The 72089-nt window shown below is 43.7% G+C and overlaps 1 protein-coding gene across 1 annotated transcript; it reads left to right on the top strand.

Annotated features, from left to right (window-relative positions):
- The first annotated feature begins 19386 nt into the window (after positions 1 to 19386).
- Positions 19387 to 60371, top strand: LOC126427187 (uncharacterized). Its single transcript, XM_050089411.1, has 5 exons — positions 19387 to 19501; positions 29267 to 29394; positions 40188 to 40363; positions 48891 to 49099; positions 57833 to 60371. The coding sequence occupies exons 1-5, from the start codon at positions 19438 to 19440 to the stop codon at positions 59308 to 59310; spliced, it is 2055 nt and encodes a 684-aa protein (XP_049945368.1). The 5' UTR covers positions 19387 to 19437; the 3' UTR covers positions 59311 to 60371.
- Positions 60372 to 72089: the final 11718 nt, after the last annotated feature.

Below are 72089 nucleotides of genomic sequence, written 5' to 3'. Positions count from 1 at the left end.
GAGCTGGACAGTGTCATTTATCACAAATTTCTTTCTATATGCATTGTTAACTGTCTTACGCATTTTCGAGAACTACTTGAAACTTTTCACATGTAAGCGCTATTCTCCCATGCCTTTTGCTAAAGAAAGCTGCGGTCTGAGCTGCAACTTAAGGTAGTAGAGGTGCTTTTTTTTTTTCTCCCGTCCACATGTCACACGCCGTCCTCTTTTCTTGGTGGCAGGCTACCCAATTGTTTCAACCCACGGATCTTTGAATTTCTCTAGGAAAGTTGCTACGTTGACAGGAAGTGAAGCAACCTTATCTGTTTTGACTAGCTGAAGCCTCGCAAGGGAAAATGCTAAGTCTTTCAAGGAAAATGCTCCTTTTCTGGATTTACCTCATTTGCGTCGAAAATGATTTGAGCTCTTATTCCAGCTATATCGATTACAGAATAGGATACGACCAGTAGCCATCTTTTGGTGACCCATGCTATGGAATACGCTCTTCCCTGTTGATCGACTATGTAGACCCCTCCATTTGTCACATTGTAATAACTGCCTTATTGCAACAAGTTTATAGGTTGCTCTCCCTTCTTGTCTTGAGCTTTTGTCGTCAAAGCGGATGCAACGTAAAAGGAACAGCAGTCTTCTATAGCTCATCACATCTCCCGTAATCTCCATACTTCTGCCATCTGGTTTCCGCAGTACGACAACATTAGTGTGGCTGGCTTGCGTAATCCCAGAGAGGTAAAGCAATCCCAGTAATGCCGTTATTTCTTCTTCTGTAGCGTTTTTAGCATCCCTTTCTCTTGAATACTGTACACTTTCTTTCTTAGACTGAGTACAGAAGAGTTTGTACTTAATATTTTGTCAATCGTTTCCAGGCTAAGTACTGTCCATTTCACTTATGACCTTTCTGGATACACTTTCTGACCCAGGAAATATTTTTAGAATATTCTTTCTTTTTGTCTTTATGACCACATTAGCGCATAATTGATTCCATTTTCATTTTTCTCTTTCCTAATAAAAATATAAACAGTGGAGAGCGACTGTTTGCGGTCATCGTCTGAATTGTGTTCCCGTTCGGGATACGAACCTCGGTCACGTCGTGTGGCAGACTGTTCCTCTTCTTCCTCAGCGTCATCGCCAATTTCCTTGCCTGATTCGGTGTCGAACCCTGGATCCTCGTTGAGTGGCCACGCAGCCTCCTCGTTGTCGGCCAGCTTTGTTGTGGTCTGTACAGGGTGGCAGGGCCCGCTTGTGGACGAAAGGTAACGAGGTGAGAGTGAAAGGAACGCCACTTACACAACTGGGCGCGTTGTGTACCTTGTATTCTAAGACGGCACACGCGTTGTTTATTATACGTTTCTGCTGCTCACTTGGACATGTGACAACACAACTTACCACTGAGCTAGCTGAAGCTATAATGAAGGTATAGGTACGGCCGGCAATTTTATAATAACAATGCAATTTTTTTATTTATTATGCAGAGAATTGGACAAGACAATGCCATTTGCGGTTGGCGCATTATATGCATAGCCGCGCTCAATCGAGAGTTAAACTGCAGTGAAAACTGAAAACTTCCTTTACTTGTTTGTAAACGTAAAACTGTGCACTTAAAAAAAATAAGCAGATAATAGTTATCCTACACCTGCCATACCAGTGAGTAATATTTGGCATCAGTCGGTTTACAGAAACACGTAGATGAACGAAACACAGAAACCTGTACTGGCAGTCGCAAATATTCCCTTAAAGCCTACCTGTAAATAAAAGTTATTTGAAAACGTCCTGCCTTTCACCCATACATGTTTCGGCGAAGCTTTACCGTCATGAGAGGTTCCCTTCATTTTTCTGTCGAACAAAGAATATATTCAAACTTCCTGGCAGATTAAAACTGTGTGCCGGACCGAGACTCGAACTCGGGACCATCGCCTTTCGCGGGCAAGCGCTCTACCAACTGAGCTACCCAAGCACGACTCACGCCCCGTCCTCATACCTTTAATATCGGTACAGCCATTCTTATAAGGGAAGGCATTCCGGTGACTTAAATCGAACGACTAGAATCAGGAAGAGCCGTAGGCATAAAAATTTTCGATATGACCGTGCTTAACCTTTACGTCCCATCAGGAAATTACCATAAATTGGATGGTGCGATGTTTTTTCAAGACGAACTAATTGATTTATTGAGGAAAAATCCGTGTTCTCTTATATTAGATGGACATATTAACTGTGTTTTAAACCAGAAAGATCAACAACCCAATTTCAACTACTCGCCCCAGTTAAAAAAGTTAGTAAGTGATCTACAACTCAAAGATGTATAGGAACTTCAGCACCCGACATCAGTCGAGTTCACGTATATAACCAGCCACTCCCGCAGCAGACTAGATAGAATTTACGTGTCACCAAATTTGGAAAATTTTTTATTAAACGTTGAAACAGTTCCCGTGTATTTTAGCGATCACAGTACACTTTTAACTTGCTTTAATTTAAGTGTACAGACAACCCGTCGATTCAGAGGGCAATGGAATTTGAATATATCTGTTTTAACTGACGAAGAACTGGAACAGGAAATAAGAGTAGCGTGAACTATGTGCCTCCGCACAGCAGACAAGCATCCAACAGTCACTGACTAGGAGGGCTAAACCAAGGTTGCTGAAAGTTGTCGTGCAGTATAGTGTAGCGAGGCGCAGGGAGTTGAGGAATACAATGGAGTTTTATTATAAAGTTTTAAGAGACTTATATCAGGAGGCACATGATGACGTAATTCGTCTGAATGATATCAAAAAATAAAAGCCAAGTTATTAAGCACTAAACAGCAACAGATGGAGGGACTAAAAATTAAATAGAAAGCCACATCAGTAGTAGCTGGTGAAACTGCTTCTCTGTATCACTTGGTGCGGCATGCTGAAAACAGACGTCAAACTTTTATTGATGAAGTCCAGACGCACACTGGTACAAGGCTCACATGCCAGAAAGAAATACTGGACCAAGTCCACAGGTACTATGACAACTTATATGCCCCTACCACAGTGGACGATGCAGCTCTCGAGGACTTTCTCACTATTTTAGGTCCACAGTTGTCGGGAACAGAAAACGCTGACATCCTGTCACCTATTACTAAAGATGAAGTGCATGAGGCAGTGTGTAACTCACCTCTCAAAAAATCTCCGGGACTTGGTGGCCTCCCTGAGGATTTTTATGCCCGCTACTGGTCTATAATTGGGGACAAGATCACTTCCATGGCGAATGTGGTCTTGACCGGAAAAGCGGTCCCTGCAGAGTTTAAGGAAAGTAAAATAGTACTGATTCCTAAGAGTAAAGGCAAAAACAACTTAAACAATTTTCGGCCTCTTTCGCTACTAAATTCTGATTACAAAATAATTTCGCATATTATCAACAAAAGACTCCGTGCCTTTTCCAACAAAATATTGAGTCATCATTAATCTTGTTCTCCAACCAGAACGATGTTCGAAAGTCTATCTGCATACAGAGACGTCATTGCAATTACGTCAGTGGCAAGTACAAAATGTGCTTTAATCTTTATAGATTTCAACAAAGCTTTTGACCGCGTTAGTCATAGATACCTCTTTGCGACGCTGTCAAGAATGGCTTTCCACCCTCAGATTGTCAGCACGCTAAGAAATATTGCAACAGGTATAAATGCGAAAATAGCAATCAATGGCCAAACATCTAAGCCCATACAGATAAGGCGAGGGATTCCACAGGGCAGTCCCTTATCTATGTTTTTATTTTCCGTATCTTTAGAGCCCTTTCTCCGCACTGTCCACGCAAGATTAACGGGCATAACATTGAGTGGTGAGAAAACCGTCATACGAGCTTATGCTGATGACGTGGGTGTTGTAATAAGGAATAAGGTGGAGACAGTTACACTGGAAAGAGAAATCCAAAAGTATTGTGTAGCGTCGGGAGCGACAACCAATGAAAACAAAAGTAAAATATTGAATCTGCGGGGCCTAGATCACCTCCGACTCTCATGGGCAAAACAAGACAACAAACATAAAACTTTGGGAATAACCTTAATGGCATATCCGATGAGGGTGGCTGCTTTTAACTGTACGGAAGCTAGGAGGAAAGTTCATGGTGCTGTAATGGAGAACATCCATCGAACTGTGGACCAGGTGCGAAAAGTCAGATTCATGAACTCCTGCATTTTGTCTAAAGCGTATTTCACTGCATAGGTATTTCCAATCCCCAAACTAGTAGCGAATAGGATCATGTCCACTGCTACCAATTATCTATGGCGAGGAGACATACTCAGGGTTGGTGCGACTACCGTTATACTGGATGTCAGGATCGCGGGCCTCGGTTTGGTGGGCATTCGAAATAAAGCGTCTGCTCTGTTCCTCAAACGGGCTTTCCATATACTCAGAGAACTTGCACAATGTATAACCGCAAAGCTCTTTCAGGCTGTGACACCCCATAGCCTGCAAGCACCGATTGATGTGCGAATGATTAATGCCCGTCTGCAGTATGTGAGGAACTTTTCCCTCGAAGCAAGTTACCTTAGTGACGAAATCAGAAGCAACACATGTATCACAGCGCGCGACGTCATACTTGAAAGGAAGTTAAATGAGGGCAGAAACAAAATTGAAAAGAAATTCCCTAATTGTGACTGGAAAGCTGTATGGCGGAACATCAACTATGCCGGGCTATCTGCAGACGCTATTTCCGCATGGTACAAAAAAGTTAACAATGTCATCAGTACCAACGAGAGACTGTATGGGATCGGTTTAAACCAGACACACCTTTGTGGAAAATGCAGTCTGGTGGATACACTCATCCACAGATTCACCTGTGGCGGCAATGTGAATAACTGGAATTGGATCAGGCAACAAATCGCCTTTCTCGCCAGATCCTCGGCCGAATATATAACGCAATCGCTCCTCCTGAGACCAGACATGACATACTTTCCGAAATTAAAAACCAACGCCATTAGCTGGTTACTGGGAAAATATGTTAGTTATGTCATCAACAAACTTGGGTCAGACAACCAGATAGAATTCCGCGTTTACATGAAGTGTGAATACGCAGAAATCAGCACGTATCGCAACCACAAGAAGCACTACGGCAACATGCTGGAGATCATTTTTGAAAGAATGGGTGTCGGTTAAATATGTGGAACCACTACAACACCTTGGACGAGAACGAACAGAAGAAAATTAAAAGTCAGTTGTGTTATTATTATTTACTATTACCTTGCTTCCGAATCTTCTATGTTACACGAAGAGTTTTCTCAAAACATTTTGTTCAGAATTACTCGTGTTCGACTTCCAAAGTATTTGTGTGATTCAAGAAGAATTGTTAAGTTTTTGTAAGTGTTCAGTTTCTACTCAGAGAAGAGGTTTCTTTGTCTTTCTTACATCGGAGAATGGGAATTTTGTGTTAAGATTTCTGCACACTTAGTGCTATGACCCAACTGGGGACATGAGAAAAGGGGTGGGAGGAGGGGTTTGGGCCTCGACGCACCGGCAGTGCCGTGAAGAGACCCCACTGCTAGTGCGACGTGTACCACGACCTGTGACCTTCCTAAAAAAAAAAAAAAAAAAAAAAGTAGTTAGCGCGCGGTAATAGGATACGGAAGCTCATGGGTTCGCGCCTGGGTGGATGCGAAAAATTTTCTATTCCTCTTCATAAAAAAAAAAGAAAAAAAGTTGATAGAGCACTTGTCCGCGAAAGGCAAAAGTCCCGATTTCGAGTCTCCGTCCCGCACACAGTTTTACTATTCCACGAAGTTTCATATCAGCGCACACTCGGCTGTAGAGTGAAAATTTCATTCTAGAAACATCCCGCAGGCTGTGGGTAAGCCATGTCTCAGCAATATTCTTTCTTTCAGGAGTGCTAGTTCTGCAAGCTTCGCAGGAGAGCTTCTGTGAAGTTCGGAAGGTAGGAGACGAGGTACTGGCAGAAGTAAAGCTGTGAGGACGGGGTGCGAGTCGTCCTTTGGTAGCTCAGTTGGTAGAGCACTTGCCCGCGAAAGGCAAAGGTCGCGAGTTCGAGTTTTAATGTGCCAGGAAGTTTCATATCAGCGCACACTCCGCTGTAGGGTGAAATTTTTGATTCTAGAAAGATTATATTGTTACACGGGGAAACGTATAATTTTAGAATTGTACATTTGCATTCGAAACGTTCTCAGAAAGATGTATGCGTTAATGGCACATGCTGTTGCTGATGTCCGTGTCTGCTATTTCGAATTTGACTCGGTATTGCAGATGACGTGCAGCGACATGAACAACGGCATGTGCTACTATGGTATACATGTCTGCTATAACGTTCTAAGCAAAAATAACACATTCCCAAAAATATGCGTATCCCAGTGCGATATTATACTCTTTACTCTGCAGAAGAATAAAGGAAACCCGCTGGTGATAATGAAATATGGCCGAAATACGTATCGGTAAGAAGAGAAGAAACCGTGTTTGTTCAAGGTTGAATCTTTTCAAATTTTTGTTCTTAAATCAAAGACGAGATTTAAAAAAAAATGAGATTTCATGTAGAGAAATCGCCTCAAGATGAATACCTACTCACAACATTCCAAGAAGCTGTATGAAGCGAAGAATCTGAGAATACAAGACGGACGCCTGGCTGTCGCTCTCGTAGGGCCGGCGAAGACGAGGTCACGCTAATTACAGGGCGCACAGGAGCAAAGTGGCCGGGGAGACGGTCCAGTATGTGCTACTGCAGGAAAAACCCTCTACCACGCACTTCGCAGGGGTTTGTAGAGTATGGAAGTGGAAGTTGATTTAGATATTACCAACATGTTATTTTTACAGCCTTATGACTGAATATTTACTTTCGCACAGGAAAAAATAAATTTCACGAACTAGGTGACTGACGCAAAAGCGGTAGTGCATGATATAGAAAAATATATTGTCCCAAATAATATATGATCTCAAGCAGATGCACCCTTATTTATTGTATAATTATTGCTTCCATTTCCTTACAGTTTGCATCCTTCAGCTTTACCTTTAGTTGCCCACATTAAAAATGGTGTTACAAGCAATTTGAGTGAGTGAGGCGCAGGAGTTTTAACTTTCTTCGACGTACAAGACTTTATTGTTTAAACTTTTGCAAATCCCGTTAACGTTAGTAACGTCTTCACACTACGACATTCAGTAAACAGATAACCGAAGATTTCCGCTGCTTGCCTGGCATTGTCCTCGTTATATACCAGCGTAATTTGATGTTATTCTCAGATTTGTACATATTACTCTCACAGCTGATACTAGCAGCTGGTCTAATGACATTTCTCAATATATTACAGTGTAATTATCTCTAGTTGATGGCTCTTGATACTGCTGTATTCCTTGGTAATATTATGCTTTTAATATATGTTATTCCGATGCGTTGTGTTTTACACGCTTGCTGTTTGTCACTTGTAAAAATGGACATCTTTTTCCTGGAAAATATGAAACGAACATATGTGAAGTATTACATCTTACATCCAACCTGTGGCCACCGGTGACGCCTCAGGAGTTGACTGAATGACTTCGCCGCAGCTGGGTAGAGGCTCATAATCACGGCCGGCCGCGCCGTGTCGCAAGTCACGCGTGCAGCGTGTCTGGCCCACGGGCCCGGCCTGCCTGCCGCTCGGCTCCGCTCGGTCCTTCTCGGAGGCGCCCGGAAGAGCGCCGCGCTTCACCCGGCGTCACGGTGCGGCGTCTTCCGGCCGGCACAAGTCTCTCGAGTTCGGCAGACGCGCTGTCAGCGCTGTTTACCCTTCGCTGTGTGATCTCGGTACGATGGAGGTTCACTGGGCCAGTGGCTGTTTGCACGAAGGAGGCAGTCGAGCGATCTACCGTCGCGATTCTTTAAAATGAGTGGCAGTGACAGAAGAGAGCGAAGAGGTTTCTCAATTCATATACGTTACAGGCAGTGCATATCTACTGTGAAACGACATTAGATGTACATGTACACGGATGCTCTGCAGATCACACCTAAGTGCCTGGCGGAGGGTTCATCGAATGACCTTCACAACGATTCTCGATTATTCCAATATCGAACAGTGCGAGGAAAAAACCAATGCCCATACCTTTCCCTGATAGCTCCCGTTTCCTTTATTTTATCACGACGATCGTTTCTCCATAAGTATGTCTGCGTTAGCATAATATTTTCGCATTCGAAGGAGAAAGTTGGTGACTGAAATTTCGTGAGATGATTCTGCCGCAATGAAAAACGCCTTTTTCATGTCCACCCCAAATTCTGTATCATGTCAGTAACACTGTTTCCCCTATTTCGGGGTAAGACAGAACGTGCAGCTCTTCTTTGAACTTTCTCAATGTACTCCGTTAACCCTATCTGGTGAGGATCCCACACTGTGCAGCGGTACTCCAAAAGAGGGCATACAAGCATCTCTTTAGTATATCTTACATTTTCTAAATATTCTGCTAATGAATCGCAGTCTTTGGGTTGCCTTCCCCTCAACATTATGTGTTCTTCCCAATTTAAGTCGCGTCTGCCCATTCTGATTTAGGTATTCCGTGATTTCCCTAAATCGCTCCAGGCAAATGCTGGGATGGTTCCTTTGAAAGGGCGCGGCCGACTTCATGCGCCATCCTTCCCTAATCCAATGATACCGATGACCTCGCTGTTTGGTCTCTTTCCCCCAAACAACCCAACCCAACCCCAACCCCCAATCTAAGTGGCTCGTAATTATAATTCCTACGGTTTTAGTTGAATTTGCGGGCTTTAGATTTAGTGATTTATCGTGTAACCGAAGTTTAACAGATTCCTTTTAGCACTCATATGGAGGACTTCATTATCTAGGATCAATTGCCACTTTCCAAAATATACAGATATTTTTTTAAATTGTTTTGCATTTTTTGATCTCAGATTGTTCCTCAGATTGTTACGAAATCATTTATATAGATAAGGAACAGCAGTGGGCCTATAACACTACGTTGAGGAACGCCAGAAATCACTTCTGTTTCACTCGATGACTGTCAGTTATAAGGAACTGTGACCTCTCTGACAGGATACCACGAACCCAGTTAGCTAACTTAGATGATATTCCATAAGCACCCAATTTCAGTACAAGCCGCTTGTGTGGTACAGTGTCAAAGGCCTTTTCGAAATCCTTGTCGATAGCACTCAACACTTCGCGCTTCACAAGAACGATGTTTTCTGAATCCGTCTTTGCTGTGTGTCAATAGACCGTTTTCTTCGAGGTAATTAATAGTCCTCACACGCAATATATGTTCCAAAATCCTACTGGATATCGAAGTTAATAATATGGACCTGTAATTTACTGGATTACTCCTTCCACCGTTCTTGAATATTGGTGTAACCTGTGCAGCTTTCCAATCTTTTCATACGGATCTTTCGTCCAGCGGACGGTTGTATAAGGTTGTTATGTATGGAGCTGTTGCATCAGCATACTCTGAAGGAAACGTAATTGGTATACAGTACGGACCGGAAGACTTGCTGTTATTAAGTGATTTAAGTTGCCTCACAAATCGGACGATATCTGCCTCTAGGTTACTCATGTGGAGAACTGTTCTTGATTCGGATTCTGGAATATGCAGAAAGAGTTTAAAGATTTGATTGACAATGAAACAGGATAAAATCACGAATGTCGACAGACGAGATTCCTTGTTTTGTACATCAAAAAGCACTTTGTGCTAAATTTGCAGGCCTTTGGCACATGGCGAAACTGGAAGAAAGGATAGTATAATTGCTGAAGTTACACGCATCTTCCGTTTTCAGCTGCAACGGTTTTCAGTGAAACTGAACGATTCCTATGGAGACTTCATATCGTACTGCAAAGTACGTAGGTTATGTTGAGACACGTACCTGGAACGACTTCAAACTTGCTACCGTTTAATTTTTTGACGGAAAAAGGAATGCAGGAACGAAAATGAAAACATGTGGAATCTAGTGTAGATTTCACATTTTAACTGGACTTCACTGTACACTGCCCACAGTAATGCACTGCAAGGTAACTTTTTCCTCATTTGATGGGGACGCATTTAAAAAGAAAATCACATTTCTGGAACGGACACATACTGACAAAGACAGTCGAGTTCCTTAAGATCACTGGTGTTAAAGAAAATACGAAGTTTGAAGAATACGTTGTGGCCTAGGAAGAATTACAAGGGTAGTTTTATAAAGTTTTTGAGATTTTTAAAAGTTTGTTTACATTAGCGCTTTATTGCGTATTCAAATGGTTCAAACGGCTCTGAGCACTATGAGACTTAACTTCTAAGGTCATCAGTCCCCTAGAACTTAGAACTACTTAAACCTAACTAACCTAAGGACATCACACACATCCATGCCCGAAGCAGGATTCGAACCTGCGACCGTAGCAGTCGTGCCATTGCGTATTAATACAGGTTACATAACATCAGTGCTCTTGTGCCAAGTTATCCTTTTCCTTTGTGAAAATTTTTCTGTCAAAACATGTCTAGCAAATGTGATGCTTGCTGTAGAAACCTGCAGGCGGGGATGTGAAGACTGTGTAGGTTATAGTTTATTGGGGCGAGTGTAGCGGCGAGGAAACTGGGAAGATAAGACGCTCTCCATGGCAACGTACGTTATGTAGAAAGGACAGAAAAGTCGCTGAAAAGGAGGCAAAAATTTGTGCCCTTAAGGCTGAATTAGAAAATGAGGACTTGGAATTACGTAGGCCAAGGGAAGAAACTGGGACGGGGTGCTGGGGAAAGGTAGAAGCAAAAAGAGAAACTGTTGAAAAAACTTCGTAATTCAGTTAGTAAATCAGTTTGGCTTGCTATCTGAAGTAGTGGAGGAAAGGCCTCATCCATATGTAGTTGAATGTATTTTGAAGCAGAATATTAGCTTCAAGAAAAAAAAAGACATGTAGGGACCAAATCAGAATAGGAAAAGAAGAATATTGCTTCTAGTTAACAGTCAAGGCCAGGGGCGTCAGGAGGAATTAGGTGCAGCGTACCAGCTCACAAGTTTTGTGAAAACAAATGCTAGGGAGATGAGGTAATTACAGTTGGAGCAGCAGGAAGCAGCCTGTGGTGTGAATCCAAGGTGTACTACTGCGAGAGACTTGGATGAAACAGGAACATGAACTGGCCACACAAATGAGGTGTCTGTGGAGGTCTTTCAGCGCCATCTTCGGTCCTGCGTAAACACTGCTGCAAGGCGTGTTAACACTCTAGCTTGCTATCTGAAGTAGTGGAGGAACGGGAAGTTCCAGATACCGCCAAAACCTCACACACGCGATGTTCCTGTTGACACTACTGGTAGGTGAGGGCACACTACGCATGGCCTGCACCTAAATAGGAAGGGGAAAGATAAGTCAGCTTCTCTATTAGCAGACACTGTAAGGGGGAACCTCAGTCACACGAGGGTGACCCCTGTGGTTAATGGCACCAGGTAGACAGGTTTCTTATGTCAAGGTCAAAGTCCAAACAGGCAACACTCAAGAAAAATAGAATAACAGAAGCTTCATGTACAGTAAATAGGGATGAAGCTAAGGGTAGTATCAACTTACCTCATCAGAATATCAGGGGAATAAAAAATAAAGTAGATGATCTGTTAGCATATGAAGATGACCTATTACGCTGTCTGTCAGAGAAAAACAGGAAGTTGTTAATCTGTGATGATATCTATGTAAACTTTCTAACCAGTTTACATGGGAAAAGTGTAAGTGTTATTAATTGCATATAACATAGAATCAGCTATCAATTTCCCTACACATGTAGCTCAAGGCAGTAGCGCTCTAATAGATAATGTATTTGTACAGCAAGAGGGTGTAAAACTAACACATGCTTTTCCATTGATAAATGGATTGTCAGCCCATGATGCACAATTGATTAAATTAGAAAACACAGCAAGGTGTACAGTTCGGAAACCATGAAATAAAACTGAAAGGTTGCTCAACCGAGTGTTTATTGAGCACTTCAGAGAAAATTTAATAAATGTTAATTGGGGAGATGTATATAACGAGCCAAATGCACTTGTGCCTGGGCATGGCCCGTGAGCCAATGTCTTGGCCACCCCATTTCTACACTCCTCGTTTCTTTTGTAATTCCTGCAAACACTAACACCTGTATTCGTACTGGTAACTAATTTAAATACAACCTAGTGGTGAATTTTGCTTAATGGCTATTAGGTCACTGTCCATGGCATATTTCTGTGCCTAAGACTTCGTCTCCTAAATGTGGAGGCACCACCAGAGGCAATAAACAATGACACAACACTAACTTGTGGAAAGAGACCTATCCGAGATTTCAATTTTGATGTATTCTAGAGCTTCCAGCAGATAAGGGCAACGCTACAATGCTCATGAAATAATGAACTTACTGCAGAAAAACTTGCGTTGTATTACAACCACGAAGGTACAGTGAGATTAAAACCAATCTCTCAAGATCAGTACTTAGGGTAACGCATCAGCTAGTAAAAGCCTCTTTGATTTCTCTCACCAACTAGAAATGTCTTACTAAATCAGAACTGGTCCCATCAAGATTGTGTGGTTTACCAAAAATTCACAAACCCGTCATTCCATTAAGACCAGTTGTTAGCGCTACGGACTGCTCGACAAGCGTGACTGCCAAATACCTGGACAGTCTTCTACAGACCTCTGTAGCAAAAAAAAAAGACGTATAAAAGGTTCAGTTCATTATACAAAAAATAGAATCCTTCATGGCCATCATATTAGTCCATTTACACGTTCTATTACTGCTTACTATAGTTGCTCTTAATAAAACGATGTCATATATGGAATTTACACTCTTAGACAAAAAAAGGAACACTCCGTGAAGGAAATATCCGAAAGATACAGAAAGTAGTAGTTGTGCTGTACATGAGCAGACAAACAAGTGGATGACTTATTCAAGAGGGAAGCTTAACAAGTTAAGTAAGTCAATAATGCGTCCTTATGTAAGCAATTTTTCATCTTGGCATTGATTGACAGAGTTGTTGGATGTCTCCCTGAGGAACATCATGCCATATTTTGTCCAAATGCTGCAGTAGATCGTAAAAATCCCGACCTGGTAGGACGTCCCTGCCTATATCGCTCCAATTATTCTCAAATGGTTCAAATGGCTCTGAGCACTATGGGACTCAACTGCTGTGGTCATCAGTCCCCTAGAACTTAGAACTACTTAAACCTAACTAACCTAAGGACAGCACACAACACCCAGCCATCACGAGGCAGAGAAAATCCCTGACCCCGCCGGGAATCGAACCCGGGAACCCGGGCGTGGGAAGCGAATTATTCTCAATTGGGAAGAAGTCTGGCAACCTTGCTGGCCAAGGTAGGGTTTGGCAAGTCTAAAAACAAATAGTAAAAACTCTTTCCATATGCGAGAGGGCATTATTTTGGAAAAAAAGTTAGCCAAGAATGGCTTACCTTGAAGGCAGCAAAACGGGGTGTAGAACAGCATAGACGAACTGCTGTGCTGTAAGGGTACCACAGATTAAAACCAAAGAAATCCTGCTGTGAAAAAAAATGACACCCTACACCATCACTCGAGGTTGTCAGACCATATGGCGGACGACAGTAAGATTGGTATACCACGACCATCTGGGGCATCTCCAGATGCGACTTCGGCCAGGAATCTCATTGACTGGAACAGTCTTCTATGATGAGCTTCGCTTCTAATTGAGCCCCAGTGTCCAGCAAAGATGTGTCTGGAAACGCCTTGGAGACTTGGGGGGGTTCCAACCTGACTGTCGCCCGCCATGAAGCCAACAACCGAGAGTGATGGTCTGGGCTGCCGTTCACTTTCATAGCAGGACCACTTTAGTAGTCACCCACACAGCAGAGCGATACGTCGACGATATTCCACGTCCAGTTTTGTTGCCCTTCATGGCAAGCCATACTGACATTACAAATCAGCAAGGTAATGCCCGCCCACACACACAACGAGTGTTTCTATTGCTTGCCAAACATACCTCGACTAGGAAGGGCACCAAACCTCTCCCCAACTGACAACGTTTGGGGCATACCGGGCAGGGCCCTCCAACCATCTCGGGGTTTTCATGACTTAACCTGCCAGCTGGACATGATTTCGAACGATGTCCCTCAGGAGGACATTCAACAGCTCTGCCAATAGATGCGAAGCCGAATAACAGAGGCGGACCAAAGCGTTACTGACTTCGCTCAGTTTGTGAGGCTCTCAAATAAATCATCCAGTTTTCTGAAACTGTATTCATTACAACATTACAGGAAACACACTCAGCACAGTTACAACGGAGTTCTATATGTAAAACTGGAAGGAACAGCTCATCAGCCCAGCAAGAAAAATCACTATCGTTGGTTTTGTTATATTGATGATACTCATACTTCGTTATATAGGCTCATGGGGAAAAAGAACTCAGAATTTCTAAACTTTCCGAATGATATTATTTATAATATAAAATCCAGCATAGAAAAAGAGAAAGAAGTTGAAATATTTTAAAATGTACGGCTACTTAGAAAATCCACAGATGTTAGGCACAGAAGGTCTGCAAAAACCTCACTCACACATGTGGATACATTCACAAAAATTCCAGTCATTGTCACAAACTGAAAAGAGCAGTAATGAGAACATTGGTGGGCTTGGCTTAAATAATGTGTCACCAGAGTAGTTGGAGGAACGCTCCGACCATTTAAACACTACTTTCAGAATAAATGATTAATCTGAGAAAGAGATAAATAGGGCAATAAGTCCATAAAGGTATGGAGCTTCTCATGAAGAAGAAACAAAGATTTACTCTCATTCGTAAAAGCAGTCATGGTTCACATGATCAGAGTACGAGGAATACATAGTATTGATGCAGTGTTTATATCAATTACGAAGGAGCGTGAATGTTTCGAACACTGTAAAGAATGTACGGCCAGCACTTGCCACAGGAGGAATATACAAATTGCCTTGCACACACAGTGAAGCACACACGAGTAGTACAAACAGAAGTACTCATTTCTTGCTTAAGGAACAGAAGAGCAGTTGTCATTTGAGAAATAGCAATAAATCGGCAGTCGCAGAACATCCACTCGGACCAGGGAAACTAAAAATTCGTCTCTGCAATACAGAACCAATATTACTGTGCTTGAATTTACAGAGAGGGCATTCAAATTCCAAAGCACGAAAGCAACTTAAACGGAAAGAAGAATGAGAGAAATTAGACGAGCTGCTGGCCTCAGTGCTGAATACAGAAACCAGCGCCAAGTGTTCCCTGGCAGAAGCTCGACAACACACGCACTCGTGACTCTGCGCTCTTAAGCAGCCGTCTGATGACGTCACAGCCCGACTGTGGCAGGGATCCGAACAAACAGTTCAGCTTGTAGAGTTTATAGAAGTTTCAAACTGCTGCCTGAGCCGTTATAGCCTCTAAAGATGTCTCCAGCATTTGGAGACGAAACGTTAGACACCTTTCCTTTTTTTTTTTTTTTTTTTTGAGTCATCAGTCTTCTGATTATTTTGATGTGGTCCACCACGAATTCCTCTCCTATGCCAACCTCTTCACCTCAGAACAGCACTTGCGACCTACGTCCTCAATTATTTGCTGGATGTATTCTCCAATTTCGTACCATGGAAGTCATTCCCTGATGTCTTAGCAGATGTCCTATCATCGCGTCCCTTCCACATATTCCTTTCCTCTTCCATTCTGCGCAGAACCTCCTCATTCCTTACTTTGTAAGTTGACCTTATTTCGAGCATTCGTCTGTAGTACATCATCTCAAATGCTTTGATTCTCTCCTTTTCCGGTTTTCCCACAATCCAAGTTTCACTACCATTCAAGGCTCTGCTCCAAACGTACATTCTCAGAAAATTCTTCCTAAAATTAAGGCCTATCTTTGATACTAATAGACTTCTCTTGGTCAGGAATTCCTTTTTCGCCGGTGCTAATCTGCTTTCGATGTCCTCCTTGCTCCATCTGTCATTGGTTATTTTGCTGCCTAGGTAGTAGAATTCCTTAGTTTGATATACTTCGTGACAATTAATCCTGATGTTATGTTTATCTCTGTTCTCTTTTCTGCTACTTCCAATTCCTTTCGTCTTTCTTCGATTTATTCTCAACCCATATTTTGTACACATTAGACTGTCCATTCCATTCAGCCCATAACGTAATTCTTCTTCACTTTCACTTTCAGGATAGCAATGTCATCAGCGAATCGTATCATTCATGCCCTTTCAACTTGAATTTTAATCCCGCTCCTGAACCTTTCTTGTATTTCCATCATTGCTTCATCGATGTACATACTGAAAATACGGGCGAGACACTACATCCCTGCCTACATCCTTTTTAATCCGAGCACTTCATTCTTGGTCATCCACTCTTATTGTTTCCCTCTTGGCTTTTATACATATTGTGTATTACCTGTCTCTTTCTACAGCTTACCCCTGTTTGTCTCAGAATTTCTAACACTTTTGCCATTTTACATTGCTCAACATCTTTTCCAGGTCGACAAATCCTATAAACGTAACTTCATTGTTCTTTAGTCTTGCTTCTATCAAGGACAGCAACGTCGGAATTGCCTCTCTGTTGCATTTACCTTTGCTAAGGCTAAATTGATAGTCATCTAACTCATCCTCAATTTTCTTTTCCATTCTCCAATATATTATTCTTGTCAGCAATTTGGATGCATGAGCTGTTAAGCAGACTGTTCGATAAGTGTCGCACTTGTCAGCTCTTGCAGTCTTAGGAATTGTGTGGATGATATTTTTCCGAAAGCTAGATGGTATGTCGGCGGACTCATACATTTTATACATCAACATGAATAGTCGCTTTGTCGCCAGTTCCCCCCCCCCCCCCCCCAATGATTTTAGACATCCTGATGGAAGGTTATCTACCCCTTTTGCCTTATTTGATCTTAAGTCCTCCAAAGCTCTTTTAAATTCTATTACTGGATCTCCTATCTCTTCTAAATCGACTCTTCTTTCTTCTTCTATCACATCAGACAAATCTTCCTTCCTCATGGAAGCCTTCGATGTACTCATTCCATATATCCACTTCCTCCTCCTTTTTTGACGTCGAAATTCCCACTGCACTCTTAATATTACGACCCTTTGCTAACAATTTCACTGAAGGTTGCTTTGACTTTCTTATGCGCTGACTCAGTCCTTCCAACAATCATTTCTTTTTCGATTTCTTCACGTTTTTCAGGCAGCCATTTCGTCTTAGCTTTCCTACACATCCTGTCTATTTCATCCCTCAGTGACTAGCTTTTCTGTATTCCTGAATTTTCCTTAACATTTTTGAACTTCCTTCTTTCATCACGGGTAATAAAAGAAATACTTCAGTTATTTATTTTAATTCTCATGGTTTCTTTGCAGTTACTTTCTTTGTATCAATAGTTTTCTTTCCAGCTTCTATTATTGTCCTTTTCAGAGATATCCATTCCTCTTGAAGTGGACTGGCTACTGGGATATTCCCTGTTGCTGTATCCATAGCCTTGCAGATCTTCAAGAGTATCTCGTCATTCCTTAGTACTTCTGTAACTGACACATTTGCGTATCGATTCTTTCTGACTTATCTCTTAAACTTCAACGTACTGTTTATCATTACTACATTGTGATATGAGTCTATATCTGCTCCTGCGTATGCCTTACAATCCACTATATCATTTCGGAATCTCTGTCGGACCATGATGTAATCTAACTGTAGTTCCCCATATCACCCAGCCTTTTCCAATTATACATCCTCCTCTTGTGATTAAGAGTATAACGCTATTACTAGCCGAAATTTATTACAGAACTGAGTTTGTCTTTCTTCTCTCTCATTCCCTATCCCAACCCCACATTCACCAGTAACCATTTCTTCCACGTTTTCCCCTACAACTGCATTCCAGTCGCCCATGAGTATTGTAGTTTCATCTCCCTTTACATACTGTATTACCCTTTCAGTACCTTCATATACTTTTTCTGTCATCTTAAGCTTCCGACGTCGGCATGTAGTATATGAACTATCGTTGTCGGTGTTGGTTTGCTGTCGATTGTGATAAGCGTAACTGTATCACTGAACTGTTCACTGTAACACACTCTCCGCTCTACCTTCCTAAAGAATCCTACTCCCTTATACTGTTTTCTGCTACTGTTGATATTACCATAATAGCAGCCCAAACTACGACAGTCCCGCCCCACAGCAGAACCCATGGATAGAGAGAGACCTGCACCGGTGCCTGGTCACCTACACAGCCTTGTACGACGATCGCCAGTCGATATTCGAAACCTGTGCTCACCGGTGAACACAAGCCCACTCCACTGATCCAGATTCCGTTTCACGTGTCCCCTTAGGCAATTTCTTCCCACTCCAAGGTCCCAGGTAGTTTGTTATTGTTGTTCGTAGTGGTCGCCTAGTGACCAAATTCATCGAGTGAAACTGGCTACTTACTGACTGTGTCGACAAGCCTCCAAGTTGACACGAAACTGGGGGAGTACTTTTACAAATAGAGACTCCAGCAAAACACAAGCGGAACTGAGCCCACAGAGTTCTACCTCCATGATACAGAGGCACACAGGCAGTCATATGTGCCCCTGGATAGGACCAAAATTTCCTGCAGCTACTTCCTTAATTACCTTGGTGCCTCCCTCTTCCTGTCACTGTCATTTATGCAGCACTGCGCGGACCTGTGAAAGTCGTTTGGTTCTATTCTAAATCAACTGCACTACATTTCTGCAAAAAACTGTGGAGCAAATGTAGACAAACAAAACAACGCTGCAATTTCTCTTGGTTATTGAGCTGTCACATATTGTGCTAAAGCATGGGAGAATGGCACTCATACAGTTAAGACGTAAGGAGCCATGTTGACTATTAATGGCATTGCTACAACAGCTCCAACTTAGGGGTTGCATGTTCTGTCAAATTTTGTCCCTGCTAATCTCACAATCAAGGATGCCAAGGTGCTAATTCCTAAGACAGGGTGCAATAAGTATTCAGTCCAACTGAGTACGGTAGCGCGGTATGGTCTTTCTTGTCACGAAAGACCAAGATTCAACCTCATCCAAATGGCACAAGAGAGACATGGCAACGTCTTGAAAACGTGGTATTATAGTGGAGGTGCTGCTCGTGACTATGGCGCCCAGGAGCAGACGGTGAGCCATGTTGTGGGGGAGCGCCCACTCCGTGCCTTTGAAGGCGGTCTGCCGTGCTTGTCCAATCATAGTTCTGGCTGCATGTTTGTATGTGAATTCTTGTATTTCATCAGAAATGATCAGTTCGCCAGAATATGTTAGCAGACTCGATACCAGTCGTAATGTACGCAACAATTCCTCTCTGACACCTCGATTCGTCTCTAATGGGCTGGCGACCTCTATCAATGGGAAACGTAAAAGCTGGAGAGGGGAAAGTTCAGTTTAGTTTTCACTATTCTAGTCTACAAAATACAGTCAAGTTTCAGAATATCATCTGTCACATAAGCTGACTCCATTTTATTTTGAAAGGTTGAACAACATGGAATGGAACATGTCAACGCTGCAAACGGCTGATCTGAGGCATCATATCCTGTCCCAGTCAGCGCGTGCTGTTCGACTCATCGCAACAGCCATGGTCAGGAAGGTGAATTGTGAGTGGTGGCGTAGTGTTCAGTTTGAGTGGAGGGATAACCCTGGTGAGTATATTATTTAGAAGTTCGTTATTGTTAAATAAAGTGTAATGTGCTCATTTAGGTATTCTATAAAAACTCTCGTCGAGGCTTATGAACACATGATGATGGAGTTGCACCACATTTGAAAATTCAGTCCTAATAACAGTGCATAGAAATAAAAACATCAGAAGTAAATAATAATCACACTGGAGAAAAGAAACAGTTACCTAATCAGAACCGATTGCATCTAACAAGAGAAGATCACCAACCTGGTCTGATATACAAAACGCACACTTACCAGGTGTGAGCCCCAGCTGCCTATGTCGCGCGGAGATTTGCGCCACGATTATGACTGTACGCAGTTAAGACCTTCTCACCACATAGCTTTTCAACGCTCGTGTACCATTTGTTTCTGGCACGCTCCGCTGCGTTCGCCCATTGTCGGAGCTCGAACTTCTGTACGGTACGGTGAGTAAGAGGTTCGTGTTTATAGTGCCGGTGAACCGACAAGCGACAGTGTGGCACGTCCAGGAGCAGTATACAGTGACGGTCAAACTGCCACGTTTAAACGTCAAAGCTCGCGACAGTTGTGACCGGTAAGCGTCGTTATATGTGGCTATTCGACTAACTCTTACACGAGGCAAAAGAAACTCTATGAGCGTTTCTTTGTGCTACTATTTGTACCTTGCGATTTAGTTGCGGCAGTCATACAGAAGACCCGTTAAATGGAGAGAAGAATAGTTGATTGACGTTAGACTATTCTTTATGAGAGGATGGTGGTGACAATGATGACGATACCCTTTCACCACGATCATTGTCGTCAAACAACTTCATTGGCACAACGCGACGGAGGCGTAAAATCACCAACTGACTGTTTAGGAAGCTTGCTTTGAAGAAGTAATATTGTCAGATTTCACCTTGCCTCTGTCCGTAACAGAGATCTGTGTGTGTGTGTGCGTGTGTTTTATAAAAAACTGCTGCAGAATATGTCCTAAAATATTGCTAAACAGTGTTGACCATATATGCGCATGGCATTGAAATACTATCTGCTCAAATTGCTTACCCGTTTTTGACGTTAAATAACGTGTGTTCTACTTGAAGAACAAAGTTTCGAAACACATGGGGCAGACGTGACCGGCTCCACACACGTCTTCCCACACTTGCGACGTGAAGCGGGTCTGAGGGCTCTGGACGTCACCCCGCTGCACAGTACTCTGGACTCGTGCATCAGGCAGCTGCAGCGGGGCGCAGCCAGTGGCAGGCAACCTGCACCTACAGAACTGTAAAAACTCTGCATTCAAGACGTCTAAAATGAGTTATATCATAAGCATGGCCATTTATTTTAAGAGTGGGCTGGTGTTTGGTATCTAGGGTTGAGATCTCGCAAGTGTACGTTTTTCTCCTTACAAAACAAGGTCGAGTTAGTTATATTTATGTGGAAGGTTACAAGTAATAAACATGAAGGTTGAGGACAGATTTCATTCGATGTCAGATAAGGAGAGATCATGCTGACACAGGAGTAGAGCACACCGCCTCTAGCCTCGACAAGGGCCTGAGTTGGCCGACAAAGAGAGTCCACGAGTCTCTCCAGTTGTGTCGTGTTCAGCTGACGTCACTCAGCAGGTCCCGAAGACCCGCCAGATCGCAGGGACGTTGAGACCGCCGCTGTCCACACGCTGGTGTGCCAGACATTTGCTGTGAGGCTGAGACCGGATGGCTTAGCCGGCATGTCGGGATGCGGCAGGACGGCTGAGTGTTCGGTCGACCAGCCAGGAGCGTGTCCACGTGGCCCTGTGAACACGGCTGCTGTCTTGGGAGCGTCCCCAGGGCACTCAGCATGAAGGTAGCGCACAGGTCCGGATTAAAAAATCACTATGCGATGTGATGCGATATAGACTGCTCGCTCACTAAACTTCAGCACAGATCTCTGACACGTGACGTTCTAAGACTCCAGTTCATTGTCGTTGCGATAAAAGTGACAGTGCAGGAAGGTACTGTAACTTTTCCGAAATTTTTAGACCTTTAACGCCATAGCTACAGAGCGTACGGGGATCCACTACACGATGCCAACCCCAGCAGAACAGACACTAAGAGTCGCAAGAAACGACAGAGCCCATGTCCTTTGAAATTGTGTAAAGTGCGTTATAAAAAGTGGCGGAATTTGGCACATTGTGTACATTTATTTACTTCTTTATGCGTTTATTCCACCTGATAAAATTAAGGCATTCGCGCACTCTCTTATACATAACCTGACATCTCAATGAGTCAACATTACGACACGCGAAGTACACTGGCAGCACACGGTAGTGATAACTATACTACTTCTGCTAATAACAACAACAACAACAATGGAGACACATAAGAACACACGTTTCTCTTAATGGGACATGCACAACTGTTGATACACATCCGAGTGATAAAATCAACTGCTGATGTAAAATGTTGCAACTGTAGCAGGTATTATCACTGATGACAGAAATTAATGTATGGGGTTTCATAAATTCCACATGTTATGCTTTATATCAGAATACACATACTACAAAAATGTAGCTCTGCATCTTTAAGTTGACTTATATGTAAAACAGTGTAACTGTTTCAAACTGTGGATGCATTACTTTTACATGTTTGTTCGCCTTTCTTTTAACAAATTACATAATGATAAAAATATCAAAACTTTACGTACTGCAATTACATAACATTATTGCTTCAGTACAAACAGTCATGATTGCACACGACGTTTGGCCTTGGAGCGGAGTGGAAGAGAGGGGAGTCCCTTTCTCTCTCCCTCTGTCGCTCTTTGTTTTCTTTGTTTTAACTCGCAACCGTCGGTAGCTACAGAAACCTGTCGCTTCCCCACGGGAGGTATGCTTCGAAAATAATCGAGGCACAGGAAAGTTCCATCTGAGGTTACGTCCTGGCGAGACTCTTGTTGATGCTCGTACTTCTGTATTTATGGGAAGAATTGTCCGATTATCTACGGCTAGAAGTCGAAATCTATCGTTTTCTAAATCCTGCTCTTCGATTGTGTGGCACACCTAGGGCCAGACATAAGCTCAGATGTCAGTTGAATTGCGATGAAGAGTGGATTGAAGTTTAAGAGAATGGTCTGGAAGAACAAAATGCGGAAAGGAGTGGGACACTAAAGTGCAAAGCAATCACGAAATTCATTTGAATTTCTCTTGGGCTGTAGATATTACGTTGATGAATACCACACAGGCAGTTCATTTGAACAGAAATGGACACCTATGAAAAGGGCATTGTAGAAATCGGACAAACAAAGATAGATATAAGGAGCTAACGGAAAAGAAACCTTGGGAAACAGAAAAAAACACAGCAATTGATCAGCAAATCATTGGCGATAGTGTCAACCAAGAATTATTGAAGTTGGGGTCTAGAATATACGAGAATGGTGGTATACCATTAGACACAACCATGAAGATAAGAGCAGAAACTTGCAGGCCTATCGCACAACTAGCATAACACCTCATGTATGGAATTTGTCGACAGGACTAATATATACAGAGGAATGGAAAAGATAATAGAGAATATGATAGATGACGATCATTTTGACTATCAGAAGGCTAATAGCATTGAGAGGGCGGTAGGTCTGATATTGTGACTCTTGAGAGAAACAAAACTTGGAAAATAAAATGGCCACGTTCATAGACCCTATAGAACTAGAAAAAGCATCCGGAAATGTAAACTTCTGCAAGATGTTCGAAATATTGAGAAAAATGGGAGTAAGTTGCAAAGAAATACGGGTGATACGTACAAGAACCAAGAGGAAACAATAAGGTTGCATGACCAAGAACAAAATACTGTCCCATCTTCCTACCAAAGCGTTTGGTATGTTCCATTCTTCACCGATTCTGCTGAGAACCTCATCATTTTTTCTTTTATCAGTCCATCTAATTTTCGACATTCGTCTCTAGCACCACATCTCAAACGCTTCGATTCTCTTCCGTCCCGGTTTTCCCACTGCCCATGTTTCACTTTCACAGAATACTGTGCTCAAAACTTAAGGGGTAGATTTTGGGAAAGTCACCCAGAACTGTGGGTCAGGGGAAACTTACTGTACGAGATGAGAAGGGAAGACTAATTGTTGAGGACTGCATCGGACGAGATTTGAAAACCTAAGAGCTTAAGACAAGGTGATATGCACGACAGAGATTACTGCTAAAACATTGATCACAAGTTATTAAGAGTGAGAAGGTAAGCACATTGTACATAACAGAGGTGGGATGGGGCGGTGAAAAATAGATGGGAATGACAATGAAAGATGCAGGAAACTGAAACGGAGTGAAGCAAAGAGTAGTTACAGTGATAAAAAGCTGGATGGCGAGAACCAAGGACACGTTGAAGAGTTAGTTCTCACCTACGGAGTCCTGAGATACTGGTGTCTGGGGAGGAATCCAGGTGGTGAAACAGGCGCTGGTGTCACGAATGTCATGTTGTAGAGCATGCTCTGCAACAGGATGTTGTGAGTTACCAGTATATACCCTCAGCCTATGCCCATTCATCCTAATTGATAATGTGATGGTAGTCATGCCTATGTAGAAGGCTAAACAGTGTTTACGTAGTAGCTGGAATATGACTTGTATCTTTTCGCAGCTGGCTCTCCCTTTGATAGAATATGCTTTTTCAGTTACAGGGCTATTATAGGAGGACACACTCTTGTTAACTCGAGATCAATGTTTTAGCAGTAATCTCTGTCTTGTATATTACCCTATCTTCCACCTTTAAGCTCCCTGGATGCGGTCCCCAACATTCCTTCTCATCTTGTACGGTAAGTCTCTTCTGACCCGCGGTTCTGGGTGACTTTCCCAAAATCTACCCCTTTTCCCCCTTTTCCTAGACCTGTCCAGTCCTTCTCCTTAACCCTTCTTCCTTCCGTTTCAACCCTTTTACCTGCAGAAGGAGCCACTGGCTCCGAAAGCTTGCCAATCACAACAGTTTCTATGTGTGCTCTGCCGCTGCTTCGTGAGTCGATTCTTTTATCTATCCTATTAAATAATTTTATCAATGATTGTTTGATTTCGTTGTTACAAAACTGACAGTTGATGTTAGTTGACTTCGTTTGGCCGTGAACATCCTCTTTAAATGTTCTTCTCTACTCTTTATGTTCTCTTTCATTTTTCCATTATGAGTTAGTTTGTCCTTGGTTAAAGTGGCTCTCAGCACTATGGGACTCAACTTCTGAGGTCATTAGTCCCCTAGAACTTAGAACTAGTTAAACCTAACTAACCTAAGGACATCACACACATCCATGCCCGAGGCAGGATTCGAACCTGCGACCGTAGCAGTCTCACGGTTCCAGACTGCACCGCCTAGAACCGCACGGCCACTTCAGCCGGCTACTTTGTCCTCAAGGTAGCAGAATTCTTTCAGTTCGTCTTGATCCTCGTCTACAATTCTGACAAGTTGAACACTGATCTGATTTCTGCTAGACATCATTAATTTAATCTTTCTTTGGTTTAGTCTTAATTCATAGAGTCTACCCATTAGATTGTTCATTCTACTCAACATCTCCTACTGTTACCTCTGACTTCCATTGAGAACAGTAATGACAACAGCTATTCCTGTCACTGATAACCTTTCAACATGAATTTTAATTCCATTTCTGAACCCCATTTTTAATTCCGTCATTGCTTCTTCGATGTAAAGATTGAATCGTAGGGGCGATTAGATGTATGTCTTTTACCTTTCCTAACCTAATCTGTTTGTTATTGGTCTTCCTACTTTATCCTCTTGTTTGATATACAAATTGCACGTAACCCTTCTTTCCCTAGAGGTTACACCCATTTTCCTTAGAGTTTCGGAAATCCTGCAAGATTTTAAATTATCGTACGATTTATATCTAACTACAAATCCTACGGACATGCATAGATTTTCCTTAAGCCTCGCTTTAATCATCAATCGCCAACTGAGAAGTCCTTCGCTGATGCCTTTATCTTTCCTAAAACCAAATTGATCGTCATCTTGCACTTCCTCAATCTACTTTTTCGTATTCTTGTCAGCAACTTGAGTGTGAGAGCTCTTTAGGTAATTGTGCGGATGTCCTCGCACTTATGTGTCCTTGAACATACAGAACTATGTGAATGATATTATCAAGAGATACTGATTGTTTATCTGGAGAACCAGTTCGAATAATAATTTGGCTTCCAAATTTCTGAACAATTTTCGAAATTCCTAAGAACTCTTCCACATGCCTTCCACATGATTTGATCGCGAGTCTTCCTGACCCCTGTTTGTTTCTGTGGCTGGAAAGGTAGGCACCTCGACGGCCGCTGCTTCCCGTGACGTCTCACGAGGCCACCTGAGGACAGAGCAGCGTCGACCTGACCGCCACAGGCAAAAGCGACTCCCGCCGCTGAACACCACAGAACGCCCTACACTATGCTGCTTGTGGTGTGGTGTCAGTGGTAGCCACAGATCTCAACCCAGGTTACATCGGTCTGTCTGTGATGGCCGGTGAACTTCTCCCAACCCGTGGCTATACATTCTGGGAGTCGTTGCCCTACAGCCAGATGCCAGTGTAATGTTTCGGTACGATGCTCTCAAGTCCCGCATGCCGATGATTGGTTTTTTTACAGAGACATAATGATGCACGTTCTTTGGACTTTCTCTTTTGCGATTTGCGCTGAGTAATTCCAATGCAGTATTTTTCTTAAAGACGTTGTGTCTGCCATTAACTGTAACATTATTTGTTTTCACGACTACATTTTCGATCCTATGCCCTTTATACTGGTATACAGCAATAACCGAAAAGTGAAGTGCAGATGGCATGTATAGAACGCCACTATCCTCGCATACATGAGGCAGTTATATTACAAAAAATGCTAAAAACAGCACATCACTTGCATCGGGCCACTGGGGGTGTCAAAATTTACAAATCTTCTGACGTGTGTATATCTCACTGCTGTCTCTGTATGTTGAGTCTCCTAACTCCGAGAGTACATCAACATTAGATGAGCTCAAGGATCATAGCAATGGCATAAGGTAAATTTATTGTTACTGATGTTAACATCACTAACATGAATCTCCTCAAATCACTGTTCATGTTGTTTATACGACAACTGAGGCGGTTCGTGGGGAACATATTCACAAGTCGTTTCTTCTTTGCCCTTAGCAGTGATTGTACATGCCACAGTAAACGTTTTATACCAGAGTATCTTAATATCGTGTTTACATTTGTTAATAAAATTTGGCATTCTGTTTACGATACAAGCATTTGGTGTAAAGAAATAAGATAAGACATTTCTTTATTGTGATAGTGCGTAATAGTACATATGGTATCCATCGTCAAAGGCTTACAGTAGCTTGGCTGCTCATAAAAACATGGCAGTAATAATCATATATATATATATATATATATATATATATATATATATAATTTTACATGTGTATTCTTTGTACCACATTAACATCACAAAGGTATAAATCGCATTCACAACAACTTTCGTTCATGAATTGATCCGGTGGACAAACAAAAAGAAAAAGTGAGATAGAAACATGTGATGGGATACTTGTCACAAATTACAGAACATTATGTGTATCATCATGTAATTGTAAAATGTACTGTTAATATTCAAGGTGCTGTACCATTACAAATGTAGTCATACATTTCCATGGTCCTTAGAAAGTTTAGGCCGAGAATGGCTTTTTCAGGTACACTTGCAAAACACCTTATTCAATTTTTTACTGAATTACTAAAATATATTACTTATGTTAAAATAAATACATCCTAAATATAAAAACGTTTATGAGTGGACATAATTCTTCCTCATTTCCATACATATACAACTCACGGGAAACGTCGTAAAGACTACTCATATTATAAAACCAGCATATACACGATTCTGCGCAAATCGTTACGTCCTATGCTTGTCAGTAAGTCAAAGTCAAATAGCCAAACTATACATTCTCATTTATGTTACTTTCTGTTATTAGCACATAAAACTGACTGGAATTTATCTCGAGGTCTCTTATTTCTTAAATCTGTCTTATTGTTGGGCAAGCTGTGTGGGTGATTATTGAAATACACTCCTGGAAATGGAAAAAAGAACACATTGACACCGGTGTGTCAGACCCACCATACTTGCTCCGGACACTGCGAGAGGGCTGTACAAGCAATGATCACACGCACGGCACAGCGGACACACCAAGAACCGCGGTGTTGGCCGTCGAATGGCGCTAGCTGCGCAGCATTTGTGCACCGCCGCCGTCAGTGTCAGCCAGTTTGCCGTGGCATACGGAGCTCCATCGCAGTCTTTAACACTGGTAGCATGCCGCGACAGCGTGGACGTGAACCGTATGTGCAGTTGACGGACTTTGAGCGAGGGCGTATAGTGGGCATGCGGGAGGCCGGGTGGACGTACCGCCGAATTGCTCAACACGTGGGGCGTGAGGTCTCCACAGTACATGGATGTTGTCGCCAGTGGTCGGCGGAAGGTGCACGTGCCCGTCGACCTGGGATCGGACCGCAGCGACGCACGGATACGCGCCAAGACCGTAGGATCCAACGCAGTGCCATAGGGGACCGCACCGCCACTTCCCAGCAAATTAGGGACACTGTTGCTCCTGGGGTATCGGCGAGGACCATTCGCAACCGTCTCCATGAAGCTGGGCTACGGTCCCGCACACCGTTAGGCCGTCTTCCGCTCACGCCCCAACATCGTGCAGCCCGCCTCCAGTGGTGTCGCGACAGGCGTGAATGGAGAGACGAATGGAGACGTGTCGTCTTCAGCGATGAGAGTCGCTTCTGCCTTGATGCCAATGATGGTCGTATGCGTGTTTGGCGCCGTGCAGGTGAGCGCCACAATCAGGACTGCATACGACCGAGGCACACAGGGCCAACACCCGGCATCATGGTGTGGGGAGCGATCTCCTACACTGGCCGTACACCACTGGTGATCGTCGAGAGGACACTGAATAGTGCACGGTACATCCAAACCGTCATCGAACCCATCGTTCTACCATTCCTAGACCGGCAAGGGAACTTGCTGTTCCAACAGGACAATGCACGTCCGCATGTATCCCGTGCCACCCAACGTGCTCTAGAAGGTGTAAGTCAACTACCCTGGCCAGCAAGATCTCCGGATCTGTCCCCCATTGAGCATGTTTGGGACTGGATGAAGCGTCGTCTCACGCGGTCTGCACGTCCAGCACGAACGCTGGTCCAACTGAGGCGCCAGGTGGAAATGGCATGGCAAGCCGTTCCACAGGACTACATCCAGCATCTCTACGATCGTCTCCATGGGAGAATAGCAGCCTGCATTGCTGCGAAAGGTGGATATACACTGTACTAGTGCCGACATTGTGCATGCTCTGTTGCCTGTGTCTATGTGCCTGTGGTTCTGTCAGTGTGATCATGTGATGTATCTGACCCCAGGAATGTGTCAATAAAGTTTCCCCTTCCTGGGACAATGAATTCACGGTGTTCTTATTTCAATTTCCAGGAGTGTAGTTGTATATTTCCACTTCTTCAGGATTTTGATACTTCTACCATTAGGTTAATTTTTATTACTGGATCTACGTTAGGTGATGGTACTCCTCTCTGTTTCCTTGATGTGCTCTTTAAATTTGTCGCTGGAATATGAGCTTTGTAACGTCCGGTCAAGATGTCCGTGCTGTAACTCATACGATTACTGACATTGTATATTGATCTAGTTTCAAAAGGTAAATGCTACCTGCATACACTTTGTGGGGGCAGAAAGTGAAAGCTGTGCTTCCTACAGAAGTCTGATCCACCGGCTTGTTCACCAGTCCGTCGTCTCCCGTCTTGTGCAGAACTCCAGGCCCAGGCGGCTGTTTTCCGGGAACGCCTCTCCAGCTACTGGCGGGACTTCGCGCAGCTGCTCTCACTCGGTGCGACGCACGCCTCACAGCTGTTGGTTCCCCTCGCATTCGAACGAATGGTAAGTGGAGTTTTTTCCTCCTCTTATAAACTGTATTATACGTACAGGGGGTGAGAAAATGGCACACACCACCTGGCCAGTTCTTGGAGAGTGTTTCCCAGTTTACCTTCTTCACACTGTAGCTATCTTTGGCTCTACAGTTCTAATACTAACCTTCAGGAAGAATTCTGAGCCAACCTCTACTTCTGTGAGCCTTTTGGGGCTATGATACAGGGAGGCTAAGCTCGGAATGGTTAGAGATCGAAGAAAATCGTCTGTATCTTTCTTTTCTCGTATTTGCTAGGTACTTCTTTAACAGATTAACTTTGCATCCAATCCTGCTTTACAAGCTGAAGCATGTTAGCTTCATATTTAATGGAGAGTGGTCTAGAGTCTCAGTGTGGCATTTCAAGTCTCCATCAGCATCTTCTCTTCCTAAGAATCTCTACTCCATATGGAAGGCCTATAAAATTACTTCTCTCAACATGGAGGTTCGCCAACTTCAAATCTCGTAATGAACCTGTATACATACCACATAATTCATACATTTCGACACAACTGTTCAACGTCTTCCCACCTTAACATTCACGTGACCATTTCCCACGACTCCATGACAAGACGATAGCGCAGCTGACACCTGTGGCTCGACGCCATTGGTGGCCCCCTGTGCTCACCACTGCCAGCCAGCACTGTCCGTGTGACACGGCAATGCCCCAGCTGCCGCAGCCACAGAGGACGCGCGTCAATAACGAAACCCTGCAGCTGGGGTCCACCAGTTAGCGCGTGTTGCGTCTGCGAGTGGCTTTATTAAAGGCACTGTGCTACTACAGTCACAACCAGAACATTTTATGAATATGTCAAGGCCAATGAAAATCTCTGTCAGACTAACCTGAAACCGGATGCTGCATTCTGAGAGCATCCATCTTAGTCGTTAGCCTTTCTGCACGTGTCTCGTGGCCTAACTCGAACCATTATCGAGTCTGAATTCTCTGTCTATGATTTATGAACACTACCACCAGTGATTTTCCCACTACCGAGAATAAAAGCTATGTGGTCTCAACACATACACTGGACTCGCATTCGGGAGGACGACGGTTCAATCCCGTGTCCGGCCATTCTGATTTAGGGCACGGCCGACTTCCTTCGCCATCCTTCCCTAATCCGATGAGACCGATGACCTCGCTGTCTGGTCTCCTTCCCTAAGCAACCCAACCTTAACACATAGAATGGCCACTGTGCATTATGACTGTTTGGATTCTGACAGTAGTATACATGGAAAGCAAAAGGACGCAGTATGATCCGTGTCTTTGTGTAACTTTTTGTGGCGTATGTAGCAACGTGCCAGTCCGTAAAGTATCGTGCGAGCCTCATTTTGGATCCTTTGAGAAGAGAAATAGGCGATACCTGTTTTAGTGAAGTGAAAAGGTTCTGGGTAGGTTAAATCTTTTTGCTATAATTACTACAGATGTTTGCTGGATGGTAATTTCAACGATTGATAGTAGCGGGTTCCGTATTTAAGAATGGTTTCCGCCGACATCGTATCACGTCCTGTCATTGCATCTTGTTTTCGTTACCATCATCCATGCATTTCACTGCAGCAAAGGCAATTTACCTGATACGTATCCAATATTTTGTAGAGTTAGTACCTCACAGCTTGCGAGAACATTTAAAGGACGACTTCTTTATTACATTTGCGGTGCAGCTACGCTTCGTTGATGATACACTGCACCTACTTAGGAAAAGTGTAATTGCGAAAAGTTATTCAGTGAAACCATTGTTGTACAGATAGATTCCATTGAAAGACACACTTTGCTTTCTCAGTGACACTTAAGTCTTCAGACAGCTGCAGCAGTCTTGAGGTATTCGTATTCGAGATAATTCCTCTCGTGGTTCTTCACTGCAGCCCTGCAGAGTAGTACGGCAGGGCGTGCTGTGGCCCAGGTAACGAGGCAGCTTACGATTTTGACCCTGTGCCCCTGGTAACTGGGCTCTCACATAATACTGTGTACAAATATGTATGTATGTATGGTGAGAATAGTTCAAATGGCTCTGAGCACTATGGGACTTAACTTCTGAGGTCATCAGTCCCCTAGAGCTTAGAACTACTTAAACCTAACCAACCTAAGGACATCACACACATCCATGCCAGAGGCAGGATTCGAACCTGCGACCGTAGCAGTCGCGCGGTTCCAGACTGAAGCGTTTAGAACCGCTCGGCCACACCGGCCGGCATAGATTAGGTCTAGATGGCAGAAATCGCAGTGGCGCCATGGCAAGGACGACGGATTCAACGTATTGGAAGGTGCCGATTCAAAAGTGTGCACCACCTTCCAATTCACTGGTCCTGCACAACGAGGGAAATTCTGAATTTTATTTCTCGTTTTCTGTACTGCTTATCGACGTACGGGTAAGAGTCGACTGCAGCCACGTGTCACCACTACTGTGAGTTTGGGTTGGGCCGTGCGCCGGGCCCCCTACTGTGTGGACTCGGCCCGTGTCGCTCGCTGGCCTCCCTCGCCCTGTGTTGCTGTGACGCCCACAGCCGGGCTGTCGGAAGCACGAAGCGGCTCAGACCACAATCGGGGTGTTAGCTGCCCGCTGACCGCTAACCGCACGCTGTCACAGCGAGGACGTGACACACGTCCCACACACACACACACACACACACACACACACACACACACGTAAACGCGTGCGGTTTTCCTGGCGCACATCCGCAAAGCTCTACTGACGCAAATACGAATTGGAGGCGATAAATCGCGATCCCGCCTTGAACCGGTCGGCCATGTATGTATGTATGTAAATTTAAAAAATATTGTATTCGAAAAGGATTTCTTTTTTCTCTGACACCTGCCATCAATATAAAACTTATAAAGGAGGTATTTCATTCAAAAAATATGAAAAAGAAGAACAACTGTATTGTGAAAACAACTGAAAGCTTTTTAATTTCCATTTTTTCTCGTATTTGTGATATACGTAACAGTTTTGTTATTTCATAATTGATTCATTACAATATACACATTCTTTTGTGAATAAGGAAATTTTTCAATTTCCAATGTCTATTAAACACTTATTAGTAACTCAGAGAGAGAGAGAGAGAGACAGAGAGAAGTTTTCAGTGTGTACATACTTAGAACAGCAACAGCAATGGCAGCTCAAAAACAATACACACACACACACACACACACACACACACTCACACACACACACACGCACCATAAACATATAAAATACTTTCTTTACACGGATGCATATTGTACATGTTCCACACGAAATGTATACTCTGTCTCTCTCTCTCTCTCTCTCTCTCTCTCTCTCTCACACACACACACACACACACACACACACACGCACACACACACACACACACACACACATGGACGCACGCAGTGTGCAATGAAACATTCATAATCTGAAACATGCAGTCAGAACTGTAACAAACAGTTCATCAAACTATTCCATACACACCCAATCAAGTGGAACACCTTTTTATCTTTTTACTAACAAATAAACCCACCCAGACACGTCAGTAAATAGTGTGGGTGCAGCAGATTTCCACACCTATGCCCCCCGATGAACCATTTGTGATCGTGGTAGGACACCCCTGCTTCCAGCTGGAATTGCAGTATATACCTCAGTAAATAACCTCGGTCGAAATGTCTCCTGATAAGCATTTGTGGCGCAGCGCCAATGCCCTAGAGGAGGCACCTGTTGAAGTCCCTGAACCTGAAAGTCTTTCAGGCTGTGCAAATCAGCGTGTTTGTCATGCAGACTTGTGGGATAGTCCAGCTCTATCTCTAGGACATATCCCTCAACAGCATCAGCGGCCACATATTTGATCTCTTTCCTCAGTCTGGTGATTTCCGCTTTGGACATCCATGAGAGCCCTTGAAAAGGGAGACTTTGGTGCATGGTTTGCTTTGAGAGACAGTTTACATCCAGGTAAAGGATGAAACTGAAGTCGTCAGACAACCTGTACTCCCACTCGATTATTTACAAGTTATTTGCCTTGGCATACCTGCGCACACATTGGCAAAGTCACTCGTGGACCGCATGTTCCAGGAAGACATGCATCTCAACATTGGTCAAGAATTCGCTGCTGGCTTGTGTCTTTCTTAACATGGCATCCCACGAAATCTCAGCCATATGCTACAGAACCTCTCGAAGATGTTTCCGGTCAGATGTACATTCGTGTTCATCATTTTACATGTTCTGATAAATCAGAGATGCCGAAGTCCTGCTGTTCATTCACCAAGTGCCCGTTCTTTCCATTCATTATGGAAATGCCTCTTAGTTTACTAGAGAATCCAGATATTCATATGGAAAGACCCCTTCTCCGTCACAAGCTGAAACTCTTGAAACTCTACATCATCGAGATAAGAAGTGTTGGTGACAGGCATTCTTAAACTTCGGGAACCGTTTATCCTTGATAAGCATTTCCACACCTATTGTTTCCTGGCTCTAGCAGGCAATCAGGTGTCTTTCAAGAAACATGCTCTTAGTAAACGACTTGAGCCATCTACAGCAAAAATATCTTGCACCTTTTTTGTGTTCATTTCAGAGGAACGTCGGTGGGACATGCATTTTATCCATACGTTGTGTTGCTTATCGTCTTCAGAGATTAGCAGCAGGGCTACACTTTTTGGATGTTTCTCGGCTAATATGGACAAGAAGAGGGGACCGCCTAATTTACGCTCGACTTCTTTGTCGATGTACCACACAGCGTGTTAATGTTTGTCTTCTTCTTATGGCTTTCCTACATTCGGGTCATAAATGAGAAATTAGAACGTCAGTGGACATCTGGTGTTTGTTGTGTATCTGTATGCCCTGTATTTTTAGGGTAATTTCTATCGCTAGCGAGAAGCAACCATGGAAATCTATTTAAATTCCTCTCATCATTATTCCGGGCATTAGGACATGCTTTTTGTTAGCAGTATATACTTTTGAACAGAGATGTAACTGAACCCCACAATAAGTTGATCAAAATCTTATGAACATAAATCAAGGTAGGGTATACAGCTGAGTGTCTTACAGGACTCCCTTTCCTGCACCTCAGAAAAGTGACTCAGTATGACCGCTCTGGTATCGACTCACCCCATGATGTCACGACAGCTCTCCCCCTAACTTGGACAATGCCCTTCCCCTCAACGACACGTCGAACTCCTAATAGCTCTGCACACGTGAAGGAGAAACAAACGCAGTTGATTAGTATCTAAGGGAGGAGAAATAAAAATCCGTATTCGTATAATAATAATAATAAATTCTGAGTACTTACAAGTAAAACTGTTGTTGTGTTCATTACTGGATTACACTTCCAGCAACTCATCATCAGTGGGCATGTTTGTCATAAAGGGCATATCCAGCATGGGTACTAGAGGAGCTCTATGACGTGGGCAGGGGAATGTGTCTGAAAGAATATGGACAAGCCCAAACGAAAACACAGGTGCAAAAGAACTAGTAGCTGGTGGTCGCGTCAAAACAGCGATAATCGCATTGGGTACAAACTAGAGCATCTCAAAAATAACAAACAAAAAATTTAATACTGTAGAGTAAGCGATATCTGCCTCTGAACGATCGAAGTCGTTCCCCAGAGATCATCATCATCGTCATCATCATTATCAGCTGCTGGGTTCAGATCCCACAGCGAGTAACGCCTGCTCGCACCTAGAAAAGAAGAATTAGAACCCATAAGAATCACTTACACTACTAGCCATTAAAATTGCTACACCAAGAAGAAATGCAGATGATAAACGGGTATTCATTGGACAAATATATTATTCTAGAACTGACAGTGATTACATTTTCATGGAATTTCGGTGCGTAGATCCTGAGAAATCAGTATCCAGAACAACCACCTCTTGCCGTAATAACGGCCTTGACACGTCTGGGCATTGACTCAAAAAGAGCTTTGATGGCGTGTACAGGTGCAGCTGCCCATGCAGCTTCAACACGATACCACAGTTCATCAAGAGTAGTGACTGGCGTATTGTGACGAGCCAGTTGCTCGGCCACCATTGACCAGACGTTTTCAATTGGTGAGAGATCTGGAGAATGTGCTGGCCAGGGCAGCAGTCGAACATTTTCTGTATCCACAAAGGCCCGTACAGGACCTGCAGCATGCGGTCAGGAATTGTCCTGCTGAAATGTAGGATTTCGCAGGGATCGAATGAAGGTGAAGCCACGGGTCGTAAGACATCTGCAATGTAACGTCCACTGTTCAAAGTGCCGTCATTGCGAACAAGAGGTGCCCGAGACGTGTAACCAATGGCACCCAATACCGTCACGCCGGGTGATACGCCAGTATGGCGATGGCGAATACGCGCTTCCAATGTGCGTTCACCGCGATGTCGCCAAACACGAATGCGACCATCATGATGCTGTAAACAGAACCTGGATTCATCCGGAAAAATGACGTTTTGCCATTCGTGCACCCAGGTTGGTCGTTGAGTACACCATAGCAGGCGCTCCTGTCTGTGATGCAGCGTCAAGGGTAACCGCAGCCACGGTGTCCGAGCTGATAGTCCGTGATGCTGCAAACGTCATCGAAATGTTCGTGCAGATGATTGTTGTCTTGCAACGTCCCCATCTGGACATGGCTGCACGATCCATTACAGCCATACCGATAGGATGCCTGTCATCTCGACTGCTAGTGATACGAGACCGTTGGGATCCAGCACGGCGTTCCGTATTCTGCTAACAGTCATTGGATCTCGACCAACGCGAGCAGCAATGTCGCGGTACGATAAACCGCAATCGCGATAGGCTACAATCTGACCTTTATCAAAGTCGGAAACGTGATGGTGCGCATTTCTCCTCCTTACACGAGGCATCATAACAACGTTTCACCAGGCAACGCCAGTCAACTGCTGTTTGTGTATGAGAAATCGGTTGGAAACTTTCCTCATGTCAGCACGTTGTAGGTGTCGCCACCGGCGCCAGCATTGTGTGAATGCTCTGAAAAGCTAATCATTTGCGTATCACTGCATCTTCTTCCTGTGGGCCAGTAGTGTATAAACAAAAACACTGTAGAAAATATGTATAGTTGCTTTCATCCTCAGCCAAGGTGACCATGATGAATGACGTCACACCGTCGTCGGTAAACAGTGACAGCAGTGCGGCGTCATCATTGTTATCCAACGTGCGTGGCCATGACTGCAGTCACCATCGTCGTCACGGATACCGCACGAGCGCTTGACTCCGATATCAGGGCTGGCTGGCAGTCGGAGAGAGAGAAAGACTCGGGTCGCCCTCCGCAGGGCTGTTTACAAACCCCTTCAGCCACGCAGCGTGCGCTGATCAGCAATTCAAGTCGCAGTCCATCACGCTTCTCCTCTCCCCACTAACATTACTTACACATAGCGCATTGCGACAGTGCCCAGCGTGTTGGTACAGATTTGAACACGCCTCTCTCAACTTGCTACTACTCTCATTACTTACCAAGCGTGGACGCAAGGCAGCACAAACGGGTTTATTTCTCGTAAGAAGAAGAACTTCCACATATTAAACGAGTGGGATAGTGCTGTGACAGAAACGCACGAAATGGAATATGCTGGCGGCAAGTAGCTGCAGATCGGCTACGTCTTGAGAAACACATTGCAGAAACTTGGGAAATCGTCTCGACAGTTCTCCAAAAAGAGTGTAGATGTCACCCGGTAAATAAACATAGCTGACAAAAGAACTGTAAGAAATGAGCTCGGGAGTATCTAAATAAGTACAAAAATTTTATTAAGAAAATAATATTTGCACATATCTGCAACACAAGTAAATCCGTTATTCTCTCCACCACCGTGCACTTGCCTAAGGTGTCTGACTGACATACAGTTGAATGATTCCAAATTCAGGATGGCAGTGTTCTTGAAAATTTCCCACATTCTTGCCACCACCTCACGACCTTTGACGTGCATGACGCTCTCTCTGTGATCACAGTTTCGGAGTGATGTCAGCATATCCTCACAGGTCATTCCTGTATCGTGGCTGCTACTGCGATAGTGGAAGCGAGTCAATCACGCTACTGTCTTCCAAGACATGTAACACTTCGTTGTTCTGAGCAGCTCGGCAGAAGTGACAACTTTGTAGAAACTTGTCGAAACACAGACTGAGTCGACGCGTGTGACAACAGCTACATCTTCAATCATCTGTAAACATGAAGCGGCCGCACTCGTCGTGGAGGCCTCGCCCGTGAGCAACAATGTTGTACCAGGAGGCGGGCAGCTTGGACCCTGGCAAGCAGGTCTTCAGCTGTATCTACAGGTGTTTCGTACACCTACATCTAGGCATCACCTCAGAGAATGAAGTCGAGGGTCGTAAGATCCAGCGATCGCAATGCCCATCAGAGAAGACCCCCCCCCCCCTTTCCAGTCCTACAATGAGTGTGAGTATTCTTCAGGTGCTTGCAAACATTAACATCAAAGTGGAATGATCTTGGATAATGCCCTAAAATACCTTGACTGAGAATCTTTGCTGTTGGCCTCCGATATGTGTGGCGTGGGTGTTGTCCTCATTCTAGATCTGCCTGTTTGGCTTTTGAAAACAACATCACGGATGAATGAGGCCTCATCCACAAACAATACAAACTGTATGAAGTTGGACAATAGAGCGCTGTGAACGATACTGGATTGACACAAGCAGACATAGGGCTCAAAATCCGTTCGTCGCAGTGCTTGCACATTTCATCTTTGATTACTCATTGTGCACTGTACACAGCAACACACCTCACCATGAACACGACACAAGCTATCTGATGCGATGGACAGCTGACAGCAGGGTCAGTGGTGTGCTTGCGGCACAGGTTAATGCGCCACTGCGGTGCTTGAGTGCTACGAGCCGAGTTGTGCACAGTAGGTCCGTTTGGTGGTCAGGTGTCTACACTGTTTATCAGCTGCTACTGTTCGAGTGCACAACGGACACCCGAGATCTTTGCCAGAGTGTGAAGAGCTGCAGGCATCATTGCAATACATGCATTCAGACTGACAGTCGTTGCTTTGAAGAATTGCTGTGAGCTGCATTGTTGTTAGGTGGTGTATGCTGTGTATGTCCTTAACACAATAAATATGCACTTTCGAGTGTTGGTTCCCTATCTCAATATAATCTATTGTGGAACTACTGTCACCTGTTTCAGTGTTCTGTACAAACTCTCCATCCTGGGAATCAAGATTCCCAATAATTTTTGCCTGTTATCGACACTTTTTTAACTTTACTAGCAAGATTCTGGTCCCAGGAATACCAAGATCGGTTCAAAAATTCTACGTTATTTCCTCAGCCCAGCCCAAACAATCAAGAACAAGCAAGCAGAGGACTTTAGTTTATGTATGTAGGGAGAGAAGATTTAATAACACATTTCTGTTTACGTACTAAATCATGAATACAACATACAATTAATTTTTGCATGCAATAATGTTCGTATGTTATACTTTCGTGATGAATACAATGTATGTCCAAATCGAAAACATTTTTATGTGATATAATTACAAGTTAACAAGTTTCAGATTTTTTGCTTTACTTGTACCGGAAAACTTAGTTGTAGCCAAATCTCATGATTCCAAGTCAATGGAGAGCGCCCTACAGGTTTCGATGAGTGAGTTTTCGATTATCAAAACACGAGACATAAACGGCCGCCCGTATCTGTTGACTGGAGTCAGCTATAAGCTTACAATTTTTACGCCGCCAAGGGTCCGATACCTTTGTATGTGACATAATTTGAACATGATACCCAGAACTGATCCAGAGAAAAAGATTCCCAGCAGATGGACAGATAAATAGACAGACTGATAAAAAATAATACGAAAAGTATTTTCTAGGGTTAAATAGTTACCAATTATGGATTTTAAGATTTTTTTCCTTTATTTGCACTGTGAAATCTGGCTTCTTCCAAAATGTCATGATTCTAAATCAACAGGGAGCGCCTTATAGATTTTTGTGAGTGACTTTTCAAGTATGAAAATGTGTAATTAAATGGCCATATCTTTACTGCATTGACTTAGAAGCCTACAATTTGTACAACGCCAAAGGAGCGCAGACCTTAATATGGGACATAAATGTGAACTTCGTACCCGAAAATGGTCCAGAAAAAAAACGATTTTAACACTTGGACAGTCAATACATACCATCAAATCTGCAATATTCGAGACGTGTTCAGATACAGACGACATCGTGTTAGATGACGAGCTACAAACGCAAATTTTCGGCAAAAGCGATCAGCCAGACGACAGACAAACGCTACAAAATTTTGAGTCGAACTGACATTTCGTGTGTGCACAATTAACTGAGATAATGGTTCAGTTATAGAGCAGCTGATGTCTATCGTTGCGTTTGTAGAAGGTCATAACATGTGTTCAGGTTTCTCACAGCGTTGGTAACGAGTAGGATTTTCACAGATTTATCAACAGTCTGGCCATTCTATTTTCGAAAATCGTTCAAAAGTTTGAATAGAATCTCGTCAGAGCTCCAGCCACGCCATGTGGCTTTACACGTAGGAACTCGACGCTGCTGGCAGCTCCAGAACATTTCAGTTGGATACATCGTCACGGGAGTATACATTGATACATTCAGACGTCTGTAATGTCAACTACCAAGAAATATCTGCACCTCTCTTATCGGATGTCACAGTTTGAGAAATGTATTTATTTAATAAAACCCCACTAGGCATCTGCTGTGCATTAATGTTTTTATGCCTGTACAAAACTGAATGTACTACAGTCATGTGCTGGCAGTAATTTCAGTGTCATGTAATAGTGCTACATGTAACTGTATACTAAGACAGGCTGCTGCTTGTGGATGTTATGAAAGTAATTTGAACTATTTTCTGTGTTTCTCAGGGTAACCACGCAAGTGATCAGCAACTCCACGGTTGGATTAAGGACATGGAACGTGTGAAAGACATGCTGCGCACGAAAGTAACCGCATGGTTACATGACATACAGTTAGTCAGCAAACAGGTGGAGCACTACGAGGTGGAAGAAGATAAGGACGGGCCAGGGCACGTGATAATCAGGTATAGACCAGTGTACACTCAAATGTCTGTCGCACTCACTATGGTTTATTGGAGTTTATCTCACTTTTATCCATTAAAGTATTCATTAAAGTTATAGAAAACACAGGGATCATATAATTCAAAATGGAGTAAAGAACTAGCATTAATAGACAGTAGTGAAGGACATGGTTACAGAAACTCGTGATTTACAAAGGTTTTTGACTCCGTTTAGCCTTCGATTTTTTGATTCGCATTGTGTCTTAAAATGTGCCACGTATTACGTAACAGACCAGCGGAGAAAACTGACACAAAAAACGATGCTACTGCATTTACTAGAGGAAGTATTGATGGTTACAGATACTTCCGAAGTTTTCATAATTTGTGGAAACAATGATGTGGAACCTGACACGAAAAGTGAGCCTGTCCTCGTCTTATTCGGGACAAAAAAAAGAAAAAAACACTTCGGGAGAAATTACGGTAATACCATGTAGTAGCGACTCTAGTCCAGATACTGGCATCCAGTCGGTGAGGAAAAGAGGCCACAAGTCATGTTCATCTCAATAGATGGAGGAAAAATCTAAGCAGCGATGAGGGAAGATGGGAAGATGTCAGCAGAGGGCAGGAAGCGGACAGCCATCGTTCTTATATTTTGTCCTGTGGTTGGTGTGTTTAAATCAGTCCGTAGCATAGAGCGTAAATACTGGAGGTTGCGAGCGGGAGGAAAGCGGAATAGTCTCTCGAGTGGTTGACATATGGGGCCGTGGAATGGAGTGTTGTAGGAGATACGTTGGCACTATGGAGGGTGACCAGGTGGCCTCCTATGTGGGAATGGGCAAGCTCCCAGCAGGCACCCCAGGTCTTGAGGCGGTGTTGTTGGATTCTTTCAGGTGGCTTATTGTGGGATAGCTATGGAGGTGGAGAACGTGGATTACGATGGACAATTAGACTAAGTCGTGATTACTGTCAATAGGATGAAAGACTTCTGCAGTTATATCTGTAGAGGTCGATAGGGGAGTCACTTTGGGATGAGTGTGTCTGGGAAATGGACTAGGTCTTCTGAAACGAAGGTGATCAACCGACATCCACAATTAAGTTCATCATGAGAATTGATGTGGGCAAACAGCTGTGGAGAGGCAGTGGTCAGTGTGAGGAACGAAATTATGTGCTATAGGATGATGACAGAGACAGGCAGTAGCACAGATCACGGTCAGGGTGGTACAATACGCACTCAGGATAAAGTATTATGCAGGATGATTGAACATGATTTGCAGCCAACTGGAGCTGTTTTTGAGGAACCGTATTGTTACTCCACAATGTTTATTGTGTGGGGATTTTTGGTTTGCTACTCCACATCTGTCATCAGAACTGTGAGTGGGTTACCGGTTCACTGTGTACGGAGACATGCAGATAGTGTGACGGGATAAAACCATCGATATTGTGTCAGGCAGTGGGAATGAAGGTAACAGTGGTTGGGAAGGTGAACTGAAAATCGGAGATGGGTAGTTTTGAAGACAGGGGTGCACTACACAAAGGAAGCAGCTAATAGGATAGCAGAGTACTTGTGGAGTGCACGTGGTGGGTTTCAGGCTATCCAGTAGCTTGAGGTACTCTCATGAACACTCACCAGTTGGTACACCTTTAGGGAAATCAGATAGCTTTCAGAGTAAAGTTAGTTCGACTCTGAAACTTTTGTCAGTCAACTGTCGAAGTATTTGTAACATAGTTCCCAAATTTGGTCTCCTCCATGAACGTTCTCAGCCTCAAATTATTCTGGAATTGAGATCTGGCTAAGACCCAAAGTAAAAAACTCTGAGATATTTAGCGAGTCTTGGAATGTTTATCGGAAAGACATATTCGACGCGGTAGGAGGGGAAGTGTTCATTGCAGTTGACAAAAAATATTCTCTTTACTGAGGTTGAATTTGTGTGCAATAGTGAAGTTACGTGGTCGCACATAACAGGACTAGGTGAAACCATATTAGTTGTTGGATGTTTTTACTACCCACCCGACTCCGCTGGAGCCATTCAATGAAGGTAAATAGTCAGCACTGCATAAATATCCAGATCACGCGACACAAGCTGGCGGTGACCTTAACCTACCGAGTATAGACTGGGACGTCTATGGATTCACTGCAGGTCGTGCAGACAGACAGTCTTGTGAAGGACTTTTGAATACATTTTCCGAAAACTGTGTTGAGCAGCTAGTTCGTCAGCCAGCACAAACAGGCAGGACCTTATCGATGGCGTCAGCATAGAGATGGGGATTAGTGAACATGATGTCATCATAGCGACTATGGTTACGAAAGTCAGTAAATCAGTCAAGAACGCTAGGAGAGTTGATATGCAGTTGTCAGCGTCTCACTTAGACAATAAAATACAATCATTTAATTCCAGAATTATGGTCATAGAGGAATTATGGCTAAAGTTTAAAGAGATTGTAAATCGTGATCCGGAAAAGTATGCGCCTACTAAGTGGATGAAGGGCGGAAAAGACTCATCGTGCTTTAATATCAAAATTCGGAAAATGCTGAGGAACGAAAGGCTGTTACATTCTCGGTTCAAAAGAGAACGCGCAAATGAGGACAGCAAGATTTGTAGATATTCGTGCGTCTGTGAAAAGATCTCTGCGCGAATCATACAACAGCTACCACCGGAGAACCGGAAAAAGTTTTGGTCCTCTGCAAAATCGTTAAGCGGATCTAACGCTTCTATTCAGTCACACGTTGACCAGTCTGCTTTGACGGTAGAATATTCCAAAGGGAAGGCCGAAGTTAAAAATTCCTCGTTTAAGAAATCGTTCACGCAGGAGAATGGTACAAACGTGCCGTCGTTTGACCATCGCACAGAGTCCCGTATGGAAATCATAGTAATGAGTACCCCTGGCGTAGAGAAACAGCTGAAACAGCTGAAAATAAATAAGTGGCAATGCCTAGGTGGAATGCAAGTTTGGTTTTACTAAGAGTAGTGTACGGCATTGGCCCCTTACTTAGTTTGCATTTACCGCGAATCTTGCGATCAGCGCTAAGAACCAAGCGAATGGAAAAAAGTGCAGATCAATATCCCTGTTTCCTGCAGAACCCTTGAACATATTCTCAGTTCGAACATAATCAACTTTCTTCAGACTAAGGAGCTTATGTGCACAAATCAACACGGTTTTGGTAAGCATCGCTTCTGTGAAACTCACCTTTTCCTTTTCTCGCATGAGAGCTATGGATGAAGGGCCACAGACAGATTCCATATCTCTAGATTTCTCGAAAGCATTTGACACGGTGTCCCATTGCGGGGTGCTAACGGAAGAACGAGCAATTGGAATAAGTTGAGTGACTGCAGGTTGACACAAGATGACGTCGACAAAATTTGTTGTTGGTGTGACGAATGGCAGGTGGCTCTTGCTGTAGAAGAAAGCGGATGAGTAGCAAAAACGAACCCGTAATATCCGGATACGGCACTCCAAGTGCCCTGCTTACCACAGTCACTTCGTTGAAATATCTGGACGTAATGTTGCGAAGCGAGGTGAAATTGAATAAACGTGTGAGGATTCTGGTAGGAAAGGCGAACGGTCGACTTGGGTTTATTGGGAGAGTTTTGTGAAAGTGTGGTTCGTATGTAAGGGAGATCCCGTGTAGGACGCCAGAGCGACTTCTCGTTCAGCATTGCTCGAGTGCTTGGGATCTGCACCAGGTCGGATAGAAAGAAGACATCGAAACAATTCAGGGGGAGCAGGTAGATTTCTTACCGGAGGTTCGATCAGCATGCAAGTGTTACGTATATGCTCCTGGAGCTCAGCAGCAGATTCTATGAGGGATCTTCCAGATCCGGAAACGCACTCATCCACTCCCTAGGTCGGTATGACATGTCCCGCGATAAGCATAAGCGCCCTATGACGATCTTCGACGATTAAGTCGAAGAGAAAATCCCAATACCCAATCCCTAATCCAGTTCCTTCCCATATAACGCCAATCTCTTCGCCTACCTCAGGCAAGTACCAGACTCACTCACAACAAGTCACAGACACCAAAAAACTATAGAAAAATCAGACACACACGTTCACAGGGGAGTAAAAGCCGAAAGGCTACAAACTCTCCCTCACACTTCCCCAAAGAGGGGAAAGTAATAGATGTGAGCAGCGGCAGGGAAGAAGACACTCATTTCGAAGAAAACAAGTGTAGAGAACCTGGCTGCAGAACGATCCTAATGACGCCAGCATACATTTCTGGTAGGGACCACGAAGACAAGATACGAGGAATTACGGCTCCTAAGGAGGCATATAGACAGGCGTCTGTCCTCGCTCTGTCAGCGAGCGGAACAGGAGAGGCAACGACTAGTTGTGGAACAGGGTACCCTCCGCCACGCACCGCACGGTGGCTTGCGGATTATGTATGTAGATGTAGATACAAAAGACGATAGTTGAGAGGAATTATTGGTTTCATGTCCGTAAATTTAGTGAAATCATTTTTGGCTTGGTTTCATTTGGAATCGTGAGGTTTTATCTATTCTATTTCATTTGTTTGAGTCTTGTGACTGCATGCATGAGGGTTGTGGTGTAATAGGTGGCCCCAGTTGTGTGTAGATAAGGACATTGACAGGAGTTTATGACGGCGGTGACGAATGTGGATGTGGTTGGAACTTCTGGCACCGGCAGTGGTGGGGGCGATGGGGCGGGCCGCGGTTTGGGGCTGGCGACTGTGTTGGCGACAGAGCCAGCGGCAGAGGCTGCTGGAGAGGGAGTCGACGGTGGCGCAGGTGGCGGCGACGGTGGTGGAGCATTTGACGGAGGCAGTGGCGAAGGAGCTGCCGGACTACGGCTCTCTGTGAGTGGTGAAGCAATGAAGACGACGACGAAGGGTGGGAGATGATCGGCGAAGAACCACTGGGAGAGTCCATGTGAGAGCTGAGGTGCTGGCGAAGTGTAGTGGGGCGTGTCAGTAAAACGGAGGATATACTTCGTACTGGAAATTTTGGGAGGACATTTTGAGGTTAACATGAGTAAAGCGAGTCAGAGAATATACTCCACCCGTGAACGTGCTCATCGCGAGTAAAAAGGTGAGGGATGTTGCTTAAGACAAAGAATGTTCTCCGATTACGTATGAATAAAACTAGAGGAGCTTCTCACAATCGGAAAACATTGAAACGAGCTCTTTAGCATTCTTTGAGCTGAGTAAGTTCTGTTCAGGTTAAGTTTTACATACTTTTTGACAGTAATGGCAGAATTCATGCTGCTTCGAAGGCAATGAAAGATATATGTAGCCCAACAAAATGCTGAACAGAGACACTGTAGAAGTTTATATGGGTTTCACAATAAGAACATTACTTGCCTGGTGAACTTCCCTCCAGAAAATCACCAAAGAAGAGGGGACGACCTTTCAAAAGAAGTAAAAATTAAAACATTCTTGCTGCTTTTTAGTAGGCCTAAGTTTTCAGACTAACGTACGAGAAAACTTCGGTGTAGGCCTACACCAAACAACGATGTCACTGACACTTCCAGATGTTCACCATGGTAACCAAAATTATCTCGTGTTAGAGAACTCTGACAGAGTTCCGGCTTGGAGTAGATAAAAAGTCATGTAATCTTAAGATTTCGTTCGCATAATGTTCGCCTAACTTCTATAACTGAAAAGTTTTCCGCATGTTGTAAATTCGGTAACATCTCAAGAAAATGCATTTTCGTAAGCTGTACGTAATTGTCTTAATAATTTGTTGGCGCACATAAAATAAACAAAATGAAACGTAGTGCAACTCTGCCTGAACACAGTGGTGCCGGTTCCAGACATGTCGCCCGTTTGAGCGAGCTGAATGACACGTGACACTGCACGTGCTTTCTGTGCCGGACACGGCAGACCACACACACCGAGAACTCAGCAGGGAGCAGAGGTAGTGAGAAAAAGGAACCCTCTCGTGACAGATTATGGCTTCGAATGTTTTGCCCGTAAGAGCTTTCTCAGAGATTTTCCTTTTGCTCCGAGAATCTTCTCTAGAGAACGTCGTCTTGTTTATTCATACGACCCAGCGTGTTTACCTTCTGTTGGATGTCAGTACAAAGGCGATAACCAAAGACGCATGAGGGGCCACAGAGCTCCAGCGGCAGTGGTGGAACTTCGGTACCGCCCTCCTAGTTCAGGCAGCGCACCATTTCGTGCCTCTTCTGTAGTTCACGTATCGCCATTTACAGTCGGTCATTTCTAAATTCCTCCAATCCACTTCATTACTGGACTCGCATGATACCTTCAGTAATGGCTCCAGCACTACAGGCCAAAGCCGCCTATAGCACACAGACCCTGCCTCTGCACGCAAATTGTCGACGATTGCCTTCCGTGGCAGCGGTCTGCCCCGCTTGTCGACACTCCAGCTCGATGTGGCGAGTATTTATTGCGACCTCTGTTGATTTGGCAATTTGTGTTGCAACGCACTTGCTCCTAAACTGAATATGGCAGTCAGTGTTGTATCATTATAGCTGTGTAGTACATTCGCAACTGTCCAGAAGTTTCGAGATTTTCTTTAGAGCTTGTTTCACTGGGTATTGTTTTTTCACTTCCTTGCTGCATTTAAATCCGTTCTTTCGCTGCCTTATGGAATGAACGGCTCCATTATGTTAAAAACAGCCCTTTCCCGAAATTCTTCCCCAACCAAATCTCCGTATAATGTTTATTCAGATCATAGTCAGTGTGCACGTACATCCTCCATCTGGGGCGTAGAAATGATGATTTTCATCACGGCACGGGTTCTGAGTCCCAGCTTGTCAGTGGAGTAGGTGTGGTACTGTACCTCCAAGCAGAACAGCGTGCTGGTGTACGTGGCGTGGAAATGATTTGCGAGTCTTAGCACCATGGCACCACATGTCTTATGGGAGGGACTGCTTTCCAGTCAAACTGGGGACCCAGACATCACACGGAACTCATTATGATGCAGCTTCATGTTTTAATTGGAAACGTCGTTGTCAAGTAACAGGACCATACTACAAGGTGTACAGGGAGTACGGATTGTTCTGCATTGTATGGAAACTTTCCATCGTTGATGGGCTATAGGGAATGCAGTCGTAGATTAATCAGGAAAAAATTGTCTCACACCCGATTCTGAGGGCTCCATTCTCATCACAACATGTACCTGACACATATGTATCGAATCGATGTACGGAACACTGACCTTAGGACAAAGTTTTACGGCCAATAATTTCTATATGATAATTTTAACTGCCAAACGAGAGACCCGCACCAACCAATCACGAAGCGAGACGGAGCGAATGCTTCAGAGCCAAGTAAACAAACATTTTTATGCAGTAGTAAAGCGTCATTTTGGCAAGTTTTACGTCAGCAGACATGTACTTCTGCACGTCAAGCATAACAGTGTGAGATGGTGGGATGCACACTGCCGGATGTAAGCGGAAACATTATAAAAATGCCACAACTGATAAGGGTATAATGAGTAAAACGAAAGACCTATTGAGAAATGAAAACACATGTTTGGTATTTGCAAAGACGGATTTGAAATAGTGTAAGTCATCGTATCGCGCTGCCCTTAGCCGTTGGATTGGCTGAAAGGGACTGAATAAGTGGACCTGCTCGACGGTACATTCACGTCCGTCCATAGAGCTCTTCTTCCTGTGGGAGTTCTGCTTTCAGCTGTCATACAGTCTTTACGGAAAATTATCGCAGATGCCACATCACCTAAAGCATATAGGAAACTCCCTGGCAGTCAGAGCCGTGAGTCGGATCCCCGACGTTTCAAGTGACTGCACTCTCCACTGCAGAGTGAGGATTCGCCCAGGAAGCAACTCCCGAGGTCTCTGGTCACTGCAGTGCCCATCCTTCCGGGAGCGCTGGTCCCGCCGGCCGTGCAGGGGAGCTTCTGTGACGGCTGGAAGGCAGCGGCTGAGCTACTGGCGGAAGTAAGGCTGTGACGGCGGCTCTCGGTTCCTGCCTGCCCAGCTCTAAGTCTATTTTCGCCATTGACTATAAAAATTGTTTTACAATTGCAGTTTCGTCCTTTTGAGCCATTTTCAAGTGGTACTGAGGACGATTTTTCTTCAGCTGATGACAGACATGTGTACATGTCAGCGTCTAAAATCATCTATAATAAATTCGAACAAGTCATTCATATCCTTAACATAAATATCACATGTTCACTCTCTTGCAATGCATACGAAATTCTTCTTTAAAGAAAAGAGGTATTCTGCGGCAAGCGCTGCAGTTCTGCTGTTTGATGTGCCTGAAACCAGTTAAAACGATATAGCAGCACAGAACGGACTGGATGATCTGCAAGAAATACTTACAATCGGTATCTCACTCAAGTGCTCTGAAATCTAAAGATGAAATCTCGATGCGCTAAAATGCTAAGAAGACCAATGGATTTGCGATTGTTTGCTGTGTTACTATGCATCCTTTAAAGAATGAGAAAGTTCCAGGTTTGTGTCCCAGTCTCAAACACAGTACTGATCTGTCAGGAAGTTTCTAATCCACTGCTGAGTGGAAATCCGTTCTGAATACTTGTACGTTCTTGCATAAAGTATACATGCTAGGTTTTCAACTTTTAACCTGGCAGCTTGTGTGCTACAGGCGGCCGCTGTTGAGTGAACGCCTGCTGCGCAATCAGCCGTGGAGCCCCTCCTTTGACGACGACTTCAGTGCGCTGTGCAAGGAGCGGCAGCCAGAGGCGTCGCAAATGTTCAGTCTCGCTGAAGAACTGTACGCCCTTTATCGTGTCTACTGGTACACTACAGCTGAGTACATCAATGCATTCTACGAAGATGACGTCAAGATTGTAGGTAAGTTTAATACTGGGACCCGGCCACTTCACAGTTATGCGCTGACAACTGTTCAGTTGTTCGAGGAATGAGATTCAAACACCCTTCTGAACATGTAGTTTTAGCTCTTGCGTGATTTTGCATGCCACGCAAGATAATCTCTGGTGCTCTTTCCAAAGTCAGTGTTCAGATTCCTCGGCAACTCTCCGTCTGGATCTATGACAAGCTAACTACTTCATTTCGATGTATTATTGACTTCTTCGTTATGGAAGGACTAAAAAAAGACTACGTACACAAAATTTTGGAGCGTTTAGAGAAGATTAAAAAAAAACAAAGTTTATGTGACACATAGGTCATAGGTGTACCCTCCACCTGCTCGTGGCCCGTGAAGGTTTCGGCGCCAGCGATGTACAGAGGCTGTGTGATGTTTTGGAGACGTTACTCAGGTGCCAGCTGGCTGCTAATGATAGTGCAACACACTCGAAACAAGTGGGTGTCTCACAAATAATGTTTGCAACCTCAGCCTAACAGGCGACCACCTCACCTGGGGTGTCTGCCAGTGTCTGTACACTGAACAACTCGTCTCCCTCCCGTAGGAGGCCCGCAACACCTCTAAAACAGGGCCCATCCCACAGCACTTTGAACTCTGTCTCTGAACGCCAGTGCAGATAAGACCTTCATACATGTGCGACACGTGCCTCACATAAAAAAGTGTTCCTTCTTATCTTCTATAAACGCTCTAAACTTCTGTACACGTAGTTTTTTTTTTCAGACCTAGTCTAAGGCTTGTTTTAAAAATGGCGAATGGTTTCTGCAACTTAACGGCTTCAGACAAGCTAATGTTTAATCAATACTGTAACGTGTAGTGTTCTACATTTCTCATCTATGATCCTGGCATGATACTGTTCGTATTTACTAATTTTCTTTGACGAATAACATTTCCATTTGTAACTGAACAGTTAATTGTACGAAATACACTGTTAATATTATCCTTACAAGTGTTAATACTATGAACTGTAGTAGGACTGAGGAAACACTGTATTTTCAGCTATCGCACCTGTCTGCTAAACAACCCTATTTGTTCGAATCACTATATTCTTTAAATTTATTATTTTATTCTCGTTGCTGGACTTTATCTCTTACCCGATCATCTATCTATCGTCCACCAGACATGAAACGAGCTGTAATCGTCCATTCATTTCTTTGTAACTCGCTGATAGCTTCTTGTTCGGTAGGGGGTAACTCCACTAAAATGAGAGGAAGGGGAGACAGTGAGCTTGTGCTCCCTCAGCGGAAAAATTATTTATGCCTGCCGTTGTCACTCTTGACCGCTTCAGGCAATCGAACTTGCAGGGTTTTAATTGGTAGTAAACCGACTAATTAAGAAACTAAGATGGTCGAAAAGGGTTACAACACATAAAGAAGTAAGTTATCATAAGAATATGCGTATATTAGAACCAGGGACTGTAATACTGCGAAGAACGGCCTTTACAAAATTTCGGCTGCAGCCGATAATTTACTGCAGACACTCATAAGAATAATAGTGGCACATAAACGGAAATACGCATTGTTAGCAAGTTACTAAACAAGCAGACTCTTACCCCATCTGTTTCTAGACTCAGCTGCACTCGGCAGCAAGTCTATAAGTATGACTGAAACTGTAATGGACACCGAGAACAAACGTGTGAGCTGTAGTTGACGTTTCAATTCCTCGCGAGTTGCGACAAGATATTAAAGAATGAGCAGCGACAAGAGCTTACAGAGTTGTGGACAACTAGCCGTTTATCTGGAAGCTAACTTTAAGCCCGACATTGAAGATATCTTCAGGGGAAAGTTGTCGTGATAATCCCGAGAGATCGGAGAGATCGTGGCAGTTCGGTCGAGATAGGGAGGGGTGGGGGGGGGGGGGGGAAGAAACGGGTGCGAATCTCTTCTGAGCACGTGGCGATGTTGGAGACGGCTTGCGACGTCCAGCAGGCTGCTACAACGGCCCTGTCTGAAGGAGTTGCCCTCGCCACTATTAAAACCGTGGTCCTTTACTTTCGGCTGTTTTACGCATCACTTTCCAGCAGAACTAGATGCTTGCCCACAACAGACCAACGTATCAGGAACTGAGTCCTGATTTGCTGTCGCTGCCATTGTGTAAAATCAACTAAATCGCAAATCCGAGGCTACAGATGTCAACAATACTTCCTGTGTGAGGACTATCTGACCCAGTATCGCAGAACCACCTGGCCTATCCCAATTACAAACAAGACCAGTCCAAGTTGCAAATTTTTATTTTTTATTCATTGGATGACTTGTTTCGGACCGAGACCCATTTTCAAATCACCATAACATAGTCGAAAATGGCATTTCCGAAGATGTCAATAACGTGCAACGAATATTTACAGCGCATACAGATAACTCATCGAATGAACAAAAACTTGGAACGGTTTTTCGTTCACTGATTACCAGAAGTTGCTGACCCAAACTACTGCATCATACTGGAAGTTCGTAAAAACACCCATGTTAACTGTGTCCAAATGTACAATCCTTGCACAACTGCATCATCTACACAGCCTCAACTCGAATGATCTAATAAATATAAAGTAAACGCATTATTCACTACACTAAACTTACATTCCCCATCGCAACAACTCCATGCGCTGCAATCTCACCATCAAAGATATTGAGTACAGACCCACAGTTTTCCACACCATCAGTCGAACTCACCTTCATCATCCCAACAGTTTCTTGTCTCGCATCCCTAACATGAAAGACATCCAGTTTAGAACCACATTTTTGCACAACATTCACTCTCTTTCAACGTCCACATATCGTCGAACATATGACGATAACAGCCCCATTACCTTCCATTTTAACATCCAAGTCACCTATTCCAAAAAGCAATCCCACTTTTTCTTCAGCCACATCAAAACATCAGCTTAAAACATATACTTGTTTCGCCACATAAAACGCCAAGACAAAGCAGCAGCATAGCATTCCATCCATACGTCAGCTCCATCAACTCCAACGAGATCTGCATCACTTACATGTTATCTCAATACTACCACTATACCTTAACGAAAATTGTTACATGCACATAATACAGTACCAGTCACTCTACACTCTACAAAGCACAGATAATTGCTACAACATACAATCAGATGGTATTGCCAATGGGTGCTTCTGAGACATCCTGAGACCAGCGCCTCATTCTACAGACCAAAATCCCTGGGATTGGTGACACACATGAACAAAAACACTGCCACGTTTTCCATAAACTCAACAATTTATTTAAAAGGATTCATTCTCCTCTCGTGCATAACAACCACACGTTGCCAAACAACCTCAAAAAGCCAAACTCAGTGCCTCATGTCTTCAAGATATCCTCACTGTACCTAATGACTGCTCGACAATTCGGTACATACAATGTCGCACAAATACGACCACCCCTTCTCTTGCTCCCAGTTTAAAATAACTGTCCATAACGCCACAAAACGAATTAAATGTAGCATTTACAACACAAGACTATAAACGACATGTTCCATAAAATGCTGATGAGAGGCAGCTCATGACTCCATTACTTTCAACCATCTTTAAACAAAACAAAACAAAAAAAAACTCTTATTTCCTACTAGCTGTAGCCAAGTTGTGTGATGTCATACTGTATGCAAGTTTATATCCCACGGCTCACATATGATTTAAGGGTAGTGTCTTTGTATACTAATCAAAACGTCATGGGACCCAGGTTCAAACCTCACTACTGCTTAAATTTAGAATAAAAATCATCAGTAATGATGGATGGGCGGATACAGCTTCAAGGTACTCTTTCCCCTGCTCCTAAAACCCTGAAGAGTCAGCAGTGCTCAAAGGCATGAGGATGCAGAAGGTAAAGGGAACCACTGGTGTCTGTCCACAGGAGATGTGGCCTATAATTGAAAAGTGGTATGATGACTGCTCCATCGGCGAAACGTTCCGCAATAGTCGCCCATTCTGATCTCTGGGAGCAAACTGCCAAGGGCCAGGTGTCCCAATGAATAATGTTCGCTGTATAGTTCCTTGTCTGACACATCACGCTTCTTTTGTCACTGTAAATATTACTCAGCAGCATATCTTCATCTGCCTCGATAACTTCACCTCTTGGTGTAACCTCTACTACCTCAAAATCAATTATGTTGAAAACCCAAGGAATTATTACAATAAATACCACCAATCATTTCTCTCTCCCTAACTTCCACCATGGCACACATAAACATGACTGTGTGGTGGTACTCTCTTCAAAGGTAAGCTGGTTCGAATTCAGGTGATGGAAGAAATTTGCATTGCTGGTATTTCCCCAGTAATGGGAGGGGGAATTGAAGCATAAAGTTTCTCATCACCAGACCTCATGTCAGTGTTCTACATTAAATTACCTCTCCTCAGTGTATCATGATACACTGATGCCTGTGACACTGTTGAAGGTGACACATGTGGCGTCGACGATGATCGCCTGCAGCAAATCGTCAATCGACCACCGCAGAGATGCTGTACACCTAAGCAGCGTCGCCACCGCCTATGAGAAAGAAGTAGTAAGCCACTCCTCCTGTAGCTTCGAGGCGCCACACACGACAAGTATTTCCAGCTCTACCAGTGCCTGGTACGAGTTCTGCCAGAGTCCAGCCTGAGTTCTGTTCTGTCTACGAGGGTATCAACAGTTCCATGACGACTGCAGAGAAGCGACGAATTTTCTGCCTTCAGAGTGTAGTGTCGGCGTAACGTCACTCAGTCAAGCCTAGGCCAAGCATGCACGTACAGAGAGTCGAGGGCCAACAACAGACACATATTTGGCACAGTTGTAGTAAACGTTCAGTGCTCATCATCTGCAGACTTGCACTGTAATGCCGCTCAGTGTTTTCAGCAGCTCCTGTGTATTTGAACCCCAATTAATACCACACGTGCTCCCGCAGTCACAGCCGCGAGGAGTTAAAAATAAGTTTATCGCTTTCCAAACAACAAGGCGTTCTTTCCATTGACTGTTTCATTTATGTACTTGTAAATTTATTAAAACCATGACACAACAACATGTGTGTCGGAAGTGGATGTTAAGCTCTTAACGCATCCATTATAGTCATGTACACTCAACAGATAACTTCGAGTCACAGTTCTCTCACAATGCAAGGACAGTGCCCAATTACGTGGAGGAAGATAAGCGCTTGCAGTAAGGCGGTGGACTTGCTGCTCCATTCCTCTCTGCTGACATGGGCAGAGGACTCTCACTTTCTTATATCTTGGAATAATCACGGAACCCCAGCCTACAACAAACTCAAATTAAGAAAACAGCAAACTCTACAATGTGGGGATTCCATCATCCAGCCATCCTCTGTACTTGGAAAAAACCCACTGAACGAGGCGACGCTGTGGTAAGCTGGTGACTACAAACTTGATTTTCGACCAAATTTAGTTTCTCTGCGATGTCCCTACTCAGCGTAGGGTGAATGACACGACGGTTCCTATGGATGGACGCAGCTGTCCTGCTTCCCCGTTCTTCCCAATTCTGGGTTATGCTCTAATAGCTGTTTCACCAACAGGACGTTAACCCCTGATCTTGTTTCTTCCTTCGTCTTTCCAAAAACCTTAATTTCCCCAGTGTTACTTCCGCCAATATAGCTTGGATCTCAGCACTCTCAAAAATTTACCATTCCTTACAGTCTTAGAACACCTTGCACTCTGTATCATCTTTCCCGTCTCAGACGCAACCTCTACCAGCTGATTAGATTGCCCTCTCTTCTGACGTTCATCAGACTTTGTCAAAAACTGTAAACGTTCCATAAACGTGGGAAACAAAAACAATTTTTCTCGCCTATCCTCTGGATACCTAGGCTTCTGGTGCGCCTATACCAACATGTCATACCCATCCTCCACTTGCCCGCCCCTTCTGTATCCTATTCGAGCGGAACTTCAGCTGGCTGGTTCTTCCTGTTCCAGAATAGTATGTAGACACTTACTCCTCCAACTAGCTATAATCCTAGCGTCTACGCCTCTTCAATATGTAGATGATCCCGCTTCCAGCCTCCTGACCACTGTCATCCCTCCCTCACATCTCTCTCTACCCACATCAACTTGTCAATCATACTTCCCAGCCCACTCCAACACCTTGAATACATACACCCTTTCTGGCCGGCACCTGCATCATACTGTATTACACTCGTAGTAGTTATTGGGAACTGACTGCCAGTGACTTGCCAGAAGCAACAGCCTTATCTTCCCCATAGCACCATCATCAACTTCAATGTACATGTGTTTATGTAGAGACGCTATGGCTTTTATTTTTTTGAAACCTATCATTTTATTCATTCTCCCCAAAAAGCAGCAAAGTGTCCGAACCTTGCGCACCACACGATAATGTGGTGGGAGTGGAATGAATAACAAAGAAAATGGTGTGTTTACGACAAAGTCGTGCATTCGGCTTTTCACAGACTGTGCCTGTGTATAAGAATCTTTCAGAACTAATTCGTCTTACTGGGTATACATTTGCGCTCAACACGCCAATGAGGTATACATTGGATGACGTGTAGCATATCAGTATCACTCTCCTTTGATTTGTACTGTGAACAGGAATAGTGCTCGAGGACAACGACCATCAGGACTTCTCAGAATGCAGTAGGTAAAGCCGTCATCAAGCTGAAGCCTGGTTTGGTCACCACAGTGCTTCGCGAGCCATTGTCCTACTGCAGGTTGTCGTCACTCGCCGTCTTCCTACTTCTGAACTAACTTACCCAGTTAATAATTGTGGGACACAGTTAATTATTGGGTCTCCGAACAATTCTACAGTTCCAACATTTTCGATTTCCATAAATCAATGTCAGAGGTGAAAGAAGAGATAAGTGACAGAAGGAATCTCGGGAGCAATGCCTGAATCCCAAATCTCTGGAGTTGTAATCCCACATTCATCCACTCAGCAGCTGAGGCATATATGTCCCAATTGCATTTATTGCTGCATCATTATCACCACACAAGTTACGAATGAGACAAAGTAATTACATTTTTTGCGTGTTTTTGAATGTATGCAAACAGAGTATTAACAGTAAATCGTTCATTGTGGTAAAGGAACTCCCAAAATCGTCAGTTAATGTATTTTGTTGTGCTTTTTCTCGACAATCTCGTGCTAACGAAACAAACTGGTGACAAATATGCTCCATCACTTTTTTTTACGCTGCGTGATGGGGTCACTAAGTTCACGGAGGAAAGTGAAATATCACAAAGACGAGAATTCAGCCTGCATCCTATTTCTTTGTACAGGACGCCTATGGAGTTATGTCAAAAGAGTATATTCTATATGGACGTAGTTAGATATAAAAAAAAATACGTATCCAACGGATCAGTGTATGGACGATCACACCTTCCTCAGATATCTATGTGTCTCGCTGTCCCCTTTGCTTTATTGCGGATCGTTCTAGTAATTCTGCTTAGAAAGACTACTTCAACACTTGTGTCAATTTTCCATTAATCTTTCAACGTTGAGCCACATGCGGCTTTATTATTCTTCATATTCAGTTATTTGCGTGGTAAGATCAAAAGTTTGTCATGACGATTTCAAAAGGTTGTTGAGGTGGTAATGTTGGGATTTCGTGGTAACCACTTTAATGTGGCTTTAAATGCTGCAGAACCAAATAATCCGAGAATAAGTTGTTCATTAAGAAACAAGCACATCTGAACAACAAAACGAGACTCAAGCTCCTTCCTTCTACAACCACACAAGATCCGTGATTGCCTTGTCATGGAGCTGAGATACTGAAAACTTCTGTTGTACAGAGAAATGGAAGTTCCCATTCATGTAAGCTTCAAAAGAATGTGGTCCTAACAGGTATTCTGATCACACAATGGCCCACATAAGGTGAGGTAGGTTCCTTTCCAACTCTTGGTAATATGGGTACTTTCCTTAGACAAGAAAACAATTTTTTCCTGATCAAACAGTGGTATATGGCACATTTATACGTAAACAACACTCTTGAGCGAGACATGGCAGAAGTCACCACAACAAAGTACGGTAGGTTACAAATCGTTGCTCCACACCATTGTCAGATAATTCAGTAACAAACATGGGCTTAAATCCTTTCGTATTCATATTTTTTCAGTGTGGTCGTGCATTGTTAAAGAAGATGCTTGAAGTCCAACTACTCTTTTGCAAATGATTTTCATTGGAGACTGCTCATCTGATTAAGAGTGGGTGACACACGTTTCCTGTCACTTTTTATTGCTTCCAATACGTGGCCTGTCTTTGAGACAGCCTGAAAATACAGGACATTTATCTCAATCAGGCATGGCTACTTTACGAGGGGGACTGAGGCAAATGGTCTCATCATGCGTTACATAGTTTTTCCTATCTGCGGACGTTCATGAACCCACGAATCCTCCACTAATCCCTCCTTTACAAGATGGATTCGGAACTCAAAGACTGCAGTGCTGAAACAAAAATATAATTCTGATAACGTTGTTTTTTTCCATGCAGGACTATCAATAAAACCTATTTACTTCCTTATTTTTACTATGTCAAGAGCGATACAGGGACTTCTTGGGCACCCTGTAGATGAAACAGACGTGCATAGTAACAATGATACCTGTCTTTGTTAATACTCTTACTTTGTGTTGACATGCCGCCTCACATAGTTCTGGGTAACTGAACCAGGGTAATGCGGGTAAACAACGCCCAGGCTCGTCACCCAGAGAAGACTTTGGATTCAGCTGCCTGCAGTGTACGGCCACCACCTACTTGCTGTCGTTTTCTTGCAGACGAGGAGTGGCAGCTGGAGGACAGAAGCCACGATACGCTCTCCGTGGACACTGACTGCGTGCAGCTGTTGGTGAACGCCCTGGACCACCCCACGTGTCCGCTGGAAGACCTGCCACTGGAAGCCGTGAAGCAGCGCGAGCGGTGCCGCGAGCAGCTGTGGGACGACGTGGTGCAGAGGTCGCCCCACATACCCGTCACCAGCTACCTGGCCTACACGCAGAGGATAAACGTCAACCTCTGTCTGCTGGCCTGGATGGCGGTCAACTCGTACGGCATTTGTCAGGACGTCCCGTTTAGTATGATACAGTCCGTGCACGATGCTCGCTGCTATTTCGATACTCCCGACGATCAATCATGTCTGCAGTCGAACGCTACAGACGCCATCTGCTCTGTTTCCAGAGCTATTCTGTTGCTAAAGTGTCGCGACTTTTCCTCCATTAAGACTTCCCATAATTGTACGTTCACTCCGTTGGGATCTCGATGGCGCTATAGGAGGAGTAGTATACTGGATCAAAAGCTAACAGAACAAACACTGAGCTACAAAAACAGTTTAACCAACGCCACCTTGAAATACAAGGATTTCAAAATCGACAGCTTGAAGCCTTTAGAAATCTCATTTATAATGATAAATATCATTTTCCGTTTTTCGACTGCCGGAGTATACATGTACCTTCCCCAGTTACGCAACTTGCCTGGAAAGATACTCTTGTCCTTTCAGATCACGTGCATAGTCCAGATACTGTGTTCTGAGGTCGTGTATCGTATGGCAGGCGTCCCTGACTTACCTACAGCAGTGCTGATAGACAGCGCCCTCACACTTCTCAGCTGTTTCTGGCTGAACTCATTCTGCTACCAGATGTATGCTTGTGTTCGCCATCTCAGGCTTCCTGACCAGCTACTACCTGCTGAAGTAAGCCAGTTATTCCGTCGTGAGGTGCTGTGTGTGCTTATACCGTGGAGTATAGTATGTGTGGCAGCTGTTGCTTTGGAAAAGACGAGTAAATATTACCTGATCTACAGTCGCGTAGTAGTCCTTGCAGGGATTTCAGTGTCTGTGGCATTCAATTTGGTTTGTCTCGGACTGCTTGGATACATGTACCTACGTAATCGGTGCTCCATGCGGCGACTCGAAATTGTTGATAACAAGAAATTTGCCTCAAAGAAGGAATGTCTTTTTATGTCAGTTAAGGCCATTATATTAAGTGGAACAGGAATTATTATTAGAATTGGGTTCCACCAGGCTCAGGGAATAGCGCAGGTAGTGTACTATATGCATCTAGTTACGATGGTGCAAGGACCAGTGCTCTTCGTCTGTTTCGTTTGCAATGGAACGACGCTCCCCCTACTGAAGAACAGGATACTTCTTTGGTGGAACCCAACCAACATCCCTGCAGGTCTAGAGCTGTGTTCGGCAGCCGAGAGGAATCTGGCCAGGAGAAACAATGAACAGTCTCCCTTTTCAGAATCCTCGCTGTAGCCTACTTCAGTATTTTTCGCAAATAACTGTCTCCACACTACAGTGCATTAAGCCCAACAATAAAAATGGACTCTACCTGGTATGACAATATTAAATGTCATTAAATCTGATATCGTACAGCCAGTACTTCTCTTTCCTAACGTCTCCTTCATTTATAGCTGTGTGCTTATTTGTGAGTGGTAGCCTCTGTCTACCTATTCTAATGCACTGAGACTACTCACTAAAATTGTTGGGAAATGCTTCGTGTATACAATAGGCTGCGTTAATCACACGGCCTGTTATATACAAGGAAAACGCAGCACGTTGTCGGAGGAATTCCCTTCGTCAGTGTCATCTACCGTGGCGATGGTGCATTTCTGGACATATGTTCGCATGACGTTTTTTCTCCGTTTTCCGTCGAGGATCTCTCTTTGCAGTTTGTCGATTTTATTAATGTATAATGTATGATATTAGTATATATCATATTATGTCTGAAACAGAAAAATTTTCCATATGTGTGTGAAAGATGTACTTTTACGTGATTTGTAATTCAAGTACCATGACAAGAGACATTCAGATACTTATAAAATCAAAAGAGAGGGGCGAATGACTGAAGTGGTGTGTGCATGAAAGTGTAAATGGGTTTGTTGAGCTTATTAGTGGTTGGATTACATAGACTGGCTCAAACAGGTATAGTAAGAAAGTAACACATGACTTGTTGTGCGAAATGTGGCTTGAAGTGAACGCAAAATGTCGAATGGCAGAGTTATATGAGATTAGCATTATTGGGTTTGTGAGACAAGACGGTGATTTGTTAAGCTAGAGGTTTTGTAAGGGTACTATGGCAGATGTTAAAAGTTAATGTTCCACGTGCCACTCTTGGGCAAGGAAGAACATTACTTAAAGGCGTATTTACAGAAACAGTACTGTGGAAGGATAAACTTGTGCCAGTACTGTGAGTCCTGGAAAACATGTGCCATAGTAGCTTCACTAGAAGCGCACAGTACGCCGAAATTGTTGTGATTCGTAATCAATAGACGATCTCCCATTTGTTCAAATAAAACCTGAGTGAGCAAAGTAAAGGAGTGTCTGTGTGAATTTAGTATCCAGCCCAACTGAAAATCCTGTGATAAATAGTACTACCTGGAGTGATTTTCGTGAATTTCGCACTTAGCAGGCACCCGCAGTGTTAACCGCGATTTCCGTTTGAACGCAGTGGAACCAGAGGGAGGCTGGTGCCGGGTGCAGCCCGCCTGGCCGCAGGGGGGCGCCGGCAGCTCAACACATTCTGTAAAACCGTTTGACGGAGATTTGCAGGCCGTGCGCCTCGATTCTGTCAGCGCAGCGCCAAGCCAACCCTGGCCCGCTCTGCGTGACGTCACGAGAGCGCGCCACGGCCTTCTCTTTAGGTGGTGGCGGCCAGAGCCGACACGGGGCCCACCCAGACAAGCGTCCTGCACCACCGGGACACGCGTAAAGTCGGTCCGACACAGTGGTCGCCAGCCGAGCCTCGACCCGCTGGAAAGTATCGAACCTCATCGCTCGAAAGCCAGTAGTTAACGGCCCTCGTGCTACCTACTTACCCCCAGGCAACATCCCGAGTTACGACCGCAGTACTGGGAACATTCACAGCCGAGCCCGGGAAATTACTTTCGACTGGCTGTACGAAATACACAGTTCAAACTCAACAGGAAGACGGTCACTCAAAAAACATTACTCCCAGATTTGGATAACAAACTGAGATTATCGCTATCCAATTACCCCAGCCAAGTCAGTCATTTGAGTCGGAGCACCACTGCCACTAAGCTAACATCACCGAGTTTTCCCTGAGCTACAATTCGCCGTAAACGCCCACACTAATTACAATGCGACATTCGCAGATAACGACAGGAAAGTTCTTAAGCGGTAATGGATGCGCGCAAACGAGAAGGCGTTTGGAAACTCGAGAACGCTGCGCGTCGCGACACAGAACTCCGCTCCAGAGCGCCCGCGACCCGCCACGTCGGCCACACGGGCGCCGACGGCCAGCTTTCGATTCCCCGAGCTCCGAGCCTTTCCACGAAATCCTTCTACACGTGGGCCTTTCAGCCAATCAGGAGCAGCAGCGGACTGCAAGCCCCACCACTGGCCACTACCTGCTGCTGCTTACAGCCGCTGCTGTCACGTTCTGGTCTTCAAAAAGGCGAACCAGCGAGCAGATATGGGTGGTCAGGGAATCAGCTGTTACAACCCTTTCACTCGTGGGGTATCAAGCATTAACTTCTGCAACCGATATACCTACTAAGGGCTTTCCTCTGATATATCTGGAGACAAGCATTCTCGCAGCCGAAACTGCTTGAACTGTTGTTACATGTACGTAGATGTTCGACAGCACACGTCACAGCGGGGACTATATGTCCCACCGCCAAACCTTCACCTGCCCATGTTAGACAAAATTTTTCTGCCTGACACATGTAGCACTATCACCGTCAGAGGGTGGTACGGGACTACAAGTCCCACCGCCACACCTCCAAAGTGAATTGCAGTGACGCAGTCACTGCCCTGAGGAAATTTACTGCCTCACCAACACAGTTAGACCGGAATAGACCGGTGATGCTGTATTGCTACATATCACCCCGGACTACAAGTCCATTTAAAAAAAAAAAAAAAAAAAAAAAAAAAAAAAAAAAAAAAAAAAAAAAAGACAGCACACGTGTTACTCAGACGATGTCCGCTGCAAAGTGCATCATGCGTAACTCGCGCCACTGCCGTCAAACGCAGCATTGTCAGAGCGACTCAGACTTGGGATCGGCAGTCTGCACAACCGCCACACTTGAGACAGGGACGACCAACCCGCATCTGCCGAGGCTAAAGGCACAGAACTCGAAGCTGACTGCGAGCGCTCTCAAGCAGAGCGGGGGGGACTATGGATCGTCCTGTTTCCGATATGCAACAACAGTTTTCAGCGCACCAGACTGAAGCAGGGAACTCTGTCTCCACCAGATCTCCAGAAACGCAACGCTACGCGAACTAGCCGAAAACCCGGACAAGAAACCCGAAGTAAACAGGCAAAGCCGCCACAAACACGATACTCCAATTACAAAAACTTTACACTCATCCAAATACATCTCACGAAGAACAAGGTTTACAACTGGTTGGATGCAGATGGAATTAACGCACATCTAACACAACTTATGGCACTTTAGCAAACCCTACAATAAACTATAAACTAAGAAGGTGGCAAAGAAACCGCCAAATCGTTGTAACCTGCACTAAAACAGTTGCCTGGGCCACCAAGTCGTTCACAAAAAAAATCCGAAAAAATTTGCCAACATCACAACACACCCATCAGATATCGAAACCCGAGAGAACAGTTTGAGTTACTTACCGATCTGAAGCAACAGTAACAGAAATCACACCGCACGCCAAACAGTAAGCAAAAGAGAAACCACACAGACTCACGCTCGCCTTTGTGATAACCAATTTTGACCGTGATACAACAAACGAAAAAACTGAAGGGGACCTAAAGGTACCGGGAAACTAAATCAAAATTCCCCGCTATTCCTTCCAGTCATCTATAGTTACAAAGAACCAACTAACAAGCTACTTGTTCACCATATCAGAATGCACTGTGTACCTCACAAGGTTGGACTATTTAAAGACTACCTCCTCAATAACAGCTACGTCCATATTGCAACACTTTCCAATAAGCTGCGATATAAAGAGAAATGTGAAGAACGGAGTCGAGCGCATCGAATTTTTAATGGCAAAACAGACCCGAAACAAGAAGCATCAAAATGCAGGAGCTGCAACACTGATAACGTTAATAGTGATGAGAGTTGCAAAGAAAGACCAAAACAGCCTGTCTCAGCCAACAAATCTGAACACATTAAGCGCATTGATCAAAATAATCACGGTCTTCGTCCAAGAATGACACGAAAACATACTCTGAGTCTTCACTACAGCCCTTCCCAACATGATATTTGAAAGAAGGGAAACAATAACAGCAGTTTCTAAAAAGCTCCTACTACGTTCTTTGGGGAACACGGATCCACGTCTATATCGCCATATTGATAGACAAGGAGGCCAATGCCCAACCTGGCCTGAGACACCAGGAAACAAGAATTAACCTTCACATTCAAGCCTAAGAAAGATATTGCCACTATCTGCATTGTCAACACACTGGGTTTCTGCTCTAAAAACAAACTCCCTAAAGGCATAGCAAGAGAAAAAGAAGTTGGTATTATAGTCGCAGCACGTACCTCATGAGCAGGTAGAGAAATCAATCTAGATAGCTGTATCTGTCACGCAAAACAGACCGTAGTAGAAGCTGAGATAGATGCTTCATAGTCTTTCATATAAAACACACCAATGATGTATCCTGCCGAGGAACCGCCAACTGATCTCGTTAATTATATACCCTCATTGTGCCCAGCTAAAGGAACAGGAGACTCAGTGTTAGATCTGCGATATTTGCTGAAAAATTGAACAAGAAAGATATTAAACTTGTTGTAGCCATTTTGAATCACGCTAGACTCAGAAATGACTCGCCGCCTTTTATCAATCACTATGGCACTTCTATCTTTGGACATATACTACGTACAACATAGCTACCCAGATTCTGAAGCTACACTGAATTTGGCGACTGCATAGCTAACGAATACCTATCATTTATTATGCTGTGAATCACAAAAACTAGGAAAAAACTTAAAACGATCATAAACTCACGAAATCGGATAGTCGAAAAAATCAGATTGATACGTTTTAACACAAAACCTAACCAATCAACTATTCAGACCACTCCTTAAGACTCCTGACGTACATAAGAAACAAAATTAAACAGTAGGGAAATTCTGTAGACCATACGGCACTAACCAAATGGATATGCTACGATTGGCTTCAACGTTTTCAATGACCTAATAAGAAGAGAAACCCACCAAATGATGCGCGAGGTAATCACAAGAATTAGGTCCCACAATAGCAGTAGTTTTTGGAAAAAAGTTCCAACAGGTCATAGCACACCATTTGCGAACAACCATCCTTAATAGCAGATGAGAATGTCATTGATTACTGACGACCTCAAAAAAGTTCCTCAAAGTGCTACAAAAACATTCACGGTCATCCGTGGTATCCAAAATTCGATGAAACCGACGAGGAAATAATATTCGAAAATCCGAATGCAACCGCTTAACATCCACTACTTTATAAGATTGACGAATATGAAATGGAAAGAAAGCAGATCAGAGACTGGAGGCACTGGAAGATAACAAAATAAATCACTCCTTTCACAAGACACCTGCCTCAAACACATCAGACGTTTCTTCATCGCGGCCATGAAACTGAAAATAGTCTCTCTAAAATAGAAGCAAGCTAAAATCAAGATGATTTCCCAACCCGAAAGACCTAAAAACAACATCAAATCACAGGTTACCGTGCTCTCAGTGACAGGGAAAGCTTTCGAGACAGACTAAAATTGTTCAAGGAATTGAGCAACATAATGGCACAAGAACAAGCCGGGTTCAGCGGCAACCACAGCACAGGCGACCCGGTCCCAGGACTGAGCAGCAGAGCGACGCAGGCTGAACGCAACACGGCAGGCACAACGCCAGCAAGCTTTCTCGTGCACGGCGAACGCGCCTTCCATTGGTTGTGGCATGCTGGGCTGCTCTTTGAAACGTTACTTTTGAACTTCGCATGCCAAAGTGTGCAGATTACTAAAAATGTTGCTGGAAATAGGTAAGTACAAGCGCTGCTTGGTGATCACCATTCGACAAGTATTACGCCAGCCGCAGAGACGCCACGTGGGACAGTCACGTCTCCAGTGCTACACACCAACAACACGGCTGACATCGCTAAAGGTCGAGGATCGAAACAACAGCCCTGTACACAGACGACACTGCGTACTATTGTCGCGCCCCAACATGCGGCAGAATTAACGAGCAGGTCAGCCCCTTCAAAAACAAGCAGGAATCATCGCTAAGCAAGTCGAGTAGATTAAAATACAGTGGATCAACGAAATCTATCCTTCATCACCAACCCGTGATATTCAACTATCCCTACTTTAAATAAATATATATTCCTCACGTCATCTTCAGAGGTACTCTGACAGTCAGTTACAAACAATGAAGAAATACACCAACTGGAAAATAAGCTGTTATAACAGAGAGATGTTGTTCCGCCCCTCAGTGTGAAGACTGGTTTTAAAAATAGCTCTCCATTCTACTGTATAACTTGTAGGCCTCTTCAAGTACATACTGCAGCCCACATCCATCCCAATCTCCTTACTGTATCCACCACCTGGTCTTACTCTACGATTTTCACCCACACTTCACTTCAAAACTAGATTGGTTACCTGTCGACGTCTCGGAACGTGTCCTACCAACCGCCCCTCCATTTGGTCAGGTTGCGCCTCGCATGTTCCCACGTTTCTTGGGAATCCAAACTTATCTTCCCTGAGGTCGGCGTCTACCAGTTTTTTCATTCTTCTGTAAAGAATTTGTGTTAGTATTTTACAACGACGAATTATTAAACCGATAGTTCAGTAATTTTCACACCTGCCAGCAACTGCTTTCTCTGGAATTGATAACATTACATTCTTCTTAAAGCCTGTGGGTACTTCGTCTGTCTCATACGCCTGGCACAACAGGTGGGAGAGCTCCGCCGTGGCCGGCTCTCCCGAGGCTGCCTGTAATCCTGCCAGAAGACTGTTTACTCCCTGGGCCTCGTTTCGACTTAGATATCTCAGAACACTGTCAAATTTGATCTCGTACAGTTACATCTTCCACCTCATTTACATCCATGACCACTTCCCTATCTGTAATATTACCTTCAGTAAGATATATATCTGACATAACTACATTTGCTGAAAACAAAACCTATGTAATGTCATGACAGCAGAAATTATAAATATGATGTAGGTATGCTATTGACTATACAAAGACATAGACCACTACACCATTCAGACAGCAGTTTCTCCCACATAACATAGCACTTACCTCCGACCTACAAAGTTATCTTACAAATCCCTTCGTATCATACTAGAGTTTAGTTCCTAAGCATTTGTCTTAAAGACTACCAATACAATGTAACAGGAAACAAAATGCCTTAACGATGGACAAATAAACGCAGGTGCTGCTTTTTTAAAGTAAGGTTTTAACCCACTCATAAGGCGAATGCCAGGACTCAGCTGTAAGAGTAACATCGTTCTCCAATCCGCCAGGATTACACGCTGCGTCAAAACCAAAGAAGAGCGTCAGATTAAAGATGAACACCGTCACCACATCTTTAAGTGCATTTCCGTTCAAAGAGTAACACGTTTGGTAAGGCACATTGCTGCTTGTACTAAACTTAAACATTTTCATTTTCACCTCTCCCCTGTCAACAGTGACTGTAATTGGGATCAGCAATTGAGAAACAGACATTCTTTAACAAAGTCAATCTGAAGTAGTCGACGAATGATCTTGACATTAATGACATGTTATTAAGACCTGACTTATCAGGTGCTGCAGATAAGTGATCTTATGTATTTCTGAAACATTAAAACTTAATTACGAAACCTTTCAATTTTCTTGTTCGCAAAACCACATTGCTTTACCAATCATTACACGTTTTGGTTGCCAATCAACTATTGTTAGCTTGTAAAAGAAACAATAAACAGGGAATTGCCTTAGATTTAACCAAATTTAAGGAAGTTACGTAGTATTGCGTAATGATATGCCAATCATGGTAAATGCAATGTGGCTATGAATTCTGTAGGCTTGAACGCCATCATCTAATAGCATATCTTGGAACTGTGTAAGTAATTGGAAACTACCTATCGGGTGAATGTGAATAGTAAACTGTTTTCAGATATTAAAGAATTAAGCAAATAGAAATAATGAAAACATCCCATGCTGACTAATAAACCACATTTTCCATAGACTATTGGTTACACCAACGAAGTTACAGAGTGCAACTCTCAACATATAGTAACAATTGAAACACACTCTTTCGTTAAGAATAAATGCGCTAGCCCAGCTTAAAAAGCGAAAGTAATTTACGGAAGAGACACTCTCTCTAGTTACTTATATCGAAAATGAGTATGAGCAGAAATCAGTAAGTGTAGCTGCCTTTTTGGCCCTATCAGCTGTTCTCGACACTGCTTGGTGAGAAGCACTTCTTTAGAAATTCACGATTGTGTAGTAAATTTAAGGACTTACTTAACAACATGCTAAACAATAGAGCATTTCATATCAATTCTCACAATGACAGATGCAGGGTAATTAAAGCAAATGATAGTTTACTTCAAATGTCTGTTCTGAGTCCACTACCACTTTGGTCTGTACATGCACAGCTTACCAAAAGTCTTCAAAAAAATTGATTTATACTGATGACATTTGCTTGGTGGCCCAGAGCCTCAACGTTTATGATGCTGAAACCTCTTTATCCACTGATATGGAAGTTTTAGATGTATACATCAAGAAATAGTGGCTCCACCTAAATCCACAGAAAATAATTGTATCTACATTACGTGTATGCAAGAGACAGTCAGAGTGCACACCAGAAGACAGATTCAGAGACCAAGTCTCATTGTACTGCATTACACCATAATACACAGGAACAGCGCTAGATAGAACTGTTGACTTACAAGTAGCACCTAAAGCCAAAACGAGAAACAACAGTCTTAAAAATTTGGTGGTATCTTATGGGGAGCTAATGCTCGTGTTTTGAGATCCATAGCTCTAACCCTATCATAGGTGCTCTGTTGCTGAAGATTACTGTTCGACCAGGATCAATAGTGCTCATACTAAGAAGATAGATGTCCAACTGAATCAGGTATTATGGAATGTATTCAGAGTACAATCGCTCTAACACTTCCTGTTCTCAGCATCATCCCACCCCCAGCTCTAAGAAACCAGCTCTCCTAAAGGTCTGGAAGAACATTCTGAAGAAATCCTCAGCCGGCCAGTCATTGAGATGCTCCACAGGCAGAACATCAACACTTGAAATCAAGGAAACCCTCATCATGCACAGCAGAAAACCTCGTTGTGTTCTCTTTGATTGTCAACCATTTACGGGAAATTCAGTGGAATCCGTCACCAATAGTCAACAAGCATCTAGTCAAGGACCCATTCATGAAGACAGGATTCGATCTCCCCAGACATCAGTAGAGGATCTTGAAATGGATTAGCAGTGGAGAAGGCTGATGTGCTTATCTCAAGCATGGGGTGAGTGCTCTTTTTACAGACAATTCAATGTCGCTTTCTAAATATTCCAGTTTCAATGGCCTCAGTATTATGATAACAGAAACAGGGTCACATGTTGCAACATGCTTGAGGCAGCTGCACGTCCTGCCCGCTGCTGTGACGTCACATGATCAAATCGTCCTAATTCCAGAGATCTCTTTACCCTCACATGTGCTGATTCGATTACTTACATGCTTAATCATCAGGATATGTAATTACCCAGGGGCTGTCTTCTGGATCCTGAGGTGTATGTCATAATTTCATCAAATAATTACATATGATTTATCAGTTATGCTTCTCCCATGGTCTTGGTCTCTGTATCCTGAAGTGAACTGGACTGTGGATACTGAAATAGTACTTACCGACGAGAGTCGCGGCACAGTGTCATTTTCACTATGTCTTCACTGCTTAGAAAGTGTGTTAACTGCCCTGTCGTCGTGCTATATAATTTTTGCATGTTATTGCATTAAGTCTTGGGATTTCGAGGTCATCTATACTGCAGAGAGGTATATAAACCATACAGCTCTATGATATTATCAGTTCATTTCAGAATGCTACTATTTACCAGTACGTACATGTTAGCTTATGGTTCAAAACATGTATATGTGGGATTAGCATGAGATCGTGAGTGTGAAGTTATAGTAGAAACTGAGGATGTCCGTCGTAATGTAAAACACAATTTACAGATACGAGTTAGGGGGAGCATTGTTAGCCGATGAAGCACACTGAGAAGTTGATGACAACAGACTACGATCCTTTTCAACTTCCTCTTCACATGAACATCTGTAGCAATAAGGCAACCATCATCGACCTGTATAAAAGTGTCGTGAAGTTGTATTGGTTACGCAGTGCGCTACGGATTGCAACAGACAAATACGGTGGCAAGTATATGTGAAAGCGTTACTAAACGATGTTGTATGTTATGTAAGTGAATGTTGCATACAAGATGATTTAGAACAATATGTAAACATATGTATGCTTGCAGCACCAAGGGCTGCTACTATAACCCTATAAATATTGAAACTGTAGAGCCTGGTTTACAGACAGACGACGGAGATACGTCGTTGCTCCTGTTGCATTGAACACAATGGAAGCAGAATTTATAGCATAAAAAAAACAATTATTTAAAGAATAATACAGAGATATATGACACAACGAATATTAAGAAATGTGTCAATTGTTTTTTTTTATTTTGTGCATGTATAAAACGTTAATAAACAAAGTTATTTAAAATGTGTATTTGTCTTTCATTGAAAGAGCACCAGCGCAAAACAAATATTATGCAAGATATTTACAGATATGATAAACACGTCATACTATTCTGCAAACCCTCAATCATACATACAGCAAATATATTCACTCATTGAGTGAATAGGGGCAGTATGGTACAGTGTGAAAAAATTTCGACGATATAAACACACATTTAAAACAGCTTAAGAAGGGTTCAAGTTACTTGCAAATACCCACATACTTAAAACAGAGATATGAGCAACTGAAGACGGTATTGACTTTGTAAGTGGAGGTCCAATAGTACTACCTTCAGGCTTTCTGTTAGGACAATGCTTAGCATTTGATGCTAAAAAGGTTTGCAAATCCTATCTGCCTGTAGATACACACATCAAAATGTATTACATCACATCGGTTCCGAGAGATCCAGAACCTGTACAGAAACCTGGAATAGAATCAAGATAAACATCATTTCCGCCCTTTTTATTGGTCATGAAAACGACACATTGCATATTGTTCCACCATACAGCGAGACCTTCAGAGGTGGTGGTCTAGATTGCTATGCACAACGGTATCTCTAATACGCAGTAGCACGTCCTCTTGCAATGATGCATGCCTGTATTCATCGTGGCATGCTATCCACAAGTTCATCAAGGCGCTGTTGGTCCATATTGTCCCACTCCTCAACAGCGATTCGGCGTAGATCCCTCAGAGTGGTTGGTGTGTCACGTCGCACATTAACAGCCCTTTTCAATCTGTCCCAGCCATGTTCGATAGGGCTTATGTCTGGAGAACATGCTGGCCGTGAGATACAGGAGGATTCCAGTTACATTACGTTATAGTCAGGCAGAGGTTCCGAAATCAGGTTTTGGATTGTAACGCATACCCAGGAGCAGTTATAGACTCAGCTCACAATTTAATAGTGGTGAAGAGTAGACTGAGTTTGAAACATTAGTCAGGAAGAAACGATACGGAAAAAAGTGGAATACGTAAGTACTAAGTAATGGAGAGGCAAGCTTAAATGTCTCCGAAGCTACTGATACTGCAATATAGCGCATTATCCAGTTCAGTAGAATAAGAAGGACACTTCTATAAAGGGCGATCAGAGAGAAACGGTCCAGTGAACTAAGTTCTAAAATGCATACCTTATGAGCTATGAGCACTTTTTCACGTTCGATACTGTGGAACGAGCACTAAATAGTTTACCTCTCACTCTTTTTGACGTGTCAGTCCTTTTGTATTTCGTTCTTTGTACCTTACGAATATGTCTATAGTAGTGGAAAAGGCCAGTCACTCGTGTGCTGATAGCAAAGTTTAATCATCCTCCACTCGACCGTCATTTCAGCATCGTTAGAGTTCTGAGGTGCAGCGATCATGGTTCATTAAGTTACTTCCTCAGTTTGCACACATATCTGCAAATCCATCGCTATCCTCCGGTGGAAATGATGAAAGTAACTGTGACTGTTCACATGTATGAGCTACGCGTGGGCATTATCGAGGCATTTCGAGCCGTGGAACAGAGAATAATTTTAGAAACTGGAAAATATATTTTAGAAAATGCTGCTTGTTCCAGATATAGGCACAGAAGCTCAGGACGACTCGCGAGAAATATGCACAGACAGTCCAGTTACGCTGGATTCCCTGAAAAATTACAGCAATCTTAGATAAATAAGGGCATAAATGAGAACTGCGCAAGGGGAAGTGGCACCTCATCTTGTGCAGTCCTGCGAATGAATGAGGATACAAGCCGGCCAAAGAGCGAGCCCGAGAAACTGCAACAGGAAACTAAAGCGAAAATTTTGCCTCAGTGAGAAAATGACAGATGCAGCGCGAAAGAGAAGTGAGAAACGGTGGTCTGAAACCATGAAAGAGACTACGGCAAAAAAAAATTTTTCAGCTGTTCAACATCGCCATTCTCCCATTTACGACTGTCGCCTAGTCTTACAGCTGTGTCGGCTGTGCAGGGGAGATTAAAGGCTCTCTCCAGCTTGCTGAGACAGTTGAGTCTGGTGGGCGTGGCGGAGGGGCGCGAGCCCGGAAACCGAGGCGTCACTCGACGAACTCTCCTCGGGTTATCAGCCGAGTGGCGGCGTCGTCTCGTCCCAACACTCTCTTATACTATGGCTAGCAACTCGCGATCGCGTAAAAGCAGTGGAATTTGGGGTTTCTTCGCCGATTTAGGTGATGGGAAAGCAAAGTGCAGCTGTTGTTCTAAGTGTGTTTCATATAAAGGAGGAAATACGTTTAATCTAGCGCGTCATGTTCGAGTGCTGCATCCGACAGTGTCATTGTCAGTCAGGCGCTTAGCGCCCCCTGCTCCTGAATCTTCCGATATTTCTTGCACAAATAACGCGGACAATCCGGAACCAA

This window comes from Schistocerca serialis, chromosome 11 (genome assembly GCF_023864345.2).
Source record: "Schistocerca serialis cubense isolate TAMUIC-IGC-003099 chromosome 11, iqSchSeri2.2, whole genome shotgun sequence".
In the NCBI taxonomy this organism is placed as follows: Eukaryota; Metazoa; Arthropoda; class Insecta; order Orthoptera; family Acrididae; genus Schistocerca; species Schistocerca serialis.
The sequence above is the reverse complement of the archived record's forward strand: the minus strand, read 5'-3'. Positions and strand labels throughout refer to the sequence as shown.

Excerpts from the sequence above, each read along its gene's own strand:
- LOC126427187 (XM_050089411.1), top strand. The coding sequence starts at position 19,438 with ATGGTCAGGAAGGTGAATTGTGAGTGGTGGCGTAGTGTTCAGTTTGAG. Across the intron at positions 40,364-48,890 it reads CCAGGGCACGTGATAATCAG|GCGGCCGCTGTTGAGTGAAC; the intron begins GTATAGACCAGT and ends TGTGTGCTACAG. Across the intron at positions 49,100-57,832 it reads AGATGACGTCAAGATTGTAG|ACGAGGAGTGGCAGCTGGAG; the intron begins GTAAGTTTAATA and ends GTTTTCTTGCAG.